At 35.1% G+C, this 60,948-nt stretch overlaps 2 protein-coding genes across 7 annotated transcripts; both read left to right on the forward strand.

Moving 5' to 3' along the window:
* Nucleotides 1–3,796: 3,796 nt before the first annotated feature.
* Nucleotides 3,797–22,746, forward strand: LOC129265055 (malate dehydrogenase, cytoplasmic-like). 2 transcript variants are annotated; one of them, XM_064101821.1, is made up of 9 exons: nucleotides 3,797–3,837; nucleotides 4,210–4,611; nucleotides 10,329–10,427; nucleotides 13,869–13,965; nucleotides 15,612–15,787; nucleotides 16,145–16,267; nucleotides 18,922–19,098; nucleotides 20,406–20,519; nucleotides 21,437–22,746. In XM_064101821.1, the coding sequence occupies exons 2-9, from the start codon at nucleotides 4,609–4,611 to the stop codon at nucleotides 21,650–21,652; spliced, it is 1,005 nt and encodes a 334-aa protein (XP_063957891.1). In that variant the 5' UTR covers nucleotides 3,797–3,837; nucleotides 4,210–4,608; the 3' UTR covers nucleotides 21,653–22,746. The 2 variants fall into 2 exon arrangements, with proteins under 2 accessions (XP_063957891.1, XP_054759015.2); XM_054903040.2 differs by having other exon boundaries at nucleotides 4,272–4,611.
* Nucleotides 22,747–25,645: 2,899 nt separating this feature from the next.
* Nucleotides 25,646–59,553, forward strand: LOC129265054 (UTP--glucose-1-phosphate uridylyltransferase-like). Of its 5 annotated transcripts, none has more exons than XR_010294057.1 (16): nucleotides 25,646–25,958; nucleotides 35,091–35,216; nucleotides 37,554–37,667; nucleotides 38,743–38,925; nucleotides 41,245–41,378; nucleotides 43,410–43,484; nucleotides 44,248–44,381; nucleotides 44,761–44,840; nucleotides 45,347–45,415; nucleotides 46,416–46,447; nucleotides 47,535–47,631; nucleotides 48,518–48,596; nucleotides 48,841–49,004; nucleotides 53,436–53,540; nucleotides 55,240–56,085; nucleotides 56,674–59,553. XR_010294057.1 is itself a non-coding variant. In XM_054903039.2 (15 exons), exons 1-15 carry the CDS (start codon nucleotides 25,926–25,928, stop codon nucleotides 55,345–55,347), a joined length of 1,533 nt encoding a protein of 510 aa, XP_054759014.1. In that variant the 5' UTR covers nucleotides 25,719–25,925; the 3' UTR covers nucleotides 55,348–59,553. The 5 variants fall into 5 exon arrangements, 2 of the variants coding, with proteins under 2 accessions (XP_054759014.1, XP_054759012.1); XR_010294056.1 differs by having other exon boundaries at nucleotides 25,719–25,958; nucleotides 55,240–56,168; nucleotides 56,567–59,553; XR_010294055.1 differs by lacking the exon at nucleotides 25,646–25,958 and adding an exon at nucleotides 32,739–33,183.
* The last annotated feature ends 1,395 nt before the right edge of the window (nucleotides 59,554–60,948 follow it).

The raw sequence follows: 60,948 nt of genomic DNA on the forward strand, positions 1-60,948 counted from the left end.
TGGAGAAAATATTGATCTCACTAAATATATGATGTGAGCGCGAAGCGCGAGCTAAAAATTTTCTTTACTGCATGAAACCGGGACATCATTATCACTGTCGGTACAGAAGCGCAAGCTGACAACTTATTGGCCCGTATTCTGAATTTTTTTATTCAGATGGAAATAGCTGCATTTTCAGCTAAATTTTCAATATGCGAACGAGAAGCGCGAGCTGATTTTTTTAGATTAAATTTTAGACCGTGACTTTCTAATCATTGTCGGTAGCCTATACAGAGAGCTCCCCACGGTCGCATTTTAATCACAATTTAATGACAATTGTATGCATTTTGACCCCTGATTTTGACATTATTTTTCCTACAAAGAAAATGGAACTCACAGACCGAGCACTGAACAAGGAACATGGAGCAGTTGGAACAGACCTGCGTGACCCGACAACCCCCGACAGTTTGTCATTTTGCCGACAACATGGACAAGCGTCAGTCCAACAGCCCTACGGCTTGCGTAACAGACAATCTATAAATTTTCCAACATCTCACACTCCGCATCTTTAAAGGGGAATCCAGCCTTGGCCATCAGCGGCGTAACAGGGGTCGGTGGCCAGGGGGGGCAAGAGCCAAAAATTTCCCGGTCATATCATGGAACAGGCAATGGCGTCATAAGGCAACAATTTTGAGGGGGCGATATGGCGTATCGGGCAAATATATATATATATATATATATATATAAAAGCGAGCGAGCAAAAACTTTTGACATTTTTATTGTAAAAATCCAATTTTGTGATAGATTTTGACATAATGTTAAAAAGATGATATCATATTTCACCCTTCTATCTTTCCTTTTTTCTCTCTTTTTTTGTACGCCACGGTGAACAGGATTTTTGTTATGATTGTGAGCATCAGGGCGAAGCTCTATATTCTCGAGGGGGCCGAGTATGGCGCTTCTGGCAAGAAGTAGCTTAATATAGGTCCCGAGCGAGCGAAGCGAGCGAGATAAAAAAATCACCTTTTCATGAGAATCTAACATGAAGATAGATTTTTACGTGATATTCAGAAAAATATAATACACTTTCCTTTCTTTCCTCATTTTTGTTTGTTTGGTTGTAGAACTTTTGGGGGCCATGGTCCAAACTCATCCATATAACAATGCTTTATGGGTGGGGTCCAGGGCAGAACCCCGGAACCTCTTGATATCAAAGCCATTTTAAACCTTACAGATGGCCACTTATTTTAATCAAATTGCGTGTATATTTATATAGCTTTAACACAACACATAAATTCAAGTGTGTATCGGAATCATCCAAATATTGTGAGGGGCACACCATAGCAAATGTGGGAAAATTTGTAAAAAGTCGCCAGCGAGCGAAGCGAGCCAGAAAAAAATGGCCTGTTAAAATGAAATTCTAATTATGTGATAGATTTTTACATCATTATAGCAAATATCATGTCATATATTTTTTTTTCATTCATCTCATTTCGCTGCCTTCTTTATTTTCTTTTATTTCCTTCTGGCTGTGGAACCACCCCCGGTACGCCAGTGCTTCAACGTAAAGCTTAATGCAGGAAGGGTCCATATAGGGGCCCGTTATAGAACCCATTAAAGGTTACAGATGAAGAGCCCCCACTGCACGGGGTCTAATTGACTCTTGGACAGAGCCTTCGGAGATTTAGCAAGTTTTATGATAGACTTTCATACGACATTATGCTATATACCATCCATTTTTCTTCCCGCTCGTTATCTCAATCCTCGGCAGCCCGGTAGTGTACGTTATCTTGTCCCTATTTATTTTCCCATTTAGATTTTGGCTAATTCCATTCTGCCTTTATTTCCCGCTTTTGTTTGCCTTTTTGTCATCTTTAATTTATTTCCCTGTCTTACTAATCATGCTAATGTATTTGTATATCGGGGCGAATTGTTCTTTCTCACTTGTTCTTTTTTCCTTCCTTTTCCCGTTATCTTTCCGTTTTCCCTTTTTTAAGTTTTTTCTTAGTTTTCTTTTCCCTTTTCCTTTCCCTTTCCCTTCCCTCCCCCCTTTTTTTTCTTTTTCCCGTTTTTTTTTTATTTTCCCGGTGAGCTCCGCCAGGGGGGGCAGCTTGCCCCCCCTGCCCCCCCGCCTGTTACGCCACTGTTGGCCATAAAATGTTGTGTTGGGAAGGAGAAAAATAAATTAAACAGAATGGTGAAAGTTTGACAGAAATCGGTCAAGCAATAAGAAAGTTATAGCTGCTTTAAAATTGAGATCATTAATACTATGTAGATTTAAAATTGGCAACTGGGTAAGTAAATTATGACAAGGGGCAAGGATAACTTTCCCGTATAGGCCATGTACTTTATCATCAGGGATTTGTGGTTTTCTCCTAAGTACCCATTCCCCTGGGGCGGTAATCTAAATATAACCCATGCAGTATATTGTTTTATGTCCTCATGAAAGAAAAATATAATTTGAAATAAAACTTTTGGGAAAAATGACATTTTAGCCATAATATGTATTGGAGTACATGGAAGAGTAGTCCTTGCCTTACATCACTATGCCATCCCATATGCGGCCAATTTGAAGTCTCCATGGGTATAGTGATTACCAATATTTACAACTTTTACAAATTTATAACTTTCTTGTTGTTTGTCCAATATTGTTCAAACTTTCACCTATCAACTTGTCCGAATTTTCTTTTCCTTATAAAAACAAGTTTTTATTTGGGTTGGATTCCCCTTTAATTACACCGACGCACAGCTACATAATTAAAACTAGCTTGTATACCCAATTCTCTTCTCTCTCCGATTTTCCTCCTTAATTCCCTTTTTTTCTTCCTCTTTGTCCCTTTCTTTCTTTTTCTTTCTGCCGCGTCCTTCCCTTCCTTTTTCTTTATTTTTTCTTTCTTTTTCTCTTCTTTCCCTTTTTCTTTCCTCTTTCTCCCTTCTTTTTTTTCCTTCTCGGCCTTCCCCCCATCATTTTCCAGATGGCAGCGCTGATTAACCGACGATATCGAAATTAGTGGGTGGGGGGGGGGGTGTCGCTTAAAGGCCAAGTCTACCCCAACAAAGATTTGATTTGAAGAAAAAGAGAAAAATTTCAATAAACATAACACTGAAAATTTCATCAAAATCGGATGTAAAATAAGAAAGTTATGGCATTTTAAAGTTTCATCCTGGTCGATATGCAAATGAGGAGACTGATGACGTCATCCACTCACTATTTATTTTGTATTTTATGATATGAAATATTCTAATTTTCTCCTCATCGTCAACTGAAACAACGATCAATTCCTCTCTGTACATGCATGTGGAGTTAGCGTTGTTTAATACTATATGGTTCAGTCAAGTTGGTCCTTATTGTCAAATCTGTAAAAATGAAATATTGTATAATTCAAACCATAAAAAACAAAAGAAATAGTGAGTGATGGACATCATCGGCTGTCTTAATTTGCATGTCACTGAGTTGTGGATATATCGATGTTTTTTTTTTAAATAAGCGAAACTTTAAAATGTCATAACTATCTTATTTTACATCCGATTTTGATGAAATTATCAGCGTTATGGTACTTTGATTTTTCTCTATTTATTCAAATCAACAATCATCTGGGGTGTGGACTTGACCTTAAAAAACAAATCAGTCAAATTGACTAAACCAGTCGTCGGCTGGGTTCAACTGATAAGACAATCACTGATTATCACATTTCTGACATATCAGGGACGTCACTGGACATACAAGTCAGAAATAACTCTGTTCCAGTAAAATGCGACTAGAATATGACCAGATCTTATTACTAGTAGTCATATAGCTCACGTCCCTGGTTTGACCATAGAGCTATGGTTTATTGTCTGATTTGTTTTTAGAGCCGTGTACTTAAATCATTTTATCTTTCAGTTAAAGCCTCTAATGATTTTTTCAATGGCTATAATAATGATTTTTGTTGTGTTATATATAAGCTACCGAACTACAGTTAATATTCAAGAAAGCGAAGCGAGCGAGCAAATTTTCAGCAGTTGGAACTTTGAAGACATGCTGACCAAAATGTGATTATTGGATGTGGCGAATGAGACGGGGCTTTATAGAGGTCGGCCCCTCGAAAGCCCTCGGCCCCGCCTCCTTCGTGTGCGCGTGCACGCTCCCGAAGTTAAATAGTCTGCTACTACAGACCTTAGACAGCAAAACTGTCGGTCGACATGGTTAATAATTAGTATTTTATTGTTTTATTTTCGTTGATCTTCAAGTTCCAGTACCTAAGTAAGTTTTAAAGGTTCACATGAACTAAAACTTCTTATTCGTCTGACAGCCCGGCAGCCCTGGGACTTTAGCGGATGTTCAAATGCTGTTTGTACAACTTGGCTGGTCAAGCAACTACTAACGAACTTTGACATCGTGACACGTGTGACAAGGCGCCGCGGCTGCATGCAGATTACGCATGATCAGTGCGAGCTCGTTTGGCATATCCGCATGCAAGTGCCGAGCTCCGCGGCGCGGCGGCGAGGCCGGCGGCCTGGCCTGGCCGGCGAACTATAGTTTATTACTATAGCCAGGCCAGGCGTAGGTCGTACGTGCGTGCGTGACTTCGACAGTTTGACTGTTGTACCGGTACAATTCCAGGCTACTCAAGCTCAACTCTCATTAAAATGGTAAGCAATTAAGGCAATGATGGTTTTACTTTTAGGCACAAGCCAGCCATGACAGAACCAGAAGATATTTAGCATTGCTTGGCTTGATAAAGTTAATACACTTACAGTTACAGCGCTGCCAACTTTTGAGAAGAGTTTGGAGTGAGACATTGCGAGGGAGCGAAGCCACCAAGTCCAAGCCCGAGGTGGAAGGGGAGGGGGGTGTCCCCCTCCACGGTAGGGAGCTTTTACAATTTTGCAATTTAAATGGTGCAATCTGGCACATACTTTTAATTATGATCCCATAAATACTTAAGCCAAAAGGAGGGATTCAAATAGGTTAATTGACTTTTTTAATGAAGTTCACCGACCTTGTCCGGCCTTGAAAAAAAATTCCACATTTTTAAGTGCATATAAAATTATAAGCTTAGCAATAGCAGTGAAACCTCAACCTGTATCTGCTGCTCCCTAGAGGAAAAAAGAATGAAGGAAAGAAATAAAGAAGGAAGGAGAGGAAGCAAGCAAGCAATATAAAAAAGAAAGAAAAGGTAAAAGAATAGATGAATTTGAAAGGAAGACAAATAAAAGACAAAAAAAAAAGGCAAAAGACAAAGAAAGGAAGGAAGGAATGGATGAAGTAAAGAAAGACAGAAGAAAGAAAGAAAAGTTAAAAGGATAGATCGGAGGGAAAAAAGAGAAAGAACAAAAGACAAAAAGAAGAAAGGAAGGAATGAATGAAAGAAAGAGAAAAGACTGACAGAAGGAAGAAATAAAAAACAAGAAAGGGTAAAGAAAGGATGGATGGAAGAAAGAAAGAAAAAAGAAAGAATGAAGGAAATAAAGGGTAAAAAGAAGGAAGGAAAGAAAAAAAGAAGAGATAGGCCTAAATATAGGATGGATGGACTCATGCAAGAATTAAAGAAAAAAAAAGAAATAGAGAAAAATATTTTCTTAAAGGACTGAAAGAACGAAAGACTGACAAAAATTAGGAAAAAGAAAAAAAAGACAGTAACAAAAAAATGAAAGAAGAGAGAGAAGAAACAAAGAAAGATTGAAAAGAAAGAAGGAAAGAAAGCTAAAACTATCATCATATATGAATTATCAGTTTCTTTTTGGCTCAATTAAAGGGCCCATCAGCCACTGACAAATCATGGGGAAATTGAATCAATAGGAAATTTGCAAAAGGCCAATTGACTTGCATAATATAATCCGTCCGTCATGAGCGCCCGTCGGACTAATGCGAAAAAAGTTTGGACAGTACGAATTTGACTGAACTTGTGATGGTTATTTACTTCGGATCGTCGCAGTACCAGTTTCCAACAATCCCAATTCCTAGACTCATAACAGGTCTCTTGATTGCTAAACAAAAATAAATAACCTCTGTGAAGTTACATGTTTCAAAGTGAAAACATGCAGTTTACTTCTGGTTGGTTAGTCTACTAGTACTAACTACTGCTCTCCTAAAGACCTCCCGGACATGCCGGCGTCTATTACATAACACCCCCAGGCATGCAGCCGAGTGAAAGACTTGAATCCCTTCTCTGTTCTGAGATAAGCCTTGATTTCCCCATGATTTGTCAATGACAGGTCGCTTTAAAATAAAGCTACGAAAGAAACCAAGTGTATCAACACACACACAAATGCATATGTGGGGCTATTATGTATTCAGAGCGCCGTGCCGGCGGGCTATCGCCATGACATGACATTGCATTGATACTCGATCGCTCGTTGTGCCTCGCTAAAAAAACACGCTTCATAGTAAAATTTCGACGTCACCGGCTCTCACACGCGGGATACAGTAAGCCAATCGCAACTAAATTTCTTGTCTTTGCGCGGCAAACCGAAAACCAATTTGCATTGATGGTTTAGCTTTGCGCTTGTGTGGTTAAAAACTTTGGCACTTTTGCCTGGCCGGGTTATAATGTTATTGAATATCTGATATAGGTTAAACTTTTTTTCTCTCTATTTTTGGGGTTTTGCATGAGAATTCCTATGATCAGCGTGAGAGCGTGAGAATCAGGTGAATTGTGTGAGACTCACGCAGATTGCGTGAGAGTTCTCAGTTGGCAGCCCAGAAGTTAGCTGTTACTACTACTACTAGTGTTCAGACTGTTTTCACATAGTCGCTACCTAACATTTTTTAAGTCTACCTGTCCTTGATCTAGATCTACTTTTACCACTATATAGGCCCTATTATATTTTAGCCTTGAGGACTCCATGTCTGATATTTTTTAATATTTTGACATATACTTCTTCAGACATGGAGCCTTGACACTCTTTCCATAGACGCTGCAGCGAGACCTACAACACACCCGGATGGATTTCCCTAGGAAATCCATAGTTTGAGGGTGAAATCGGTTTGTAGGGGTCAATTTTATTTATCTATGAACCTTCATGCGCCTAATGCGTAGAAAGGGATAACAATTATTTCACTATAAATGGTAAAAATGGGACGTTTCTTACCAGACCGATCTCGTGTAGATCCCTTGATCCGTTTGTCAACAAAGCAAATACAATAGACCTGACCCTTGAACTGCTTCGTTATGACGTACATCCGATTAGCGATGCCGTTTTGAAGAACAATTTATAGATTTAAAAATGTAATACGTAATTATAAATAATTAGTATAATACTACTGATTATTTATAATCACATATTAAATTTTAGTATTTGTGAAATAATAATTTTTATCTATAAATTGTTCTTCAAAACGGCATCGCTAATCAGATGTATGTCATAACGAAGCGCTAATTATATTTGGAACTAAATTAGCACTGTCCAGCATGTAGACCTCTGTCCCTCTCCACGACTGCCAGAGGCACTCCACTTGTTAGAAAAGTACTTTATAAAGAGAGTTTGAATGGAAAGTGTTGAACTTTGTTGATTAGGATATGTGGTCAAGGCTATTCCACAATTTGATATATTGCACACGAAATGAATTTAAAACCATGGACCATGGTAGGTAGGACAATGAAAAAAACGAAACAGCATTTCTACTAAAAAGCATTACCGTAATATATTCTTTATTAGCATTATAGAGGAAATCTTGGGTTGATAAAATAATTTATATTGACGAGTCTTGACTTTTAATTGCAAAAAGAGTGATATGTATCGTATTTGTATGAAAAAACATTTGCCCATATTTTATGTTGACATGTTCTGTCCATTCATGGGCTGATTTAAAGTATATTGATATATGTTTAAAGTAACGAATATTGAAAACAAAATTATTTGGTACAATAGTAACATAAAGTATAAAAAAGATGTATTATATTTTCCTAACTGGATAAAAAACAATAATTTGGAAGTTAAACAAATCGTAACAGGTGGTGAATGGAAGAAGATTGATTCAATATGTACTATTTTTAAAGAAAGAGAATTACTTTCTACCTTTGAATTGATGAAAATACAAAATGCGTTCCCGAAGTCCTGGCTTGACAAATTACGTAATAATGCACGAAATGTAAATTGTATATCATCGAAATCCAGCGCTATTGAAATATCAACAGGTGACTGTATAGAAATCAATGGCATGAAAGCCAGACATTATTATCATTTGATGATCGAAAAGGAAAAAAGAGACCTCCCTTGTATTAATTTTTGGAACGATTTCTTTAGCTTGCCTCTTAAACTTGATTTTATAAATGACAACAGGATTAAACAATTTAATTTTAAATTAATTCATAGAATACTACCAAGTAAAGACAATCTTTGCAAATGGAAAATTAAAAATGATGTTTTATGTAATATTTGTAAAGTTCCAGAAACCAGTATTCATATTCTTTTTACCTGTCAAGTGGTCACAGTATTTAGGAAATTTTTTCTGAACCAATAGATGCTTTGTTCGATGTAAAGATTGTTTTGAACGAAAAAAATTATCCTGATAGGTCATGAAATAGAAAAAACAGAAATGAATGTTGTTAATCTTATTTAAAATTTTTCACAATTTGTAATCTATAGGAATTATATCAGAATTTTTTTTGGAAACGACAAGCATATGACTCATGCTTTTTAGTTTATGAAAGATCTAAAGGTAGAAATTTGAAGTTATTTAAGAAGAAATGTAATCAGAAGAGACTTGATTTAAAACAGGTCTCAAAGGTTCTTTCAATCCTTTAGTTCCTGTTTCGTTATTTTATCTATGTATATTTTTGTATGTGGCTTTTGTATAAAACGATTGTAAATATCGTATGAACAAATAAAGTCCCTCTTATGAGGATTAAAGAGAAAAAAATATTTATGAGTGTTATAATCATATACTGTAGAGTTAAGAGTAGATCTAAACATATTTTCAAATATCTTTGGCAAAATTCCAGATCTGTATTTTATACATGAAAATAAGGGAATCCATAGAAATGAGATCATATAAAGGTAAAATATTCATTTTCTTGAACAATGGCAATGACAGTTATATGGAGATGATGAAATAAGTTGATTTTTTTCTGGAGTAGATTTATCAATAATTTACGAAGATGACATTTCAAAGTATGACCCCAAACTGAGTTGCAGTAGATCCTATGTTAGGTGAGGCAAGATTAGGCTATAATATAAAGTATTAACTGTTTTTAGGCAATATGAATTTAAGTTTTGAAATTATTTCTTATTGTCAATTATCATGGAATTGACAATTAAACAGTTATTAGAAGTATACACAGTTACCTTTAATATGTCATATTACATAATTGTTTGTCTTTCCATATTCATTTGCTGATTTCTAATTTTTGTCTCACCTGCATAGCAGAGTGAGACTATAGGCGCCGCTTTTCCGACGGCGACGGCGGCGGCGGCGTCAACACCAAATCTTAACCTGAGGTTAAGTTTTTGAAATGACAGCATAACTTAGAAAGTATATGGACCTAGTTCATGAAACTTGGCCATAAGGTTAATCAAGTATTACTGAACATCCTGCCTGAGTTTCATGTCACATGACCAAGGTCAAAGGTCATTTAGGGTCAATGAACTTAGACCATGTTGGGGGAATCAACATCAAAATCTTAACCTAAGGTTAAGTTTTTGAAATGTCATCATAACTTAGAAAATATATGGACCTAGTTCATGAAACTTATACATAAGGTTAATCAAGTATCACTGAACATCCTGCATGAGTTTCACATCACATGACCAAGGTCAAAGGTCATTTAGGGTCAATGAACTTTGGCCGAATTGGGGGTATCTGTTGAATTACCATCATAACTTTGAAAGTTTATGGATCTGATTCATGAAACTTGGACATAATAGTAATCAAGTATTACTGAACATCCTGTGCAAGTTTCAGGTCACATGATCAAGGTCAAAGGTCATTTAGGGTCAATGAACTTTGGCCAAATTGGGGTATTTGTTGAATTACAGCCATGAATTTGAAAGTGTGTTGGTCTAGTTCATAAAACTTGGACATAATAGTAATCAAGTATCACTGAACATCCTGTGCGAGTTTCAGGTCACATGATCAAGGTCAAAGGTCATGTAAGGTCAAAGAACTTTGGCCACGTTGGGGGTATTTGTTGAATTGCCATCATATCTCTATAAGTGTATTGGTCTAGTTCATAAAACGTGGAAATAAGAGTAACCAAGTATCACTGAACATCTTGTGCGAGTTATAGTAGTTTTCAAAATCAGCACTGCTGCTATATTGAATCGCGTGATGCAGGTGAGACGGCCAGAGGCATTCCACTTGTTAGAATAGTAGCCGTAGGTAAGGCATACGATGTATTGACAGTTTGTTTGCTTTTATGTTGCAGGCTGCTCCACTGCGTGTGCTTGTAACTGGTGCTGCTGGACAGATTGCATATTCCCTTCTCTATTCCATTGGCAAGGGAGATGTCTTTGGACCAGAGCAGGTAAATTTCCTTTCAGCAGTAAAAAATAAATCAATTCGACATAAAATGTTATAGTTACTTAGTATGTTGTATTGAACCCAATGGCAGTGGATTTAAGCATTGGAGATTCAAAATCTACCACCCATAATTAGCTCAATATTGTCATGATTGTGTCTGATGTTGTCTTTTAATTTGATTTCATATATTCGAGTTCAACAATAATATGATATTCAAACAAGAATTGGTTAAAGTGTGAGAAAATCACATGAAAAGGAGAATAAGCAATATAAAATCTACAAAAATCAACAACCCAAGAAATGGTATATGAATTTATATATGGAGCTTATCAAGGGCAATCCCATGAGTCCCTTCCCCTTGAAAATCCATGGTTTCTTTGCCATCACAGCTCAAATTTTATTCTTTGTAGATGACTTAGCCTAAGGTCAAACCTCATATGCAGTTGAGGCTAGAAGTTTACATACACCCAGGAAATTCAAAGAAAAGTTGACAATTGCCAAACATAAAATATACTGTATCTTATAAAATATTTGTGTTATCATGATGAATTTGATATCAAACAAATGAGCATGTCATGCCCTTCATCACAACGCTTTGTCATCAGGATCTGAAAAATATTGGTGTAATTTTTTTTCTCCAAAAATCTTCATATTTTAGACAAATTAAAAATAAAAACTTGACAAAAACATTTCATATTTATGCTAGTTACTTCTCAACACATGCATTTCAGATTACACTTTTTGTTCAGTGATGACATATCATGGTAGAAAATGTACTATAAATCATATATTTGGCATTTATATATTTCTATGAAACGATGTTTGAAAATATAATAACAAACAAATAGAATACATTTGGCAGAAATATGTTTTTCATCTTCAAAGAAAATTCCACCTGAAATATACTTAATCCCAACAGCATCCCAATCATGTGAAAGAGCTTAATACACTCTTTCATTTGATAACAAATTTGTCATGGTAGTATTTATATTTCTGAAGATATAGTACCGGTATATTTTATGATGGTTTGCAAGCGAACAAATTTCACTGAATTCTATGGGTGTGTGTAAAATTTTGGTCTCAACTGTATTATAGTCTGCAAGCACACACTCAAATTAGACACTTAACCAAAGCCATGCCTAGAGTGAAGACCAGACTCCAAACTCTCAGGCCCATATTCTGTCTGAAGTCAGGTTTAACTTAGACCATGGTCTAACTTTGTGTTAAAATTATGGGAAGCCAAGTGTCAAAGTTTTTATTAAGTTGTATGTTTCATGTTTCATATGTTTACTTTGCTCTTTTCTGATTCATCGATGGTGAAGACAATCATTTATTTATACTTCCTACACAATTATGAATGATTGGAAAGCCAAATGAGCTGAAATATTAGATCTCTACCTTTAGTGATTTATGTAACAATTGGCTGCCTATACTTAAACCACAACTTTAAACCTAAGAGGCTGTTCTCACTACGTTCCTAAAACTAGTTTACTGGGAACCGGTTCAGAAAGCCAGTTTGGAAGATCGCTTTGCTAGCGTTCTCACTTGATCACACGAAAGTGGTTTTCAAAATCACTTCACGTAAAGCGCTCTTGTTGCTATGGAAACGCTCTCAGTGGGGTGACACGTTTCGCGCGAAATTCGAAACCGCAGCATAGGCATTCTACACCTGTCGTGTGGAGTAGCGCGCTCAAAATGTGCGAAGATCGCTTCCCGAAGAACGGTTGTGTCCTCACTTACGCTAAAACCACTTTTCCGACGCGAAGCGATCTTGAAAACTACATCGCGAGGTGGTCTTCCAAACTGGTTTGGAAGAGCGCTTCCAAGAGCGCTTCGACCGTTCTCATTTAGCGTTAAACTAGTTTCCACTAAACTAGTTTCCAGTAAACTAGTTTAAGGAACTGAGTGAGAACAGCCTCTAAGTTTATTAAAGTCAAACCCGACTTCAGAATATGAGCCTCAGTGTCAAATGGTAGAGCCAGCCACAGTACATGGTGAATCTAGTCTCATTACTTTAGACTCTGTATTATGCAATTTTTTAAGTGCAAAAACCATGGGTCTGTGCCTGCAGACCAAAAAAATGTCATCCATTTGATTTGGGATTTGACAATTTACATTGTAACTTGTAAGGGAGAGTGGGGTAAATAAGGCCACCTTTTTCATAAATTCCAGTCATGTCTTTTTTAATGCATAGGCCATAGCAGTAGAAACATGATGTCTAATACAAAGTCTACAGCATCAAATATCGTTTTCAGGGGGCCGTATTTGCCCCATCAAAATTGAGCAAATGAGGCCCTTTGATTAAAGACTATTTTGTGTAGATATATTCAAAGTAATAATAGTTCAGTTGGTTTAATACAATCACTGAACATTTACTTGTAACAATCACAGGATTGATATTTAATTATTTCCCCAAAGTCCCTCATTTAAGGATTTATTTATCAATCCTATGAAATATGGACACTTTAAGTGTAAATACATGTAAGCAATTGTGGAGATGTCTACACTTACATTTTACTGTTTTAAAGAGAAATTCCAGTAGTTGTACATGTAGTAAACACTGATTTCATGAGAAAGTCTGTAAAACCAGGCTTAATTGTCAGTATATCATCGAGGATCTAGATCTGGTACAGTTACATAAACTGAACTTTGTGAAATCTTGAAATCTACGCTGAAAAATGTTCAGACTGAACTTCCCCAACACAGATAAGCGCACGTGGGACTGTGTATAATTAGTGCTTCCCGAATCCTGTGCTTATTTGCTGATTTCTCAGCAATTACACAATTTCTTCCAGAATCCTTTGGCACATGCGTTTTATTTATACAAACAGATAATTTGGTGGTAATTTCATTGGATTCTGTACGAACTCATTTTGATATCGTTACCAAAACTAGCATTTACCTTTAAGAGATGTAACCATACAGTGCTAATTATGTTTTAATCCGGGGGGGGGGGGGCTCATTTGCCCCATCAGGCATGTTAAGTTCATAGGCCTCCAGTATATTAAAAAAAAGGAGGGAAAGTGGTGAATTTTGCAATGTACAGTATTGGCATGTACCATAATCATGCCTTTCAAACGTTAACTAAGAAAAAAATAATTACTCATTTTTATTTTGAGGTGCTGCTAAGTTTGTGCTCCTCCTGGTCATGTGCATTGTACTATGAGACATTGTCTATGCTCAAGATAATGAACTGTTTCAAATACCACACAAACAGCAATCCCTTGACGCTGGCAAACTTGAGCAGTGATCTTAAAATAATAACTGGGGGCCTTATTTACCCCACTCTCCCCTACATGTATGCTTACATATTGAAATAGAGGGAGAGAAAGGGAGGGGGATGTAAAAGAAATATGATTTACATGTACACTTTCTGAATGTGGGAAAAAAACGAAATTGGTATAATCATACACATTATGGCATCTGTTTGTATTTTTGTTGACAGACTTTGGAACTCGTCCTGTTGGATATCCCACAAATGATGACAGTTTTAGGTGGGGTTGTCATGGAACTCCAAGATTGTTCTCTACCTCTTGTCCAGAGTGAGTTTTATCATTGCATATATATTGGAAGAAAAGGGCAATGACTCTTGAAGTGAATTTCTATTTCGATTTTACCCATGTAACTTATTTGTCCCAAATGCTCAAATTTGTGTATTGTAGCTGAACTACATGTATATCTAGACTTGAAAATGAAAATCTTTCTTTTATGGAAATATAACATGGTTTCACTTCATTTTCCATTCATATTAGAATTATTTATTTGTGATATATACATTTTTTATTCATTTTAAACCAGTATGATAAGAATTAAAGGAATATTTGGTCAGTTTTAAGGTTTTTTGGGTCACTTCCCTAACAGTTTAAATGTTTACAAAAATTTGTAAATGTTCTTTGTGTTAATGGTCGTTTAAATATTGGTTAAATGTTTTGACTCAGGCCTAGTCAATTTTAAGGTACATTTGTCCTGTTTCCAAATGGTTGAACTGTTGAGCAAAGTTTGTAAACTTTTTTTTTGTCAACAGTCATTTGAATGTCCGTTAAACGTTAAAATAAGAATTCTAAACCAGTTTCATTTCATATTTTATCGCTGCACTGGGGTCCAATTGGTGCAATGCTGTTGTGACCCAGTATAATGAAAGTGATGACCCACCATCCCCTTGTGAATTGTGCACACTTCAAATGTTGGGCAACATACTGTCCACTGTGTTGGGTAATGTATGTTGGTAAAAAATATATATATTCTGGGCAATTATTAAGCAAATTTATTACCCAATTATTTTTTATTACCCAATTTGGACAGATTTTAACCAATAGTTGTGTGGACTGTATGTTGCCCAGTGATGGTTAATAATTGTGCCTTTTTTGCCCAACCTTTTTAAGAGTGAGTATCCCTTGCGCTTTTAAATTGTCTGTCCTGGCCAAACTTGTTTCTGATTATAAGGTGCATCTCCAACTTTTGGTGTTTTTACGGGGGGGAAAATACATGTCTTACTTTACTTTATGAATATGTGAGCCATTGACAATATAGAATAGGGAACTGATTCCGATTTGACACACTCTTTGTTTGTTTGAATGCTTTTCAAGTATTAAATAGATTGGGTATTAATGTACCTTATGGGGCATATATATATATTTAGTGAAAGAAGAGAACATTGGAAGGCGTAGCTTAAATTAAGGTTCCCCAGAGCTACCTGCCCTTTATAAAAATTGGTGATGCCGGAAAACAGCTTCTGCCGGGAATCGAACCCAGGCCCTCAGCTTTGAACGCTGGAGCCTTAACCACTAGACCACAGTGATGGGTTAGTGGCTAGGGCAACCCCTGTCCGATTGACCGTCAGATAAACAGATTTTTGACACCACTAATTAAATTTTGAACAATGACAAGCCGCCATACCTCAGCTGGATCAAAGCTATTGCTTAGATAGCCTACAGTACGTGTATGGGACAAATTATACAAATGTGAGAAATTATACATGTACAGCAGCTTTGGCAACATATGTTGTGAAAGAAATGAAGAGAACAAGGGTAGGCATAGCTTAAATCAAGGTGCCCAAGAGCTATCTGCCCTTTTTTTTTTGCTTTGCCCCTCTGCCACTCATACATTGTATGTATGTATACTAGTGTGCACAATTTTTAGTGTACCGGTAACATGATTTTGAATGCATTTTTGTGATTTTTCTAAATAGAGATTACTGAAACTAGTGATGCGAAAGAGGCATTTACTGATGTTGATTTTGCTGTCCTCGTGGGAGCCATGCCCCGTAGGGAGGGTATGGAACGTTCTGATCTTCTCAAGGCCAATGTCAAGATATTTGAATCCCAGGGAAAAGCTATCGATCAGTTTGCTAAGAAAACAGTCAAGGTAAAAAATATTTTTTCCAATTATTTTAGAAGGCTTTAAGATGACATGCTGAATCTCATTAGGATTATTCCAGTTTCTTAGATTCCACCACATTAGTATTATATGATTTGGGATTCGGGTGAAATCCTGGTGGTTTCAAGCTGTGGGATGATTCCATAGTGGTTTAGTATCAATAAACAACACTGATGACAATATATTTTCATTCATAAATCATTATAAAAACGGAATATACGTAAGGTTGCAACTAAGCTTTATGCATTATTTTAATGTACATTTATGATTTTTCAATCACATTGTTCAATACCATATGATTCTTTTTGATTTACCAAATATGAAATTCTTATTGACACTCTTTAGGTACTGGTTGTTGGAAACCCAGCCAACACCAATTGTTTGGTCTGCATGAAGTGTGCTCCATCTATACCTCAAGAAAACTTTACTTGTATGACAAGACTGGATCAAAACAGGGCCCAGGCTCAGGTGAGTTAATATGAACCAATCTCATGCACAAATATTTAATATCTATTTCTTTGAGATTTTCTGTACCAATTTTGCCCAAATGAATGCCCACTATGTTTCACATAAATAATCTTACACCAATACAACAATTTCAATTCCACCTGTCGAAGTACACATGACATGCAATGTACAAGTGTCGTCTTTCTCTTTTCCACAGCCCTTTATAAATGCAATAAGATGATCCTTACCGGTATATTGTAGTGCTGTAGCCGAACTGCCGAACCGAACGGAAGTTCGCCGAACTTGGCACTTCCGAACCGGACTGAACCGAACCGAACGCAAAGGCCTGGTTCGGTGGTTCGGTAAAAAAAAAAAGGCACATTAATATAGCTAAATAAAATGCATAACAGTGGGGACTACATAGATTTAACTGTAAAATAAATAAAAGAATTATTGGTTAGTGATTGTGCACAATAAGAATTCCACCCAAAATATTTTTAAAATCCACTATGAAAGCTCCCATCTCATCTTTGATTGAACTGTTATCAACTTAAGAATATTTTTATTAACATGAATATATTTTTTCTTGATAAAATGAGGGGACATTTGAAGCTAAACTCGGTATAAAAGTGTGATTAATTACATATTGTCGTAATCGATCGTGATCGTAAACGGACCTAATTATTTTGTGTTTAATAAAGAAAAGGACCAGACATATATTCATTCCTCATAAATGACAGCTTCGGTCTCGTCTTTAATTGAATTTTTATCAGTTTCAATATTTTTATAAACATGAATTTATTTTTTTCTTCATAAAATGTGGGAACATTTTAAGCTAAACACAGTTCAAAAGTGTAGTTGAATTACGTATTGCTGTAATCGATCGTGATTGTAATCAGACGTACATGTAATTGTTTTGTATTCAAAAAAAGAAAAAGACAATACATAAATTAAAGGAGAATGAAACCCTTGAAACCAGCTGAATCAATATCAAAGAGAAAAATCAAAGAAACATAATGTGAAAGTTTGAGGAAGATTGAATGAATAATAAGAAAGTTATGAGCATTTGAATATTGAGATCACTAGTGCCATGTAGATCCTCCCATTGGCAATGCGACCAAGATCTGTGATGTCACACACGTACAACTCCCTCATTACTTTAGTACTTATTTCACTTATATTCTCACTTTTATAGAGTCTATCACAAGGTGAGGTATTTTCTTTATGAGATGACAAGTACAGAGGTTTCACAACATTATATCATTGATGAATCATTTGTCATATGATTTAAATGAGCAAAAAGAGATGTTTTGGGGTATATTTTCAGTGTCCAAATGGGAGAGTTGTACGTGTGTGACATCACAGATCTTGGTCGCGTTGCCAATGGGAGGATCTCCATAGCATTAGTGATCTCGACATTCAAATGCTCATAACTCTTTTATTGCTAGTCCTATTTTACTCAAACTTTTGTTGATCTTATTCTTTGATTTTTCTGCTTACACAAAAGCTAACTTGCTTCAAGAGTTTCATTCTCCTTTAATTCCTTGTGACAGACAAAGTAATGGTAAAGTATATTTCACCTTCTGAAATTTTCATGTTAAGATAAATGATAAATAAATAAGAGATGAAGGAATGAGGGTAGAAAAAACAGAAAAGATAAAAATTCAAACCAAATCAACGCATGTTCCCTGATCGCGTTCCGGAAATGGTTGGTAAGGAAAGTTGAAACAGGAAGTCCAAACAACCTGCTCTCAGTTGCTATTATACAGGTAAAATTTGTATTCCGAATTCAAAACGTTTTTCCATTGTCAATATTTTCTAAAAAGTGGTTTAATCTGGTCAATTACTGAAAATGAAATGATAAATTATCAGTTCCATCTTGGTTCTGAAGATCAACGCCGAGTGATTTCACAACACTAAAATACACAGTACAGTCCCATTTACTCATTTTCGTGTTGGAAATATGTTTGAAGTCACGTAGCGTCAATCTTTCTGGACCAAGAATGGACTGATATTTTATCTTTTTAAAGTAATTGATTGACCAGATTTAACCACTTTTCAGAAAATAGGGACTTTCTAAAACATTTCATATTCTTTGGAATGTGAATTTTACCAGTATAATAACAGTTGAGTGGAGGTTGTTTGTCAACTGTTTCGACACTCTCGATCAACAATTTCCAATCGGAGAAGCTGCGTGCAGCGTTTGCAATGACATTGTAATCGATCATGATCATAGCTACATGAAATAATCATGAAAAAAAAAATGATCTTTGTAATTCCATTTCTGTCCTGATTCTCTCATTATCAATATTTTTTCTTTGTTTTTTTTTATTTCATTTTAAAAATGAAAGTAGAAATGACTCTTATTTTTGTTTAAAGATTAAAATAAATAAAAGAAAGTTATGCAACAATTCTTATAACTATTCTTTTTAGAAACAAAATTTATTATAAATATGTGACGGATCTTTGTTAATATTATCTGTTCGAGGGTCGGCATTTCCTTATTTTATGTTAGTAATTTAATTTTGGCATTAATAGCTGAACCCCGAATCGAACCAAAGTTCGGAAAAAAATTGCCGAACCGAACCGAACCCGAACATGCCGCCTGACTTGCAGCACTAGTATATTGGTTCATTTTTCTTATGATTTTGTGAATGATTTGCACATATTCTCAGATTGCCAGTCGTTTGAGTGTTGCTTGCAATGCTGTTAAGAAAGTTACCATCTGGGGTAACCACTCCAGTACTCAATTCCCTGATGCTGCTCATGCTGTTGTAGACATTGATAGCCAGCAGCTTAAAGTTCCTGAAGCTGTCAAGGATGATGATTGGCTCAATGGAGAATTCATCAAGGTAGTCTTATTTTGAGTTTTTGCTCATATTAGATCTGTGCACACAATTCTCGCTACCCCAAATAGCGATTTCGCCGAGATCCGGGAAAAATCCCTGTAACGCGCATTGCATTATGGGATAGCTTTTCGGTATTACAACTTCCTGTTCGGAAGTCCAATGCACTGTTTTGCCATTCAGAACAACAGTGCCGTCATCCACAACAACACAACGTCGCTTTCGCTTGGAAAGTTCGTGATCACAACCCTCTCTTTCACGATACAGTTTAACGGCCTTTTCTGCTGAAGTCACTTACTAATTCTGCCCGATGCTTTCCTTTGCACGGTATTCCTCTGTCAGTTAAGATTTGTTTAAGTTCTGAAACTGATTTTTTTATCCATTTTGTGGTCGACGAAAAATTGAACGGAATGAATGCTGTAGTGTATATATTTATAGCGTCTAGTCGAATACGGTCGTGATGTCAGGCCGGTCGCTGAATGCAAAATTTTAAGATATTCATTTTTCGTTTTATTTTTTTATAACCAAATAAAAACATGAATAAAAATTATTTTCACGTGAAATATATTTTGTATTTTTATTCATAATTCAAATGGAATCAAAACTGACCAAATTAAATAAAAAGTATAATCTGTACATATTACGCTGATTGGCATCGATTTCAACGTGGTGGAAAACTCAGTATCGCGAACCTCGCGCGAGCATGACTCTGAACCGGAAGTGGTGATGACGACCCGACGGAGTGAAAATTCTCTCGTCTCGCGCATTATGAGATTTTTGTTCCTATTTGGGGTAGCGAGAATTGGAATGTGGATAATAACTGTCTCAAACTGATTTGGAAATGTTTATAATCTACCTAAGAAGAATTGTATGCTTTCTGATTAGTATTTATAATCTACCCAGCAATTAGTTGATATTGTTAATTGAATTTGTCAAATTTCATCCCAAGATTTGGTCTACAAGATCAAGTTTAAAAAACATGAATGAAAAATAAATTTGGTTGATTGCTGTTTAGTTTATTATCCTTTTTCTTTTATTATTTTTTTTTGCATAATTAATCAAAGATGCCAATTTGAATACAACTATATAATAGGTGTTCAAATGTTTAGTTAATTTCTTTTGTTGTAACATATTTCCCCAACCTTTAAAGGTCTTCTTGAATAGTTTTTCAGACGTAATGAAAAAAATTAGCGGGGACAGTTTAAAATGGGGATAGCGGCTTGTAGGTGGAAGGTCAAGATTTGCAATTCTGGTTCATTGAATGTGTATTAATGAAGCGATTATACTTACTGCTATTTTTAACACGTTTGTAGACTGTTCAAGTCCGTGGAGCTAGTGTTATCAAGGCAAGGAAGCTATCCAGTGCCATGTCAGCTGCCAAGGCTATCTGTGATCACTTGAAAGACTGGCATTTTGGCACTTCTGAGGTAAATTATTAGTCTTTGTATTTTACTACTTTTACTACCGTAAACTGAACATTTCTTTTCATATTAGTAAATTAACCCATACTAGGCCAGGTTTTTGGGGTTGTTAGCTGGATGAGGGGGGGGGGTGAGTTGAATCAACCCCCCCCCCCTTTTGAGATCTTGGCCGCTGGTCGCCGCAAAAATTTGCATGATATAGTGTGGGATGTATTCTACAAGGATCTAATTCTGCTAATTTATGCACAAATTATACCTATAATCTGATTTGCTAAGAAGGGCTTGTAGAGTGCTAATTTTAGGTGTGAATATTCTTTATACCATTCCTAACCAATGAAAAAATACAGTTTGAAAGTCAATTTTTTACTTCAATTATTCAGGATGTATTTCTTAGTTTTCAACCTTTTGTTTTTCTTTGTTTTTTCTATCAAATTTTATTGCGGAAACATTTTGAAGCATAATTATGCTAAAACCATTAAATTTCATAATTCATACCTATGCTCTGATTTGCTGAAAAATGCTCTCAGAATGCTAATTTTTGGTGTAAATATTCTGTATACTGCTCCTAACAAATTTTGCAACTGCGTACCTGGATGCCAAAATTTGGTCTTGACAGATGCACAAGATTTCAAAGTAAAAAATCAGCAATTCGAAAAAATTTCGCCCAGTGGAATGATCATGTTTTGGAAGCTTTGTTAGGCCTACATTTGATCATTTCATTGGGATACTTTTGTTTGTGTGTCTTAAGTTTCTCAGGTGACGCTAGAGAAAATGGTGTTGCACTTGTAAATAAAGTTTTGAGGGTTGAAGAGAGTGATTTTTTTTGCTCCACAGGCCAAATCACCATGCCTGAATTATTACAGAACATGATCTCTCAATTAGACTCTATTAATATTTTGAGCTCATTTTCTTTCTTCTTGCAGGGTTCTTGGGTATCCATGGGAGTATACAGTGATAATAATCAGTACGGCATTCCACAGGGCCTCATCTACAGTATGCCAGTCAACATTGGTAAAGATGGAAGGTGGACTGTTGTCCAGGGTCTTAGCATCTCTGACTTTGCTCGAGAGAAGATGGACCTGACTGCCAAAGAGCTTCTTGATGAGAAGGAAGTTGCTTTCCAATTTATCCAACAATGACCGACTGCTCGTGGAATGAGTACAGACAAGTCTCGTCTCTGAGACTCTGTTTAGTCTATTTCTATGGAGAAAATTAAATGGAAACAAATGTTAAGCATATACTATATGATTGATATAAAACTATTCACCTGTTTGGTGTGGATTACTATTGTAGCTTTCTTTATTTGACCATTTGAATGTGCAGCTAATAACTGTTCATCCCAATAAAACATGTTGGTTGGCCAGTTGAACTGGTATATATATAATCTTTGAATTTAATATCAATTTTCTGCCAGTTTGAAATATTGCTACCCATGGTACTTTTGCATCAAGACTTATTGTGGCATTGGAGTTGTGATGTTTGGTTTGCCTACAAATTCTGTATTTTGTTTTGATATGTTTCTCTTTTTTTCCACACTTTTATTATATTATAGTGCCCTATTTGATAGGTTCTGTATTTAAATCTGATATCTTATTTGAATTATTCTTTTTAAAATTAAAGTGATTTCATTTGTATTGACTCTCCTTTTAAAGTACTCTTTCCACGGCTTCGAAGCTATACTTCATATTTTAGACGCCAATGTTATACTAAGATGAGTATCCCACTGCTTTCCTGATTAAATATGGTAGCCAATCTTCAGTGACCTATTTTTGTTTATTAAAGGTGATACAATCCTATCTTTAAATATTAGGGGCCTTAGGTGTGACTGTTGCAACTATTCTGAACATTTCAAAATAAGACATATGTATAATCCTTGTACAGTCTTGAATTAGTGATCCATGAATTATTAAAAAAAAATATGTTGTTTTGACTCACCAAATAGAAAACTATACTTATGAAGTTATAAACCTGTATATTTCATATATTTTTTTCTGTATTAATGATTAAAGCTTTTTATCTTTGACCAAATTGAAAATTGCTTCTAAGAAACAACAATTATTGTGCAACTAAGTTGCAGAACTACTGATGAAAAGAAATAGTGAGATGAATTTTTTTCCTAATGTCTCTGGTACCCTGTGATATTGTGTTTTGTGCTTCAATTATGTACTGCTTCTACTGAAGGCATCTTGTTTGATGTGATTAGTAGCCGATCAATAAAGTGATAAAACCGATAGATCTGTGTGAACAAGTGAGTCAAAGATTTGATTGTCAATTGTGATGTTGTCACTCTGCAAGTTAAAGACCACATGCAATGCAGTGGCGTAACAGGCGGGGGGGCAGGGGGGGCAAGCTGCCCCCCCTGGCGGAGCTCACCGGGAAAATTAAAAAAAACGGGAAAAAGAAAAAAAAGGGGGGAGGGAAGGGAAAGGGAAAGGGAAAGGAAAAGGGAAAAGAAAACTAAGAAAAAACATAAAAAAGGGAAAACGGAAAGATAACGGGAAAAGGAAGGAAAAAAGAACAAGTGAGAAAGAACAATTCGCCCCGATATACAAATACATTAGCATGATTAGTAAGACAGGGAAATAAATAAAAGATGACAAAAAGGCAAACAAAAGCGGGAAATAAAGGCAGAATGGAATTAGCCAAAATCTAAATGGGAAAATAAATAGGGACAAGATAACGTACACTACCGGGCTGCCGAGGATTGAGATAACGAGCGGGAAGAAAAATGGATGGTATATAGCATAATGTCGTATGAAAGTCTATCATAAAACTTGCTAAATCTCCGAAGGCTCTGTCCAAGAGTCAATTAGACCCCGTGCAGTGGGGGCTCTTCATCTGTAACCTTTAATGGGTTCTATAACGGGCCCCTATATGGACCCTTCCTGCATTAAGCTTTACGTTGAAGCACTGGCGTACCGGGGGTGGTTCCACAGCCAGAAGGAAATAAAAGAAAATAAAGAAGGCAGCGAAATGAGATGAATGAAAAAAAAATATATGACATGATATTTGCTATAATGATGTAAAAATCTATCACATAATTAGAATTTCATTTTAACAGGCCATTTTTTTCTGGCTCGCTTCGCTCGCTGGCGACTTTTTACAAATTTTCCCACATTTGCTATGGTGTGCCCCTCACAATATTTGGATGATTCCGATACACACTTGAATTTATGTGTTGTGTTAAAGCTATATAAATATACACGCAATTTGATTAAAATAAGTGGCCATCTGTAAGGTTTAAAATGGCTTTGATATCAAGAGGTTCCGGGGCTCTGCCCTGGACCCCACCCATAAAGCATTGTTATATGGATGAGTTTGGACCATGGCCCCCAAAAGTTCTACAACCAAACAAACAAAAATGAGGAAAGAAAGGAAAGTGTATTATATTTTTCTGAATATCACGTAAAAATCTATCTTCATGTTAGATTCTCATGAAAAGGTGATTTTTTTATCTCGCTCGCTTCGCTCGCTCGGGACCTATATTAAGCTACTTCTTGCCAGAAGCGCCATACTCGGCCCCCTCGAGCATATAGAGCTTCGCCCTGATGCTCACAATCATAACAAAAATCCTGTTCACCGTGGCGTACAAAAAAAGAGAGAAAAAAGGAAAGATAGAAGGGTGAAATATGATATCATCTTTTTAACATTATGTCAAAATCTATCACAAAATTGGATTTTTACAATAAAAATGTCAAAAGTTTTTGCTCGCTCGCTTTTATATATATATATATATATATATATATATATATATATATTTGCCCGATACGCCATATCGCCCCCTCAAAATTGTTGCCTTATGACGCCATTGCCTGTTCCATGATATGACCGGGAAATTTTTGGCTCTTGCCCCCCCTGGCCACCGACCCCTGTTACGCCGCTGATGCAATGAAGTACATTACAGAAAAGTGAATTTAATATCTAGTCGTAATGACGTCATAGCAATGGTACTATTGGCTATGATTTGAAATTTATTTGGCCTTTACTCTAAAATAAAGGCTTGCACTCATGTTATGTTAGTTTTCTTTCAGTGACTTTGAACCTCAAATAAAAGATATTTTCATTCACATTTTCCGAAAAAAAATGAGCAAAATGCTATGTGTTCCAAAATCGGATTGTGGACTGGTCATAAGGTGTGCTGTGTCCTTTACAGATACCTCAGTATTGGGACCTGGAGAGAGATAATATTGTTGTCGGACATACATTCGTGGCGAATACATCACATTGGAAAGGATAGGAAGGGCAATCAAGCCCCCCCCCCCCCCCATAAACTCTCATGTGTTGAAAGAAAAGGATAAAAGGCTCGAAAAGAGAGAAAATGAACAAAAAGAGATATCATAAAATAATACAAGGACTAATTTGGCCTAATTCACTGAAAATACCGGCCCTGGCACCCCGCCTGGCACAAAAAATTTCAGATAGAGAGCATTAGTCTGGTTCAGATCCAAATAAACTAGTTTCAATGACATTTTGTGACTGTGATTTACTGGTACTAGAGTCAAAGAAATAAATTTGACACCTCACAAATCCCCATTATAAGGAAAAGGGCATTGAACACATAATATATGGCCTAAAAGAGTATGTTCTCCCAAATAATTTGGTACTATATTTATGTGGTATATGTTAATGCTTGGATTTTCAAGGAGTATGCTTTACAGTGATAGTGTAAATTTTGATTTGCATCAAGTAAGACACGACTACAATGAATGAATCCAGATCTCATAATCCGACAAGGGTTGCATTAAAATCTATTTCAAAACACTTTTTAGCAACTTTTCTCAAGTTAAATGACAAGAAGTCTGCAAGTAGGTTAACTATATCTCATGTAGGATTATGACATCCCCAGGATGACGTCATTGGCATCTGGGGTATACCTACTGATTATCCTATCATGAAGACATACCACGTAAATTGGTATCAAATTATTTGGGAGAAGATAATTGTTCCAGCCATATATTATAATTGTGTTTATGTCATATTTATTTCTTAAATTGGGGATTGTGAGGTGTTGAGCTTTTGTACATGTGTATAAGAAAAAAAAACATGACACCTAAGAGCTCACAAAAATATACCCAGAATCATCACATTATAAACAAAGACAAGGAAAAAAGGGGTGGGGAAAAGGGCGTGGCAATAAAGAAAGAGGATGGGCATGCACGAAGGTTGGAGAATCCATGCCATGGATATGGACAGATATTTTACCCAGTATAGTACGGAGCGTGCCGTTTCGCACCGGTCATCACCATACATATCGCGCGGCCTAGCCTTGCCTTCATGCACGCGCCGTGTACGTGTACTGCCGGTTGCTTGGGCGAAGAGTTTTCATCGACGAATTGGTTTTCATATTTTATGGGATCAAAGTTCACGTGCAGGTTTGCGCATCGAGCTCCCTCGATTTTTTAAGGCAGTGCCATGGCTTCTTTGGTCCAAAGTCCCCGCCAACAGGTATGATAAGCTCATGTGACTGAATTTTGTGTTGAAGTGATATCTTGATTGAAGGGGGCAAATTTTCGATGCCTCGAGCCTGATCATTTCAGGTCAGGTCGTCCCTCAAAGCGGACCCATAAATAGAAAATGGTGTAGGCCCCAAACTGTAACTGTAAGATATTATCTAGATGGTAACGTTTATAGTCTATAATAAAGTTTAGTGTGATGCCATGAATGATTTTTATTTTTGTCTGAGTTCGTACGTTTAACTTAGAAGAAAGACCTGCGAAGGAAGGAAAGAAAAAAAATTGAAGTATGATGGTGGGCCCCAAGTCTGCGCACCTAACAATTTGAGTTGAGATTTCACATGAATTTCTTCTTATTTCACAAAATCTTTCAGTTAATAAGGTTCCTTATATTATCATGAGTAAGTGTACCAAATTTCTCATTGAAAAATGAAAGAAAATAAAGGATTTTCTTGAAAAAACCTGGGGCAGTCATTTTCAGATTGAAAAAAAAAATGGTACCCGGTACCCCATGTCTGCGCACTCATTCACTTTGCACACGATTCGGGGATTTTGATGAGAAAGGCTGCATTTTGAGGCCGTCACATGAAATGCCAAAATTTCATTATTTTTCCACCATTTTGAGTCAGATTTTTAATGAATACCTGTCTATGTATTGCATGTGTAAAGTCTGTGTTCGTTGCGTATCTTCTTTTACTAGAATCGCGCAAATACGCGTGTGCGCAGACAAGGGGGACTGCGCAGACTTGGGGGAACTTGCCATACCGTACTGTACCAAAGGCAGTAAAGATCTAGAGAAAAAAGGTAAAATAAAAGAAAGGGGAATGAAACAAATTAAAAGAAAATGAAAAATTAAGATTAAAGAATGACGGAAAGAAAATAAAGAAAGGTAGAAAAGGATGAGAGTAATGGAAAAGAAAGCTCTAAAGGGATAAAATAAAAACGAAGAAAATTAATAGAACAGATTCTACTATTTCTATGCCTACAGGGAAAAAAAGGAAAGAATTATTTAGAAGAAAGAAAGAGCAAAGAAGAGAAAAGGAGGAGGAAAGATTAGACCGATAAATAGGTCTATTTCTGTCAGGGATATGCTCTGCTTAGACTTCGTCTGGCTCCGTGGCATCCCATTCGTCAATAGACCGATGACAGCCATTGGACTCTTCATGCTCGTAGTGGTGGAGCTCCACCGATGCCTTTACAGCGTCTATGGAGAAAAGGGTGTGATTTTGCCCGCATCGTGAGACAACAGATTATTTCCTTTACCAAGCCCCAAAATTATTGATAAAACTTCATCCAACCCTAAAATAATGCTAATAATAATGTGAAAGGTGAGGATGTATTTTGCGAAATATGTTTGTTAAAAGATGTTACATGTACGTAATCGTTTACATCCGATGAACGCAGATTTTAAAGCGTTCTTGCCACAGTGGCAGATACCTAACAAACAAATAGTTTGCTGTTAAATTGAAAATTAGGCGAACCTAATTTTTGTAGTCCCATTTAATTTTTTGTATGGTTTTGATTCTCCTGCAAGAAGATACTTACGAGACAGATATTTGGGGGGTGATTCTGAGGGTTTTTTTTTTTACCGTAATGATATTCTATCGTCTATCGATGGCTTTGCAGGCCTTAAATATATATTTCACTTGCCCCCCCCCCCCCCCCCCCCCCGAAAATCAAAACAAGATTTTACCGCTTCAAAAGACAGGGCTGCCAACTTTTGAGAAGAGTTTGGAGTGAGACATTGCGAGGGAGTGAAGCGACCGAGGGCACGGAGTGCCCAAGGGGGGATGGTGTGGAAGGGGGGTGTACCCCCTTCTACGGTAGGAAGCTTTTACAATTTTGCAATTTAAATGGTGCAATCTGGCACATACTTATAACTCTGATTCCATGAATACATAAGGCAGGATTCAAATAGGTTGTCTTTTTTTAATGAAGTTCACTGACCTTGAAAAAAAATCCACATTTTTAAGTGCATTATTCCAAATCAACTGTCTTTATAAGCTTAGCAGTGAAACCTCAACCTGTGATTATCTGCTGCTCCCTTAAGGAAAAAAGAATGAAGGAAAGAAATAAGGAAGGAAATGAAGCAAGCAAGCAATATAAAAAAGAAAGAAAAGGTAAAAGAAAAAAAAGGAAGGAAAAAAGAAAGACCGAAAGACAAAGAAAGGAAGGAATGAATGAAGGAAAGAAAGAAAGAAAAGGATAGATGGAACGAAGGGAAAAAAGAAAGAAAGAACAAAAGTCAGAAAGAAGAAAGGAAGGAACGAAGGAGAGAAATTGCTGAAAGAAGGAAGAAATAAAAAACAAAGGGTAAAGAAAGGATGGATGGAAGGAAGAAAGAACAAAGAATGAAGGAAAGAAAGGGTAAAAGGAAGGAAGGAAGGAAAGAAAGAATAGGATCAACGGACTCAAGAATTAAAGAAAGAAATCAAAAAAGAGAAAAAGAAATAGAGAAAAATATTTTTTTTAAAGACAGAAAGAACGAAAGACAAAGAAAAAAAGGAAAATTAAAAAAGAAAGTCAGTAACAAAAAAATGAAAGAAGAGAGGGAAGAAACAAAGAAAGATTGAAAAGAAAGAAGGAAAGAAAGAAAAGAGGGGAAGAAAGCTAAAACTATCATCAGAAATAAATTATCAGTTTCTTTTTGGCTCAATTGAAATAAGGCTACGGAAGAAACCAAGTGTATCAACACACACACAAATGCATACATGTATGTGGGGCTGTCATGTATTCAGAGCGCAGTGCCGGCGGGCTATCGCCATGGCATGGCATTGCATTGACACTCGATCGTCGATCAAACCGAAACCAATTTGCATTGATGGTTTAGCTTTGCGCTTGTGTGGTTAAAAACTTTTGCCTGGCCGGGTAATAATGTTATTGAATATCCGATATAGACTAATAAACTTTTTTTCTCTGTATTTTAGGGGTTCAGGCAGCGTGAGAATTCCTACGATCAGCATGAGAGCGTGAGAATCGGGTGAATTGTGTGAGACTCACGCAGATTGCATGAGAGTTGGCAGCCCTGAAAAGAAAGTAGTGCTGTTCTATATGTTCCGTTGCCCTTTTCCTCTCTTTTTAACATGAACTGATGTACCTTTTGTAAAATTGTATTTTTTATTTTTCAAAGTGATTTTATCTTGCCTGCCATGACTGAAATTAGTGTGTTTACATGCCGTTTGAATGATTTCCTCTCTCATATAGTTCATGTACTTTTGGTTGGTTGGTTGGTTGGTGGGAGATACAAGAAAGGAAAAAAAAAGGAAGGGAGTGAGAACGAATGGGTAAAAGAAAAAATGAAGGAGAGAAAGAAAAGAAATGAATGGAGAAGAAAGAAAAAATGCAAGGAAAAAAATGAAGGGAAAAAAAGTGAAAAGAAATAAAGTTAGAATAAAAGGATGAATGAAAAAAAGAAAGGAAGGGAAGATAAGATGAATGTTTGAAAAAAAAATAGAAAGAAAATGAAGGGAAAAAAAGGAAAAAAGTGAAAAGAAAGAAAGTTAGAATAAAAGAAGGATGAATGAAAAAAAATAAAGGAAGGGAAGATAAGATGAATGTTTTAAAAAAAAAAAAAAATGAAGGGGAAAAAAGGAAAAAAGTGAAAGAAAAAAAAAGTTAGAATAAAAGAAGGATGAATGAAAAAAATAAAGAAATAAAAAGAAAGGAAGGGAAGATAAGATGAATGTTTGACAAAAAAATAGAGAGAAAGAAAAAAACGAAAAAAGAGAGTAAGAAAAGAAGTGGATGAAAGAATGAATGAAGGAAAGAAAAATGTTTCCTTCATTCTTTGAAAGAAAAAAAAACAGGAAGGGAGGAAGGAAATAGCAAAAAAATATTTAAAAAAGAAAACAAAGAATGAAAGAAGGGAGGAAAGAGAGGGAGGAAAGAATGAAGGGAGGGGAGAATGAAAAAAAGATAATGGAAGGAGAGAAAGAACGAAAAGAAAAGGCTTGTTTACAATGAATTAGTATGCTGAAAATAAAATTAATGATGACCATCATTCGATCATCGAATGATTTGGGCTGCTTGATTTTACTTTGTTCAGCAGGGTTAGTTTACGACCTTCACAACAGGTAAGTGGAATTAATATGAGAAGATCGATCTCACTAGTACAGCCGCCGGGCTGCGCTAAAACAAGCCACGGTTAGCCACCGTAAGTGATGCTTATGGGAGCTGACGGTAGCCGCGCGCAGTCTATTCGATCAGGAACCTGCTAGCTTAGAATGATAAACCAATTTTGCTTAAATTAGAGCTCAGCTGATCTAGATTTTGTCCAGATCATGGAGATGGGCCAATTAGGACTAGATTAGGTTCAAACTTTATCTATGGAAGGGATATAAAACAAATATTGGGCGTTTCTTTGAAAGTGTAGTGGAAATATTTTATCCTTGGTTGGTCCGGCTATGTTACTATTTTCCCTCGGGGCTTGTGCCCCTCGGAGGAATAATATCGATTGCCGAACCAACCTCGGATAAAAATATTTCCACTATACTTTCTCAAACCTGGTATATTTGTACATTATATTATATCCCTCTTCTGAATATTCATGAGTATAGAGATAAACGATTTGTCAATTCGTGATCATGTGACAAAGTATAATTTCAATAGGAAAACACATCGCTGCAAATAGCTCTGTATAGTTTTCTTCTAGCTCCATATATTTTTTGATATTCTTTCATGGGGAGAACTGCGCATGTTCATGCTCGATATGTTCTCTCAATGTTAAACTTTGCATGCTCCCTGACTTGACTAGATCCAGATCCGTACCGTTTATCTGGAAAAAAAATGAAATAAATTACAAGCTCTTGCTCAAATGACTTTATTTATACTGACAATCTGAAAAGTGAGTGGAATTGGGTCTTGATTTTCATGCAGAAAATATAATTTCATGACGGCTATCCATACAGGACACTTAAATTCGGAATTAGCATACCTAACAAGGTGAGTCAAGATCCGATTTTACAGAGTCTAAAAACGTTTGGCCTCTAACTAAGTTTGTCTGCGCGTTACAATTTCCATCTTGACTGCAACTGCAGCAGCGCAGCTCTCATTAACTGCAATCAGGTAGAAGCCTACCCAGGAACTGGAGAGCATTAGCTCGACAGGCATACATTGTAGGACTAGGTCCGGCAACGTTAGAATTAGTCTAGATTGGTTACACATCAGTAAGGACAAGGTGTGCAAGTTAAAGAGCGATATCATACAAATGTACATGTATCAGGCGTTTCCTTCGAAAGATGATGAGGATGATGGAGTCAAAGGTCATCTAGGGATCAAAAGATCAAATAATATGAGGTCATGTCCATCCTTTTTTTTTTTTTTGAAGTTTTTGTGCAACTTTCTTTATTTCTGCATCAGTTATATTTACACTTGGTACAGATCTTTGGGTAATACCATGTGTATGTTGTTTGTTCAGGATTATGGGGTCATCTAGGGGTCAAAAGGTCAAGTTTTATTTTTTTCCAACTTGCTCTCATCTATTTATTTCTGCATCATTAATTCACACTTAATTGGTACAAGTGGGTAATACTACATGTGTGTCCATGAGGATGATGGGGTCAAATGTCCTCCAGGGGTCAAAAGTTTCAATATTATGAGGTCATGTCCATCCTTTTTGAAGTTTTTGTGCAACTTGCTCTCATTTCTTTATTTTTAGTTGCTTGGGTCAAAGGTCATCTAAGGGTCGGAGGTCAAGTTTTTGTTCAAATTGCTCTCATTTATTTGTGAACAGCATCAATCGTGTTTACACTAGGTACAAATGATCCTTTGGTAATATATGTGTGTCCATGAGGATGATTGGGTCAAAGGTCATTTAGGGGTCAAAATGTCAAGTTTTTGCTCAAATTGCTCTCATTTACTTATGAACAGCATCAATTGTGTTTACACGAGGTACATATGATCCTTTGGTAATATATGTGTGTCCATGAGGATGATTGGGTCAAAGGTCATTTAGGGGTCAAAATGTCAAGTTTTTGCTCAAATTGCTCTCATTTCTTTATTTCTGCATCAATGGTGTTTGTACACTCAATACAAATGATCCATGGATAATAATAATACCACATGTGTGTTCATGAGAATGATGGTATCATAAGGTCAAAAGATCTGCTCGGTTCATCTACATGTACATGTATAGTTTTCAACTTGCTCTCATTTCTATATTTATGCATCAGTTGTGTTTACACTTGGTACAAATAATCATTCAGTAATGTGTTCATGAGGATAATAAGGTAAAAGGTCATCAAGGGGTCAAAAGATCTTATTGCATTTTTTTTATTGATTGCAAAATCAGGCGAGATACATGGCTTATGAAGTATGAACCACCTTGTTTTTTAAGACGCAACATGCTCCACCTTTCTTTAATAGGCAAAGTGGAAGGAGCAAACATTGGAAAGTCCTTTCAAGTTTCTAATCACCAGCTCTTCCTGCATATTTACATAACTACAATTGACTGATAAGAGAAAATAAATTTAATTTTTGACTTTATTTACTCTCCAATGTTTTTAAGTTCTTCAGTCAGATATGAACTTTAGACATGTACATGTAGTATCAATAACATTGTTCTTCTAAAACGTATTAACATTGAATGGTTATGAAAGAGGCAAAATTCTTCCAAACTCAAGGGTGAATGTTTATTTTGAGATATTGTGTGGGGATCAAAGTTTCTTTGGTAGATGTATGCTGTGTAAAAGCTATCTGTGTGTGTTACTTTATTAAGGCTTTACTCCTCATGAGTCTTGTGATTCAAGGCAAACTGTTTGGATAAAGGCCTACCAATGTTTGAACAACTTCAGACACAAGCACACATGGTAGAGTTTCAAGAGACCACTCATGTGTATATTGTGCATGACACGTAGATATTGCTTTGGTCATAGCTCCATGCTTGGATCATGCTCTTATCCAGGAGTAGTCAAAGCGAGCTCATTTTCATTGGAAATTCACCTACTTATTCAATAGTTTTCATCAAATACTGGCAATTCCTTTTATTGAGCACCTGAACTCGTTGATTGCATTTCTTCCATTTGCCAGATTGTTATGTTATGGATGCTAGCTGTTTTCTATGCATTCTGTGGTAAAGGATAAATGTTGAAGGAGTGTTTGATTATCTCAAAGGAAATTACGAAGTCTTTTTTCATCAGTACGCTGTTCTTGATATAATTCAAGCTGCCATGCGATTTGGACAGGATGGAGATGCTTATGCATCATTGCTTATGAACCAGGCAAGTCTCAATCTCATATTAGAGAGAGATCATATTTCAGGTATTTGATGATGGTTTTATAGTTGACAAAGAATATCACTTCTAGCTCCAATATTCAATCTCAGAAGTCAAGAATACTGAACTGGAAGGTTGAAATATCGCTCTCATAAATTTGACATTTTTCATCGCCATATTACTGCAAGGATAAATGGTGGTGATTATGATATGTCAAATTGCAATATTTCATGTTTTAAAACCAGAATTAAGTAAAAAATATAAATAAATGATATTGGTTTGATTTAATACACAAAGTTATATATTGATCATAGTTAAAGCTCAGAGAACACAAAATTGATGAACTCGTTTGCCAAGAACAAATGCAGAAATATTACAGGTATGTCTTTTATGAATTGATACATTTCATAAACTTGTACATACACATGTACTATAAAATGTTAAATCTCGTTTAAGGCAGTAGATTCAAAGTCACTAGTTACTTAATGCCATGTTTTGTTTTGATGAATTTATTTACTATCACATCTTGAATTCAGCTTTTAGATATAATATATCATTAAAGACATGTTTTCCAAATAAAAAGCAAATTAAATATAAAGTGACATTATGGACTAAAATTGAATTTTGATAATATATTTCTGGTTATTTGCAAATTTCCATACTTTTTTTTAAATTCTAAATCCAAGTGCTTCACATCCACAGTAAGGAAAAGAATCACTGTGATAGGTCATTCTACTTACTGTTCAAATTATTATTTTTTTTTTCAAAGAATCAATCACCGAATAATGTAATGGTGAGTGACAGATGACGACCATGTATCAAAAATAATTAGTCAAATATCAAAATTTTGAATAGTTTTTCAAATATATTTCACTGTATCGAATCTTTATCAAATATATATTCCAGCTTAAGAATTAAGTTCATATGATACTTGATAGTTTTTGTCTCACCTGCATAGCAGAGTGAGACTATAGGCGCCGCTTTTCCGACGGCGGCGGCAGCGTCAACACCATGAGCATATTTTGCATCAAAATTCACAAATTTTGTATGAAAAAGAATAAATGTTTAGGTGTTCTATAAGCCAAATAATGAATGTTCTTTTCATTCGTGCAATGGACATAATATTTCATTTGGAGAAAGATGAAATGAATGATCCATTCAACTCAGCTACGCCTCGTTGAATGGATCATTTCATCTTTCACCTCGTGAAGTATTCTGTCAAATTGCACTCATAAACATTCATTATTTGTATACCATTGCATGACCATGTGCATAGCCTCTCCCTTTCCTTAAAAGCACAATTTTCCTTTTGTTTGTGGACAACTCCTCCAGTCTCCTGAGAAGTTGTCCTCTGGAGAATGAAGAAGAATGACAATTTCCAGTTAGCAATGTAACATTCTCCCACAACCAAATATCCTGAAGATAATTTCAATAAAAAAAATGTTATACTTCACAGTTTTTTAGTTTAGCATGTGTGAGATTTTGAAAAGCAACTTCCATAGTGGTCAACTAATGATATCCACATACCGGTAGTATAAATCTATGTCATAATTGCGATAGCCTTTCATCAAAACTTTTGAAATATCGTAACTTAAAAAGCAAATGGATCTATTGCAACTTGGACATATTAAAGAGGAATCAAGTGTCTCTGATCATTGCTGTTGTAAATTTGAGGTCACATGTTCAAGGCCAAGGGTCAATGAACTTAGTATTCTATTATCAAATGGATAGTGTTTTTGTGAAAATTATTAATCTTGTTGTTCTCAAAGTCAACACTGCTGATATATTGAATCATGTAATGCAGGCAAGACTGCCAGAGGCATTCCACTTGTTTATGAATTGCATCCAGAATGCAGTAACCAGACAGATAATGTTACTTTTCCTATTTTTATCAACTCTTTTCTTTATTAAAGGGAAGTGGTCTGAAGCGCAGTCCCAGTCAGAAAGAGTTCCAGTCACAGGCAAGGAGAGATGCAGAGCATCACTTAGCCCAAGAGATGGACAGGTTATTAGATACCTGTCCTGAAGAAAGCAAAGCTGTGAGTATTAAATATTTATATTCAGTTGGTCTACATAGATAATTGGGCTAAACCCATTTGGTCTACTATCAATTGGTCTACATGTAATTCCCACTTAGTCTAGTTTTCAAATAGTCTAAATCCTAATTGGTCTAATTTCAACTCTACTACTTTTTTACTTCAATTTAAGATGGAATATGTGTTTCATAAATATTTCATCTAACTACATGTATATACTAAATGTTGTTAAATAGACCAAATGGATAATAGATGAAATGGATATACCCTAACAGGAATTAGACAAAATGGTAAATTGGCGATATGATGATTAAGTGAACAGCTAGCATCAAGACAGACAAAACCAGCATGCTAACAAGTTTTATTTCTGATGGAACAAATGTTACCAGCCACTCCCAAAACCAGCAATAAGTCCCCAGGGAATGTTCTCTGTAAATAGCCAAAATGGAAATTTGGTCATCAAAAAGCAAAAAATTAGAAAATTAACTTAAGTTAAAGTCTAATATTATTGAAGATCTGAAAGAGTAATGCTTCTTTTTCATTCTGTCAAAAAATTCAAGTTACAAAATTGAGTAGAAAACAAGACAACAGAGTTTCTTTGACACAAGTTTTGGGGACTACTTGGAAGTTTCACTGAGATTGTACAGTAAGCACATGTCATGCTTGAGTGAACATAACACTTCAAACGTATATTTTTTCATCCTTATTTTTTTGTAAGCTCTCGCTCAGTTTCTTCTGCATTCAATCAAGTACTTTTGTGGGTTATTGTTTATTAATTTTGAAAAGTATATCATTTTAAAGCTCGGGATGTGCTTATTTTTAAGCTCAATGGAAATTTGAAAATTCATTTTAGGTGACTCCACCATTGTTGCTTTTGGGGTGGCTGGTCACAAATGAGAGGCAAAGATGGTTCTTCCATCTACATTGGATCTACATTGAATCAGCACATGAATACCAATGAAAGATCTTTTTGCTCAAACAATGCTGTGGTACTTTGTATAAGGCAAAGAGTAAATTTTCCCTACCCTGGTTACATGTATATTAATGTACACATTTTAGAAATACACTGAAGTTCCCTAGAATTCATGAGGAAATTATTAGATGATCTTGCACAACTACAGTTAAATTCAATAATTCAAGGATGACAATTCTTTATTTACTCAATTTCAGATCAATATTTATTTAATGTAACTACATAAGATTGTGAAGTTTAAGTATAATTTATTATGTCACTTTGCAGCTTCCAGTGTGCATTACAAAAGATGATTGGTGCACTGACCGAACAATACCCCTATTTTATTTCATATATCCATTGACACCCCCCCCCCCTCTATTCCATCCAATTATAGTTGATGTTAGTAACAGTCATTTGAAATTGAATTGGTCTATATTATATGGGGTCGTTTCATAGAGCTGTTCTTAAGTTAAGAGTGACTTTAAGAATGACTGGTGAAACTTTCTTACCCACTAAATAATCACCATTGAACATTGTGCTCTCTACCGTTTACTACAAGAAAGGTTCATTAGTTGTTTTTAAAGTTACTCTTAACTTATGAGCACCTTTATGAAACACCTCCCAGGACCCCATTGCATAAAATTTACTTCTATAGATCTTTCACAAGATCCTTGATTTTGTTTGGCTGGTGGGTCTTGTTAACATGGTAGTAGTTACCATTGGATGGCAAAGCTACTAACATATGCAATGGGGTCGTGGAGCTTCAAACCAAAGTCTTGATAATAAAGGGGTGTTGCCTGTCAATTGTATCAGTAGACAAATACATTGTATTATGTTGCTACCAGTCAAAGGTTACATGTACATGCAAGGATTACTTGTCATCCTTGTGGAGATTGACCTGTACATGTACAGTGTATATATGTAAATTAAGAAGTTCTTATCACAGGAGTCAGACAAAGTTTGATTGTGAAGATGCCAAAGTTCTCTTGATACAGTCTTATTTACCATCAGAACTTTATTAGAGATTAAACCCAAAACAAACTTTATATTAACTGCTTTCAGGTACTCAGACTTGCATTTACATTATATGATTATGAATAAAACACAGTGTAGGCACCAAGTAGGTAATCATCTTACAATTTGTGTCTTTCTCATGTTGGAATATGAATGATATTTTAAACAGGTGATTAAATTCAAAGTAGCGTAATTTAAGTGGAGAAGGGATCAGTTTGACCCCTTCTCTGGATATACATGTAGTTAGTTTTGCAATTGAAGTGTGTACAATGATTTCATATGCTGTTGAAATCTGATGTTGAGGTTGTAGCAGCACTGTATCATTGCATTTTTGTTCTCACTTTGTTTTATTTTCCTATATATCAATGTAGGCTCTAGGGAAAGATTTTGAAGGCTACAAACAATTGTTTGCTCAGTTTCTTGAGGAAGCAGGAACAGGAGCAGCTGTGGAATGGGATGACATTCAACCACCACCATCAGATGCTGTAAGTATGATTTTATCACTGGTCAAGCTTAGCAATGATCATCAATTGCTGCTTGGTTGATGAAACAAAAATAATCTAATTGCCTGGGTGAATGAAAAGTATGCCTGACTTGATGAGGTATTTTTTACTTGAATTTTAATATATAAATTTATAGATATCTACTTATGGACAGGATGTCTCTTGATATATTATTTGGCTACCAACATTTTAAGTTTTGAAAAAAATGAAGAAGGAAATAATAGAAGGTGTTTGTGCACAATCTCTCAGGCACAGTGCACTATAGTGTTTACTGAACAATACAAATTGAAGCTATCAAGATTTAATGTCAATATTATATCTAGGTCATCAATATGATAAACAAGAAATTTGAATTATTTAAGAAAGCAATTATTCTTTGAATTATTATGATGTTTGGAGCTTGGATCAAAGTATTATATTTAGGGAGAAAATGTTTAATACTAGAAACTTGCCTAAAATTAACCTTTTTTGTGTGTGGTCAAATTATGACTGATATTCATTTGAAGACTATCAATAAAAATTAAAACACTAATACCAATTCCTGTTCAATTATTTCTGCACAAAAGCTTTTATAGGAAAAAGGCTTTCCAATGTCATTGTTTATGTCAATGAAAATATTTAATTGCAAATGCACTTATTCCCATAACCATGCATTTCAAGAGTTTGTGGACCTATCATTACAGCATGTTCCATAGAAAGACAGAGACCATTGGGGATTGGGCTGCTCGATCAACTTCAATCACATCATATTTTTTTTCCCTTACTAAAATTTTCTGTAGAACCATTCAATGAACCATATTTTTTGTATGGGTTCTTACTTAGGCCCTCATTGGTGTAAATATAGAAAGAAACACTCTACAATCCTGATATATTCTATGTTGGTTTGATTACTAGCTCTCAACATGCCTGCTGTTGTCAAATTGGCAACAAATGATACATATAAATCCTGTAAGGCTGCAATTCTTCTTGGATGTTAGGAGTTAATTACTTTACGCTACATTAAACAGGCACACAAGTACAGGAAGATTTTAAAAAATATTGTTTTGATGTCATGCAGGTGATTGCATATAATGAGTTACCTAGCTACGACCCAGCTTTTACCCGTGAGTACTTGGATAAGCTGGTAGTGATCAAACTGAATGGTGGTCTAGGTACCAGCATGGGATGCCAAGGACCAAAGAGTGTCATCAGTGTCAGAAATGAACTTACATTTCTTGACTTGACTGTCCGCCAAATCGAGGTAATTATGAGTAAATAAATATGCATGTAATTTTTTTTAGGAATATTGCATTGAATTGAATTCAGTTTATTTTGCAATTCGTTTAAAATCAACATAAAAGTTATTAACAATCACAAAGGTATATACAATGTAATGAGCCAGAACCTCTAAAAGGCAACTCTTGCTTGTGGGTGAGGCCCTCCAGCTTTAAAGATTTAATTGACATCCTAATTTATTGTCTCGCCTGCATAGCAGAGTGAGACTATAGGCGCCACTTTTCCTACGGTGGTGGCTGCAACGGCGGCGGCGTCAACATTGAAATCTTAACCAAGGTCAAGTTTTTGAAATGTCATCATAACTTAGAAAGTATTTGGACGTAGTTCATGAATCTTAAACATAAGTGTAATCAACTATTACTGAACATCCTCCCTGAGTTTCACCTCACATGACCAAGGTCAAAGGTCATTTAGGGTCAGTCAACTTAGACCATGTTGGGGGAATCATTATCAAAATCTTAACCAAAGTTTAAGTTTTTGAAATGTCATAACTTTGAAAGTTTATGATTCTAGTTCATGAAACTTGATGGTGCATCATTTAAAGGACAAGTCCACCCAACAAAAAGTTGAATTCAATAAAAAAAAAAAACAAGCATAACACTGAAAATTTCATCAAAATAGGATGTAAAGTAAGAAAGTTATTACATTTTTGCTTAATTTCACAAAACAGTGATATGATCATCCTGGTCGGTCTGCACAACTCACTATTTATTTTGTATTTCTAATTTTCTCTTCATTGTCAAGTGAAACAATGATAAATCCCTCAACATTTTGTTGAGGTGGACTTGACCTGTAAGATCCTGCCTGAGTTTTGGGTCACATGACCAAGGTCAAAGGTCATTAGGGTTAACAAACTTTGGTAATGTTGGGGGTGTTTGTGGAATTGTATTTTGTGGAACTTTGAAAGTTTTCTGGATCTAATTTTTAAAACTTGGACATAAGAGCAGCCATGTATCCCTGAAAATCCTGTGTGTATTTTAGGTCATTTCACATGACCAAGATAAAAGGTCATTCAAGGTCAATGAACTTTGGGGTATTTGTTGAATTGGCATAATAACTTTAGTTTACAGGTTACAGTTTACAGAAAGTTTACAGATCTAGTTCATGAAACATAGACATAAAGGTAATCAAGTATGAATGATTGTTTTGCAAAAATTTTGAGTCACATGATCGAGGTCAAAGGTCATTTTGGGTCTCTGGACGTAGTATTTTATTACTTTATTTGTCTTAACAAGAGAACTGTTGCTGAGCTAGCGCTAGGAGTGTCTTTGGATGGTGTTTGCTCTACAAATCTAACAATAATAATAATACCAACATGCTTATATAGCGCATATCGCTGCCAAATGCGTCCCTATGGGCGATTCCATGCTAGAAAAAATCAGCTATTTTCGCAACATTTTTCAACCTATTGTCCAAACTAACAAAGAACTTCAATTTGTTTTGTGGTAATAATAGAGTACTACTGGGTAGACATATGAAAAAATGACAACCAACAAAAATATGCTGTCCATGGGTGAATTTAGAGGTGAAAATGTTGCATGTTCTACGGGACATTTCTGAGTCCCGTACGACACACAACATTTTCGCCCTTAATTCAGCATAATCAAATATTTTTTGTTGGTAATCAGTTTTTCACATGACTACCCACTATAACTTTATTATTGACAAAAAATAATTGATCATTGCTCAAGCAATCAGCTAAGAGACTAGAAATTGTTGACAAAATGTCCCGAACGACACGTATGGAATCGCCCCTATGCGCTTAATTGGATATTTTTACCCTGGCCATAGCCCCGCAGCTGTCTACATCGCGGTGGCATTTCAAGGAATAAATTCCTGCCAGGTACCCATTTACCTCACCTGGGTTGAGTGCAGCACAATGTGGATAAATTTCTTGCTGAAGGAAATTACGCTTAGGCTGGGATTCGACCCATGACCCTCTGTTTCAAAATCCGAAGACTAATCCACTGGGCCACAATGCTCCACAAACTACAATCTACACTATATATTTATATAATGGCTAAATTCTGTTGGGTGTGTTTTGTCTCTCTGTGTTATATGAACCTATTTTGTTCTTATCCTATGATAAGCTTCTTCATAGACATCATTCTTCTTTGTTATAACTTTATCTGTGATATCACCACCACCCCCACCCCCCCCCCCATTATATTCATGTATAGGTTGTTACCATTATTATCCTCCTTTCCAGCCCTATCCCTCTATTTGTTGCATTTTAATTGGTGAAAATAAACAAATTATTCTTTGTATTGACCTATCTATCCAGCACCTGAACAAAACACATGGCTGCAATGTACCTTTAGTACTGATGAACTCCTTTAACACAGATGAAGATACAAATAAAGTCCTTCGCAAGTATGGCACTATGAATGTCAACATCCATACTTTCCAACAAAGCAGGTATTTGTCCTTTATTTTTCTCTAGTGCACTAGGATTTTAGAAACAAATGTGCATTGCATTGTCATTAATTCTGATGCTCCCCATCCCACACCATCCTCACCCTTTAATAGAATCTTTTACCTTTAAGACCATCTTCATGATGTGTCTTGTCAATGATGTCAATGGGATGATGTTGTCGGCCAATCAGGTGCAAGGATTTAAGTTGATAACAAATGTTGTCAGGGTTAGAATGAAAATCAACCAATTGCTTCCTGAACACTTTCATTGAATAGTCCTGACCATTCCAAGAATAGCGCTATATGCTGAGAAAATACTTATGTCACTATGGCCTGACCAACCGTCATTCTTAGATTGATAACTATCTTTAAAGTTGAATTAAGAAGACGATTCCAAATATTGAGATATTTACATTAATAGCAACCTCAAACACTAATAGGTGATTCGACCCCACATTTTCTTTTTTCAAAATAGTGAATTTGAACGATTTATCCCTACCCATTTTCCCTGAATTCGCTCCTGCAATGCCTACCGAGACGGGTGTTCTTTGAGTGTGACGTCACCGGGGGGTATTCGGTCCCGGTGTAGTAAACAAGGCAGTGCCGTTTTGTGTACTATGCACGTACTCCTTCATATGGAATAACTGCAGTTGAAGTTGTATCTGCGAGCCATAGAACTTGCAAAGAGGAAATGATTAAAATATTTGTGGCCGTACTATTATTCCAAATATGTGAATTCCCTCAGAATGATACCATAGACCCTAAAGGAATAATTTCAAGGTGAATAATATGAAATTTGATCGAGATCTTCTCACCAGTCGATAACGTAGCAGACGTGTTATTATGACATATTTATCCGCGTGTGACGCGGCTCTTGCAAAAAAACACAGTTGGTTGCGGAATTGCTTTGTGCCGACCGGCCGCCCGCTCCGGCGCAGCTAGCTGTCGAGCTACCGTACCGTTCTTGTTGTCTTCAACCATAGAGATGTATACTAATTACTATATATCTTTCTGTCTTCAACTCACTTCCGAATTGCGTTTGTATGTGTGACGGTGACCCCTAGCGTAATTAAATATAGAAAACAACTCAGAAGGCCGAGAAAGAATACTATACGTTTGGTTCAAGATTGTTCTGTGGAATGAGCTATGAGTGGAAATGATCCAGAGGATATAAAAGTGGAGTCAAAGACTAAAGAAAAGAAGAAAAAACGCCAGGGGATCGCTGCACGGCCATGAACTAAGTCAACATACCAGACCATAACAGTACACTCAATGCCTAGCTGGGTGTTGTGTGTACTAGTATTATGCGTTCAGCGCGCGCTGAGCTCGCCGCCGGAATTACTTTCCAGCTACTCACTTGATTGAACATCGTGATAAAATAAATGAGAAATAATGAAAATATCATTCAATAACTCACTGTTTGCTATCTTACATCATGATTGAAGAGTTCATGGTGGTTATTCATACTGTTTTTTATACAGGGAAAGTAAAGATTTGTACATATCAGTCATATTTGTTTGATTTGAGTTGCTTTGAAAAAAAATTGTAAAATATCTTTCTCTCTCTGCATAGCATTTCTGTATGACATTCAGGCACCTCTTATACTAAATTCCCCCCGGTGACGTCACACTCCGAGTGACTTTTCTGTACACTCGTCTCTCGGGCTCTGACAGGTGGCTAATTTCATAGACTTTCAAAGCAAAATATCGAGAAGGCAGAGGATTATTGTGACATGCTATGTGTTTGAACAACTTATATATACTATATATTGTATGTAGAACCTATATTTATGGAAACTCACCCCCTTCTTAATTCAACTTTAATTTTTCAACTATTATTGAAACCAACCTGATTGCAGGATGGGCTCCCACTTTTATATTTATAATTTATGTCACAGGATATTCATCCTTTCTTAGGAAGATTCCAGCAATATTGTAAAATTTATGTAAATTAAAAAAAAATGATCTGAAATAGCTTTAAGTAGAATTTTGAATTTGAAAAAAAAAAATGTCAATTTTTTTTAATTTGGTTCAGGTATCCAAGAATCAACAAAGAATCCCTTCTGCCAATAGCTAAAACAGCTGTGGTCTCTGGAGACAATATAGAAGAGTAAGTGGCCATATCATATATTGATGATGTTTTACAACCCACCCCTGGTGGACTTGATCAATCCAATATCTAAATATATACAGATCACCTTAGTAGTAAAATTTACAATCTTTTAATTTTATTTGTTATAGTCATAGAAAAATCTTTATATGATATTATTAGTAAAGATAAATGCCAGTTGTGGTAACCATCTCAAAATTAGTTACATGTATCACAGAATCCAATTAAATTGCCACCCAAGTGTTTGTATGTATAAATAAAAAATATGTGCCAAATACTCTTGGAAAAAATGTGTAAATGCTGAGAAATGAGCAAAATAAGCACAGAATTCCATAAAATGTTGGGTATTTTTTATATGTAATATTAATACATTGTTCCACATATGCCATTTTGTGTCAGTGATCATCAGAAGTGTTGGTTTTCAGCTAAAATCTCATGATATCACAAAGATTTATTTATTTCAATGTACCTATGGTGACAATTAACCTTGATTTAAAAGAATTTCTCATGAAATAATTGTTTGCTGCAACTTCTTTCTTCTACCTTTAAGTATTTATATAATTCCAGATTAATTTCAGATTCTTGTAGTTTTATGTAGTTCAAACTGATAGGATATATATATCAAACAAAGTTAAGTATATAAACATATTTATTTTATTGAATTTAGTTAGTACTTTCCCAGTTGCTGTGATATTTTCATGTCCTTTAATGTTCTTATTGTTTGACACCTATATCATTATAGTTTATTTCTTCTTTGATTTAGTTGGTACCCACCTGGCCATGGTGATATTTATGAGTCCTTCTCGAACTCTGGCTTGTTGGATACCTTTATCAAACAAGGAAAGGAGTATCTCTTCTTGGCTAACATTGACAATCAGGGAGCAACAGTGGACCTACGTATCCTCTTTTATAATATAATCAATTATTGTTAAAACATGATGCAGTCTAACTAGTATGATTAACTCCAGTGTTTACTTATTCAATTCATTTTCAAATTGACAGGATCCTACTTGTTTGCACAGTTGATTTATAAAGGCTTCTCAAATAATAGTCCCGTCATACTTTGCATGTTCCATTTAATTTGTTTTTAAAGCAGCTGGTTCATCCATCTGCTGCATCACAAACAATTGAAATCAATATTTGTAAGTATAGAAAAGTATGGAATTTAATCCATAAATGATTAATTAGAAGCAAATTGGACCAATGCTACAAATCATTGATACATTTAACTTAATTGGGTAGCATATGTTCCTTAACGTTAGCTTTTTTTCCCCAGGCATTTTAACATTATTGATGAATGAAAAGAATAGAGAAATGGTGATGGAAGTAACAGATAAGACGAGGGCTGATGTCAAGGTAAATCATATCGACTTTCTAAGAGATGCCATTGATCTAATTAATCACAACTATGGAAAGCCAGCAGCGCCAACATCTAGAATACATATGTAGCTCAATTTTTTTTTGTAAATATGATGTATAGTCATGCATGAACCATTGCTTTTAATAGTCAGCATGTTCCTTTCTGTTTCCAAAGCATTTTCTTCTTGAAGAACAAGTACCTTCAATATCTTGATGGTTAATATTAATAGGATCAGTCACAATATGAAAAGTCAAATGCAACCCCTTCATGCATCAGGAATGATAATGAGTCAGAGACAGTGAGTGGTCTCTTAAAGGAATATTACTAATTTAGTAGATGACAATATTTTTGCAGTTATATTGCTTGCTGGTACTATTTATTAATTGTATATTTCGTGAAAACCCTGATAGATGGTTTAAATAAATTAATCTTGATATATATTCTTCTGTTACAGGTACTTGTTTGAATGTTAATATCATTGTTTCATTGTTTGTCTCAACAGGGTGGTACTTTAATCCAGTATCACAACAAATTGAGATTGCTTGAGATAGCCCAAGTACCAAAATGGCATGTAAGTATTTTTCACTTCATATGACTGAATTCATGTTGAAACTATTATTTCTATTATTACAATGTAATAGATGTGTCTGTGTGTCATGAGGGCAAATTTTACAGACTTAAACAGGTTGTGCATTGTCACAATAACTTATAAATCAAATAGAAAGATCAGAATTAATATTGGTTCATTGATATATGTGGGAGTGATGATATAAGTAATTATGAATATTTCTTGTAATGTAAATTTTAAATGTAAGCATTGAATGTATTTCAGATCTGACAATGGGACAGACATTGATTTTTTTTCCTGGGAACAGTCGGAAATCTATCTGGTTAATATTTATTGAAAACTCGAGCAAGAATTTTAGACACTATATTTGGATTGTAATTAGATTATAATTTGATTTTTTGTAATGGATGATGATACTGAATATGAATATCACATAACTTACTTATCACTCTTTGTCTTGTTATGGTGTATTATTTGAAAGGAAATATATTTTTACAGTTTTATGCTCCATCAGAGAAAGTCTGGAGGCACTCATCTATATGTGCATCACCAAATTAGCTTCTACGCAATAATGTGAAGAATATCAAATTGACTTTGATAATTTAAGGACTGTAGGTACATAACACTTAACTACATGTCAAGTGAAAATTCAGAGGTGACAGGTCAAAGGTCAAACCATTGGTTCCCACACAATAACCAAGGGCATTCTATGACATGATATGTCTAGTATTTTATACATGCTCTTTTAGGGAGCTAAACAAATTTTACCTCAAAGTACACTTTTGATTCAACATGAATTGCTTGTTTATTTTATTTTTGTTCATTTTTAGCATCTATTCTGCAATTTTGAGAAGGGTAATGATACATCTGTAAAGCATATAGAGACGATGTTCCTGTATTGAGTGCTATATAAAAGCAAAATATAATAGTAAAAGGAATTTTTAAGGGCATTTACATAAATTTGCATTAAATACAATAATGATCACACAATTCTTTACCGCAGGTTGATGACTTCAAGTCTGTCTCCAAATTCAAGTAAGTAGAAAATCAATTGGTGTAATGAAGAGTTGATTTACATCAGTTTAATGTAGGAAGATTAATAAAGGAACAGATTAAAAAAAAAAAAGGGAGCCCAGGACATGATCACATTACTGACACAATCATGGCAGAATAACAGAAGGTAACTGTAACAGTGATGGATTCACCCCCCATCACCCCTATCTCATTTATTAACAGAATTGTACAATAAACATTTGTAAGATTCTTTTTCAATTAACACATCCCCCTCCCCCATTTCTTAGAGTACCCATACCCTTTCAAATATCTCTATTGCTTTTAATTACTTAACAGTAAAATAAAAAGTGTTGAGAGAAAAAAGTCATAGATGGCAATACAGATTTATCACCAATAAGTGTAGAGGAGGCGTGGGTTCCACATCCCCCAGCCTTTTAAGGATTGAAGCCATTCCACATAATTATAATTTGTAGTTTTCGTCAAACTCTGCCTAGAGTTACTTTTGTACCTTTTCTACATAGGACATGAGGCAACAAGTTGTATACGATGACACAATTAAGATATTTGTGCCGCTGTTTTAGACCTAACATGATCACAATATTGAGTTAAAGTCCCTATCACTCTGTCAAACCCCATGAAAATCTATCATCCTTCCAGTTTAGTTTAGAAATATATACCAAAGAGGAAGAAAAAAATTATTCTGGTTCCAAGTACTCCTTTTTATGTTTGCTTTATTTTAATATCTGAATAATAATGTAAAGAGTCACAAAACATATTGCTGAACTTTGAAATCTCCATACTTTTTTATTAAAGTACCGGTAAAGAATGCAGCACTTCAGTCAAAACCCAAGTCATTTTTACCAAAATGTTGAAAGTTTTAGAGGAAGATATTGGTAGTGGTAGAAACATTCAAAAGAGGGTCCATGTACTTGTTTTCAAACTATCAGCACATTCATTGTAGTAAATGTTTACCTTTCAAATGACATTTATGAATGATATAAAATTTTCTCTTGTTCCCTTTTTAAACTGTTATATTTACAGTTCCCACTTGGAAAGAGATTGGCATTTGAAAAAAAAACATGTAAGATTTCCCAACTTTTTTTTGCAGGATTTTCAACACCAACAATCTGTGGATTAAGCTGGATGCCATAAAACGAGTAGTTGAAAATAAATCCTTGTCAATGGAGATCATTGTCAATAATAAGGTAATCATCCTCACAACTTTATTCTTCTTTGTTTTTGTGACAATCATCCATTACCTTTGGCATTTTATTTTGTCAAAATTATGTTTGCTCACTATAATGTGATCTGTATTAGTGCTGGTCAATATTTGATTCCAATGTTTGTCAATTGTCGCAGATAATATGTCACTGAGACTGAAAATTTATTATGAGCTGCAATTTATAAGAGCAGGGGAGTGGGAAATGAAAGTAAGGTTTCCGTTGGTGCTAGTCCATGAAAAGCGATCATTTGGGTACAAACTTCTAAGTCAATTTACAAAAGTTCTAAGTCAATTTAAAGTAATTTTAGAGCAGCATTTGTGGTGAATGAATAGTGATTACTTTTTCATAATTGACAATATTTTGGTGATATCGTGTTACTGCGATATATCAACTTAATCATAAAACCATTATCAAATATTCAATACTTTTTCTATATCACATAATTTCAATAATATCAAAAAAGTACCCAGCCCTAATTGGTATGGGACCATTAAATTTTGGATAAATGGCTTTTTGAATGTGGGATTTTTTTAAAATTTATTAATATAAGGCAAATATACAGATCTTTAATATGCCTATGTTTAAAAGTTCTGGCAAAATTTAATTTCAAAACATCAGTAGGCCTATATTTATAGCCAAAATGATGTATTGTAATATATTTTTTGCCTTGCAATATGTGACTACAAGTAACAGACATTAATAATTTGTGGGTGCAAAATAGTTATAGCCCCTTTTCAGCACTACACTTGGTATTGCAATTTTGTATAGTGATAGATAGGATAATATATAGATGAATAAATGGTAAAAGTATGGGAGAGTCTGATCATCTGCAATAATCTCAGTTATGAACTATTATTTTTTTGCACAGACTCTGGACAATGGTTTAAATGTGATCCAGCTGGAAAGAGCTGTCGGAGCTGCTATGAAAAACTTTGACAATCCACTTGGTAAGTTTTTGGTTCTCCTTTCTTTATATCTGTCTCTCCCAAGATGGACTCTAACACTGTTTAATCAGATCCAGATCAATATTTTGCTGTCGTCAATGCAAATGGGTTTCAAGAAATGTTACAAAATAATAACAAATTTGATGAATCATTCAATGAATTACCGTCTGTTAGAACAGGACTAGTGTCATATGTGATTGGTTGAGTGAACGTTAATTGAAAATGACAAGGTATCTTTTGTTGACAGGTATCAATGTTCCTAGGAGTCGTTTCCTTCCTGTTAAGAAGACACAGGATCTCTTGCTGATTATGTCTAACCTGTACACTCTGAAGTCAGGTACTCTTGGAATGAGTCCTTTACGACAGTTCCCAAGTACACCTATCATTAAGCTAGGCACACAGTTTGATAAGGTACGTACACTCATGCCCTCAAAGCTAGCCGCTGACCATAAAACCTATGACAGTAAGCAACCTAGATATTCATACTTTATTTAGCATTTTCCAGACTTTTTTCTTTGTCGTTTTTACTGTCAAAGTAAATGTGTCAGCACCAAGCAAGCAGAATCTGTTAGGGGTCTCTTGATTTATCATTTTGTCACTGTTAATGATCCTTGGACTTTCCTTTTGGTGTCTTTCATTCATACATCCTGTGTATGTTTGTATGAAAGCTCCAAGCCATTTAATGATCAATTTTTAATTTGAACCAGCTATGCATAATGGAGGCCATAGGCCAAATGCTATGCTGAGTCTTAATTCCAGAAAAAAATCTCTTCCTCAACTGAACTGAAGAATTGTTTCATGGATTCAGTTCAGGCATGGCTCATGTAAAAATATTTGAGTGAGAGTGATCCGATTAGTTTTTAAGGTAAATATTAAAGTCAAAGGTCATAGACCACATATGTTGGATGATGACATGTCATGTTATTTTTATATCAGCCATGTGCCAAACTTAAATTGAAGCAGGTGCTTGAATGAATCTCACTTGGTGTTGATATATTGTGATGTGATTTGATTTTTTTTTTTTTATTAACAAGAGGTATTAGAGCTATAGAGGCAATATGATTTGTACTTTCAACAACATCACCAAACTTTTGGTCTCTTATTTTTTGCCTGAAAATATCTTCCATTTTTCAATTTGAAGAACAGTTTCATGAGGTCAAAGTCTCACTATCAACAATAACCAAAGTTCCTGGATGTACATGGTGTGAATTTGCCATTCACTTTGTGCCTTGAACTGGAAATTCTACTTATTTTGATGTGGAACCAAACAAGTTCTGATATAATTGTACTGTAGCTAGCACTACCCTAGTCGCTTTGCACAGCATTCCGATATCTTATTATATTTTGAGGAGGAATCATGGTAAATCGTGCTACCTGTGTTATCGCTATTGCTGTATACTATTCTTACCTTCAAGCTACCAAAAGATATTGGGTCACACAAGTAAATGGTGTGAGCTACTTCCAGGAAGTTATGGTTGTTTTTGTCTCGCCCACCAGAGGTGAAGGCGAGACTTAAGGATCCAAATGTCGTCCGTCCGTCACAAACCTAATGACACATAACTCCACAACCGTAAGTCGCTTTTCAACCAAACTTGGATGGTAGATGGACTTGGGGGACTTGCATGTTATGCTGCAGTCGGAGGTCACATGGTAAGGTCAGAGGTCATTTTCAGGTCAACGTTAAAGTTTACATGCAAGACTCTCTTATGACGCCTAACTCCGCAACCGTAAGTCACTTTTCAACCAAACTTGGATGGTAGATAGACTTTGGGTACCTGCATATTATGCTGCAGTCGGAAGTCACATGGTAAGGTCAAAGGTCATTTTCAGGTCAACGTTAAAGTTAAAATGCAAGACTCTTATGACACCTAACTCCGCAACCGTAAGTCACTTTTCAACCAAACTTGGATGGTAGATGGACTTGGGGGACCTGCATGTAATGCTGCAGTCGGAGGTCATTTGATAAAATCAAAGGTCATTTTCAGGTCAACGTTAAAGTTTACATGCAAGACTCTCATATGACACCTAACTCCGCAACCGTAAGTTGCTTTTCAACCAAACTTGGATGGTAGATGGACTTGGGGGACCTCCATGTAATGCTGCAGTCAGAGGTCACATGATAAGGTCAAAGGTCGTTTTCAGGTCAACGTTAAAGTTTACATGCAAGACTCTTCTGACACCTAACTCCGCAACCTTAAGTAATTTTCCAACCAAACTTGATCAACTTGGGGGACCTGCATGTGATGCTGCAGTCGGAGGTCACATGGTTAGGTCAAAGGTCATTTTCAGTTCAATGTTAAAGTTTACATGCAAAACTCTCTTATGACACCTAACTCCGCAACCGTAAGTCACTTTCCAACAAAACTTGGATGGTAGATGTACTTACGTGACCTGCATGTTATGCTGCAGTCGGAGGTCACATAGTAAGGTCAAAGGTCATTTTCAGGTCAACATTAAAGTTTACGTGCAAGGCTCTTATGACAAGTGTTATTCCATCCCAGTCATTTCACAATGAAGTTTCGATACAATTCTGTTGCGTGCCCTCGCAAATCACAATATTTCTGGTTATATTCATCAGTGGGCGAGACACAAAATCGCTTTTGCCTTGTTTAATAGCGAAAATTCAGTAGTGACCTTTCATAAAGATGGCCTGTCCTTTCAATGAATTAGTATATTTCTAATTTGAACTTGGCTTATCCCAATATGAGGAATAGTGATCTTATTAGAGTATGACATCAAAACAGTTTTGAAAACATATTAGAAGATACATGCATATTATATTTAAATGCCATATTTCACAATAGCAAAAACATGAATTAATACTGCATGCAGTCAAGATACCAGTACTTCAAAAAAATATATGAATAAAACATATCATTGCTGGTATAACAAAATCTTGTATGTCAAATCGAATACAGTCCAAGGCAGCTTTGTTTTATTTTACTGTCCTAAACAGTATTCTTTTGTTTTAGATTCAATTCAGTTTAGTTTATTGCATTCAAGACATTGTAGAACAGTCCAGAGACTGACAGATACAAAGTTTACAGAATATAGAAATATAATATAAGTACTTGCAAATTTACTAATTATAAACAACGAACAACTATCAAAATTATTTAAACAGTTACATAAGTGTACTATTAAATATTGCACTTCAGGTTTATATACATTCACATCAAGTTTACTATTGAAAATAGGTTAAAAGTGAAATCGTAAATTAGAGTTATAAAAAAGAAAAAAAAGTGAAAGTAGAATGGCTGAAAAAAAGAATGCAGTTTGCATTGACATGATAGAGCAAACGATGCAAAAATATATGGGTATGTTGATTTCATTGTAATGAGAAACAATTGTAAAATGGCAAAAATTAATTGGTATGCAAAATAAAATACATGACATAAAAGGACAAGATGAAACCAAAGATCATTTGAAATATTCGGTGGCAGACAGCAATAACCAACAGCAACCAGACCCGACTCAACACTCAGATTGATGGGTTCAAGGGTCTGTCTCATAAGCAGTGATATATATATATGGCTTCCCAATTATATAATGATAATAATGATATCAGTATATTGGATTAATATAGCACCAAAACTAAAGATAGTTTTAAATGTACAGAGGCAAACAGTAATATCCGACAGCAACCACACCCGACTCAACACTCAAATTAATGAATTCAAGGGTCTTGTCTCATCAGCAGTGATATATATATGGCTTCCCAATTATATAATGATAATAATGATATCAGTATATTGGATTAATATAGCACCAAAACTAAAGATAAATTTAAATGTACAGAGGCAAACAGTAATATCTGACAGCAACCACACCCGACTCAACACTCAAATTAATGAATTCAAGGGTCTGTCTCATCAGCAGTGATATATATATGGCTTCCCATTTATATAATGATAATAATGATATCAGTATATTGGATTAATATAGCACCAAAACTAAAGCTAGTTAAGCTAGTTTAAATCTACAGTGGCAGACAGCAATATCCGACATCAACCACACCCGACTCAACACTCAGATTGATGAGTTCAAGGGTTTGTCTCACCAGCAGTAATATATATATATATATATATATATATATATATATATATATGGCTTCCCATATATATAATGATTATAATGATATCAGTATGTTGGATTAATATATCACCAAAACTAAAGATAGTTTTAAATGTACAGAACCAGAAAGTAATATCCGACAGCAACCACACCCGTCTCAACACTCAGATTAATGAGTTCAAGGGTTTGTCTAACCAGTAGGGATATATAGCTTCACATTTATATAATAATAATAACAATATATTGGACTAATAAAACACCAAATCCACTAAGTAGAGTGCTTGCACTATTCGAGAATTATGAAGAAAATTAAAGAAGAATTTAAAAGAAATATTTTTTTTTCATAATGTGATGAAACATTTAGATCATTATTCTGAAATTCAAACTGCAGAGTAATGATTAATCTGTTGACTTTTAGAATGAGATGATCCCCGAATAAGTCTCTAATACTTAAATACACAAGTCTATAGTCAACAAGTTAATGTAGGCATGCAGTTTCTTATTCCTTTTATTTTTCGAATCTATAATCTCTCCCTTTTCTTCAAAGAAAAGAAACATATAAACAATAATTACCATGCACACACAAATACATCTAAATCATGGTTAAGCAAGTGTTATGACATCATGTTTCCACTTGTAAGAGATCTTCCTTTTATTATGCGTCATTGTACTTTTAAAATGCTACATTCTTTTCACCTCAGATTAGTTTAAGGTTTCTTATATCATATGTTTTCAAACAAATATTTTCTTTATATCATTATTTAAAAGGTCCGAGATTTCTTGAAGAGATTTGCCAGTATACCCAACCTCATTGAATTAGATCACCTGACTGTCTCGGGGGATGTTACATTTGGTAAAGATGTAGTTCTTAAAGTAAGTTTTATATTTGTTTTTTCTCCATCTTTTATATAGTCAAAAGATCATCAGTGACATATTTGTCTTTTCCTTTTCTCCCCTCTTCCTTCTATAATGTAATTCGAATTAAAACATGATATCTATGTGCCGTGCAAAAGTAAGGGGTTGGGGGCTCTGGAACAAAATCTTGGTCTTAAAACAGGGGTCTCCGGAACGGCTCTTGGATCAATGATTGCTAAAATTGCAATGCTCTGGAACTGATCACATAAATAAAGGGGGTCTTCGGAACTCATTAGATTGTAGGCTTAGCATGGTAGCGGCAATTTAGCGGCGGTGTACAAACGCAAGCGCGTCTTGCTAGATTCATATCGGGCCAGCACTAGCTAGCTGCGGGCACAGGGAGCTTCGGCGGTCCGGCATATATGGCTCTTCGCTGATCAAGCTTGTCGCTCCGACTGGCTGAGTAGTTCATAATGGGCATGCACTGGAACAGGAAATCACAAATTTGAGGGTCTCTGGAAAGGGAAAATTAGGAATTTCTATAGCTTTCTAAATTAGTGATGCTCTGGAATGGAAATTTAGGCTGAAAATGGGGGTCTCAACCGCGGCGCATTACGTATCATACATTTATACTAAGTGTCCCGCGGGGTCCATGGTTCTATTCTAAACGCATTCATTTCCTACATATCTGCTATAATAGGGGGATCTGAATGTACAATGCACTCTTCTCAACTTCTTTTTAGCAGTTATTATTGCCAAGTGCATGTGCTAGTTTGCTACTCTCAATTCCTTCTCAATCTCGGGGATTGTTCTCTCATATTTACGACTCATTCACCTGAGTATAACATGTTTGACGATTGTTACAGGAAAGTGCACTGAATGCACCTAATGCACACATGCCTATAATACATTTGGTTCATATATCTTAAATAGATGCTCCAGGCTGACAAAAATATGATTAGAAGAGATAAAGAAAAATCGGACAAACAAGACACTGAAAATTTGATCAAAATCGGACAAGGAATAATAAAGTTATGGCATTTTAAAGATTTGCATTATTCTGGTGAAATAGTTCTAGGCATGTCTTCATGAATATTCAGTGAGCAAACTGATGATGTCATATACTCTTGTTCTTTTGTAGTTTATCATATGAAATTATTATTCAAATTTTTTCCTTCAAGAACCAAACAATTGGAATGACATCTGATCTAGTGGATTACCTATTCATTACTGCAACTTATTTCATTACAAGGGAGGCATGTTATTCTCAAATGTATGAAAAAATTAAACAATTATGATTTCATGTAATAACATAAGAAAAAGGAAAGTGGGGATGTAACATCATCAGCCCACCTAATGAATATTCATGACGATGTGCATATAACTGTTTTCACAATTTATTGCTAAACTTTAAAATTCAATAACATCGCTAATATCAGATTTTTGTAAAATTTTCAGCATTTTGCTCTGAATTTTTTCTCTATTTATTTAGGTATATTTATCTTCAGCCTGGAGCATCCCTTTAATCATGGGTCCCAATATCTATGGCAAGTTTGCAAACACAGTACAAGACAATGAGAATGCTAGGTGTAAGAGCAAGATTCTGCATGTAGACTTATCTCTTATCAACTTACTGCTCTAATTGTTTCCTACATGATTGTAAAGTGTTTAATATTTTGTTGAATGTTAGTAATTTGTTGTTGTTTTCTTTGTACAGGGTACAGTGATAATCATTGCCAACCATGGAGAAAGAATTGATATCCCACCAGGTGCCATATTAGAAAACAAGATTGTATCTGGAAATCTAAGAATCTTAGATCATTGATTTGATTGGAAGTCCAATAGATGTATATCCTGAAATCTAATTGAGCTTGTACTACATTGTTGCATGATATGTATGGCAAAGACATTATTCTATATTCAAAAGATGTGTACAGAAATATATTTTGTATCAACCAATTATTACACATAATTTGTGACTTTGCTGTCACATCAGTTGTGAAATTGGAGAACCTTCCAATTAATGATTTCAGTAATGGCATGGCTAGTGTTTGAAGTGTATACTTTTAACTCATCATTACATCATAATAAACAAGGAGTGGTAATGTGGTTTTCTTGCTTTGAAAGAAATTGGTGGTCATTTGATTTAATTGAATATTACTCGAGAAATTACTTTTATTGATATCCAACAAATATGAAGCGTTGTTTCTATTCTTTCAGTTGAATTGAAGTGATGTGAAATAGCTGTGATTAAATCAAAGCTGATGTGTATTATGATTTAAGTTGTGCACACCCCTTGTTGTACACTGCCTGATGAAGTTACCACTTTGTGAGAAATGACATTTGCTCTTTTACTGAATCAAATCTTCTACTTTTTCCTGTTACAAGCCTGAAAAAAGCTTGTATTTGATGTCTATGTATATTGTTATATATATTGTGCCAAATTTAAATCCTGCACGAATAGAAATATGTGACAATATGCTTTTCAAACATTGTGACTAAACTGTTAAATCATTAATAGTTAAAAAGCTACTTGAAAGGGCAGGACCGAAGCCAGCGCTTTGCATCCACATTATTAAAGGAGAATGAAACCCTTGAAATCAAATAGAAAAATCAAAGAAACATATTGTTGAAAGTTTGAGGAAGATTGAATGAATAATAAGAAAGTTATGAGCATTTGAATATTGAGATCACTAATGCCATGTAGATCATGCCATGTAGATCCTCCCATTGGCAATGCGACCAAGATCTGTGATGTCACACTCGTACAACTCCCTCATTACTTTAGTACTTATTTCACTTATATTCTCACTTTTATAGAGTCTATCACAAGGTGAGGTGTTCTCTTTATGAGAGGACAAGTACAGAGGTTTAACAACATTATATCATTGATGAATCGTTTGTCATATGATTAGAAATGAGCAAAAAGAGATGTTTTGGGGTATATTATCAGTGTCCAAAAGGGGAGAGTTGTTCATCTGTGACATCATAGATCTTGGTCGCATTGCCAATGGGAGGATCTCCATTGCATTAGTGATCTTGACATTCAAATGCTCATAACTCTTCTATTGCTAGTCCTATTTTACTCAAACTTTTGTTGATCTTATTCTTTGATTTTTCTGCTTTCACAAAAGCTAACTTGCTCCAAGAGTTTCATTCTCCTTTAAGTTGAATACTCATCGTATTGGTGATTACAATAGGTGCTTAGAATATTCCGTTGTTAGATCTAAGTCTCACCGAAATTCAGCACACGCTTTATAACAAAAAATGCTCTCTTCATAATGGTCCTATGTTAAACAGTGCTTAACATGATAAACTCGATCTTCACACTCACATTAATTTGTTTATTGAGATACAAAGCTTGTTCTTTAAATAAAAGTGTGCTTTAAATGTCTAAATTTCAGATTAGAATACCAACAATTTTCAGCTCACGTTTCGCGCTCGAATCATTTCTTTAGCAAGACACCCATCCTTTTCATGATTACAAAAAAGTGAATGGAACATCCCATCATTAGGATTAAACCTATAAAAGCTTGTGTTTCACATTGTTTATTGGATATATATTTTGTTATTAAAAAAGTCCACTTAGTGTCATTTTTTTTCATATCAAGAATTTCAGCTTGCGCTTTGCGCTCAGATCAATTGTTCATTTAGATACCCGAACTTAACATTAGTACAAAAAGTGCTGAGAATTTGAAGCTTTCAGGTCAGAATATCAAAAGCATTACACCTTGCGCTGCGCGCTTGCATTATTTAGTTGTTGAGATATGTATCCTTCGCATGAGTCACTGTAAACAGTCCTAGACAGTTCCCTTTTCTTCTTTTTTTTGGTCAGTATATTACAGATTCTAGTTGGTGCTTTTCGCTCGCGTTAATTGTTTAGATCTAAGTTACTTAGGTACTCATCTTAATCATTATTACCAAAATTACTCTGAGGGTTCAATTTTCAGAATACTTTGAATAATTTAAGAATGAGCTTGTCCTTCCATAATATATTTTATTGGCCGATCAGGGAAAATATAGATGATTTTATGAACTGATCATAATATAGAAAGGTTCACTATTTCTAATTTGGAACCCCCTCATGGAAAATTTTCCAAAAAAATCTATTATAAATTTCTTTGCTCAAATGTGATTTCATTTGGAAACTGTCCCAGTATAATCTTCCTTTCTTGTTTTTTTTAAGTGACTGTTTTAAAATGACTTAGAGTTATTATTGTCTATGCCATCAAGAAAGTTATTTTTAGTTAGATGTGAACCTAGTGTAGATGAAACATGTAACAAGAATTAGTCAAGGACCAATCAACAGTATGTACACAATCTCTTTTCCCTCAGACCAAAAAATAAATAAATTCACCCACCAAATAAATTATTTTAGATGTCAAAATATTGATTATGGCAAGAACATCCAGATAATATGTTGGCTTATTATAACTGATGCCATTAACTAATTCTTGTCTCTCAGTCCTTGTTTCATTAATTAATTTGTACTATCTTTAGATAATAAGTGTATAATCAGGATAGTTTCATAATCTGTATTAATCAATTATTATTGTATCCCCAGCTATATGCAAATATTTGTCTATTGCTGCAAAATTTGGGCATTAACATTTAACATTTAATTTTTTTCAAGAAAGAAACATCATTACTAAATACTACAGGGTTCCCAGCCCATCAGAGAAATCAGGGGAAATTATTTTATTTTTTCCAGTTAGGGAAAAATCTTGGAATTCAATCAAAGATACTTAAAATCAGGGGAAAATGCTTCAAATGAGGGAAAAATCGGGGAATTTTGATAAGCCCAAAAGTCGAAAGTATGGTAGTCAGTCAGACTCTGTTATATTTCATTGCATATTGAAACAACATCCATTGAATGACTGGTTATGGTGGTATTAATTTGTTTTACATTATTGTTTTTATACTGAACATACATGTAATTCACTGTAACAATTTAGAAAACATGTGAAACTGGGAATGGGTTTAAATATTTATCAGGGAATTTTTAAACTTCAGGGAATAATCAGAGAAGTTTGTTTTCTTGAAAAACTGGGAACCCTGTACTAACACTTTAAGTTTTTATTCTCAATTTTACTGAATGATATGTATTTCCTCGATATATGATCCATGTGGAGAGACTATAACTTTGATTGGGACAAGGTTCAATGGTGAGATAACTCAATTGCAAATCAAATCAGCAGCTGATAATTTAGGAAAAGATTTTTTTAAAGGCATTTAAGGGCCTTTGTTATCGGTCAAATAATGATGCAATGGGGACATGTAGGGAAGGATTAAAGATTTATCATACGTGTGTATGGGGTTTTTTATGTTATGTATTCAGCTAGTGTGATGGAGTTATCACTGGTCAAATCTTTATGTTGATGGAAACTCCAAGTTGTACATTGCCTTTATCATTCATAAAAGTTGTTCTTTCTGCAGTGGGGGCATGTCATAGACCTGTGTATTTAATGTAAGTCTTGGTACATAATCCATTTGACTGAACATTTGAAAATAATATGTGAATTATGATGGCAATTTAATCTTGTGGGAAAATTTATATAGACATTGTTGTATTTTTTTTTATTAGAAGCCTATTTGTTGTAGTAATATTGTAGAGAGTTACAGTGGATATTTTTTTTCATTTCTACAGGTAACACTGCGTAAAATAAAATCTGGGCTAAAAGATGGCTTTGACTTAAATGACTATTTGACTTATCGAAGGTCAACTAAGTAAGTTTCTTTTGGTTGGTATATATTATCAGACTACGTGGTTACAATGTTGCAGTTGGGGTAATGAGCAGGAACTGTTTGAGTAGTTCATGATTGGAACTGGTGTATGATGTTTAATGAAATAAAATGATTTATTAAAAGGATATACACTGCATATTTTATGAATAGTCTTCACCATAGTGAAATTTATACTATTTCTGATATTTTGTTTCGAAATGTTTTTATATTTTCAGTTTGCTTATTTTAAAATGAACTTGGCTGATAAAGTGCATCTCTAATGAAATAAAAGTGTAGCTCAATTTTATCTCATGAAATTGTTTATTTCTATGGTGTTCCTTCAAGTCGGTCCATCTTACATAATGTCATTTGGTTGTAAAATATTATACGGTGAAGTGCTGTCGGTTTGGAACAGGCACTGGCTGATTTTTTTAGCTAATATGTTGGTATTTAGAATATGCAATAGACTGCCTAACCAGCACAACAATAAATGTCAGTTTACTAAATTATAGAAACAACACTAAAAGTGTTGGTGTTTGAATTGTGCACAGTGCTACCCAACTTAGCTCAACAGTTGGTTTACAAGAAAGCTAGTATTCCCACTACAGTGAATGCTGAGTGATGTCATTGACAGTCGTCGTTCTAGTGTGGTAAAAATCACCCAAAGTTCTACAGCTTTCAATACCGACTGTAGCGTGTGTAGAGAGGGGCAACGGCGTGTACCCTGTGTGTCACGCTCAGGGGTTGCAAAACAGCCCCCTCCCTTATTTACTTCTATACTACAATAAAAGATATCACAACTTGAATGGGGCTAAGTTTTACAACTTTGTTCAGGCACTGATTCTCCTGAATAAACCACTTAATATTGAATTTGATACCACCCCTTAATCTTAAATAGAAAGCGTTTTGCAGCACTTAATCTTGACATTCATTTAAACTTTATAGTTCACCAATAAATTGACACTTTTGCTCCAGTTCAATTCAATGTTTAAGTGAAGTAATTTCATGTAACTGTTTTGTAAAAAATTTAATATCTATAAATTAATATTTTGAAATACAATATTGCAGAATTGTTTCAAGAGGGCTACGAAATTAGTTTCAAAATTTCTGCATATCAGGTTATGACAAGAAAGAAAAATAATTACAATTGCCATGATACCTTGTAAGCATGTTGAGAATGAGGTTGGTTGGTTTTTATTCATTATTAAAAGTGCATAAATACGAACAAAATAAACATTACATGATCAAATAATTATATAACAATGTAACAATAACCAAACTTAACAATGCATGTAATACAAAATCGCAGGGATAGACCCGTTTCAGATTGGCTATTAATAACCGACCCGGGGTCCCTAGAAGAATTGGGGATTGGAGAAGAGAGAAAGTGAGACAAATAGTGTGTTGGAGAGAGAGAAAGAAAGAGCGAGGAAAATATGAAAAGAAAGAAATCGAAAGATGAATAAACGAGGGGAGTCAGGGAGTCATTTCATTCTAAACATAGTAATGTGTTAAAAACATAAAGGGATTATCCATTAAGTTCTTTTTAACATAACCGACCCCAAGAATTTCTAACACACAACCCAGTTCATCCGATCTCTTGGTGAAAATATCAATATGAGATGAGCGTACTGATGTGGAGCTTGGTGCCAAGGAACCCCCCCCCAAAAAAAAATCACAACCAAGAAAAAGGAGAAAAGGA

Source organism: Lytechinus pictus, chromosome 7 (genome assembly GCF_037042905.1).
Source record: "Lytechinus pictus isolate F3 Inbred chromosome 7, Lp3.0, whole genome shotgun sequence".
Classification (NCBI taxonomy): Eukaryota; Metazoa; Echinodermata; class Echinoidea; order Temnopleuroida; family Toxopneustidae; genus Lytechinus; species Lytechinus pictus.

What these genes read in the sequence shown, in the direction of transcription:
- LOC129265055 (XM_064101821.1), top strand. An exon ending in TTGCTAAGAAAACAGTCAAG is followed by an intron (nt 15,788 to 16,144) that starts GTAAAAAATATT and finishes GACACTCTTTAG; the next exon opens with GTACTGGTTGTTGGAAACCC. An exon ending in GGCATTTTGGCACTTCTGAG is followed by an intron (nt 20,520 to 21,436) that starts GTAAATTATTAG and finishes TTCTTCTTGCAG; the next exon opens with GGTTCTTGGGTATCCATGGG.
- LOC129265054 (XM_054903037.2), top strand. Translation starts at nt 33,133, where the DNA reads ATGCGATTTGGACAGGATGGAGATGCTTATGCATCATTGCTTATGAAC. An exon ending in AACCACCACCATCAGATGCT is followed by an intron (nt 37,668 to 38,742) that starts GTAAGTATGATT and finishes GATGTCATGCAG; the next exon opens with GTGATTGCATATAATGAGTT. An exon ending in AAGTCTGTCTCCAAATTCAA is followed by an intron (nt 46,448 to 47,534) that starts GTAAGTAGAAAA and finishes TTTTTTTTGCAG; the next exon opens with GATTTTCAACACCAACAATC.